General features: G+C 42.3%; 3 long non-coding RNA genes across 6 annotated transcripts in view; 1 reads left to right on the forward strand and 2 right to left on the reverse strand.

Moving 5' to 3' along the window:
* The window catches only part of LOC142924319 (uncharacterized), a 10,141-nt gene extending 993 nt beyond the window's left edge, over positions 1–9,148 (reverse strand). Inside the window, exons 1-3 of the long non-coding RNA XR_012941512.1 lie at positions 8,251–9,148; positions 2,787–2,849; positions 1–2,662 (exon numbers count right to left, since the gene is read on the reverse strand). The exon at positions 1–2,662 is cut by the window's left edge and continues 993 nt beyond it. This is a non-coding gene — a long non-coding RNA (uncharacterized LOC142924319). The remainder of the gene's footprint in view (positions 2,663–2,786; positions 2,850–8,250) is intronic.
* A 9,379-nt stretch (positions 9,149–18,527) lies between these two features.
* On the reverse strand, positions 18,528–31,117 carry LOC116941666 (uncharacterized). Its single transcript, XR_004402710.2, has 4 exons — positions 30,061–31,117; positions 29,061–29,176; positions 19,442–19,524; positions 18,528–18,926 (listed from the first exon to the last, which is right to left on the reverse strand). It is a non-coding gene; the product is annotated as an uncharacterized LOC116941666 (long non-coding RNA).
* Positions 31,118–39,627: 8,510 nt separating this feature from the next.
* Positions 39,628–58,811, forward strand: LOC116941665 (uncharacterized). 4 transcript variants are annotated; one of them, XR_012941514.1, is made up of 5 exons: positions 39,628–40,439; positions 51,086–51,159; positions 53,214–53,353; positions 58,239–58,417; positions 58,576–58,811. It is a non-coding gene; the product is annotated as an uncharacterized LOC116941665 (long non-coding RNA). The 4 variants fall into 4 exon arrangements; XR_012941513.1 differs by lacking the exon at positions 39,628–40,439 and adding an exon at positions 41,746–42,106; XR_012941515.1 differs by lacking the exon at positions 39,628–40,439 and adding an exon at positions 41,746–42,106 and having other exon boundaries at positions 58,273–58,417.
* The last annotated feature ends 2,137 nt before the right edge of the window (positions 58,812–60,948 follow it).

The raw sequence follows: 60,948 nt of genomic DNA on the forward strand, positions 1-60,948 counted from the left end.
TGTGTATGTGTGCATTTCCTTAAAAAATTGCGGAAAAATATTAATTGTGATATTTTAATTGCAATGTCTACGTTTTATTTTTTCATAATAACAATTTACAAATTGACAACACGGTTTAACGTTCGCTTTTTTCACACCTTTGTCAATCAAATGCCGGATGAAGACTCCCCCATGCCTTTTAATAATGAGTATTGTTTGACCATACTTCACCACGGTTAGCCTTCATTCAGTGATTGATTGACACAAGGCTTGGAAGTGATTTTGTTGTTGTTTTAATGACACTCTCCGGAATTTGTTCAGCGTCACGATTGTCGCTGCCAGTCATCATCAACATCATCGCCACCATCTGCAGCAATTCCCATTACAGTTGTAATGTTGCCATTGAACAAGTAGGCTTTCGCGACCAATGTCATCTATAATAGAGGTGTTTTGGGTTAGATCGCGTAAATATAAATGTGTCGTTAAACACGCCACCACCCGACACAGTCAATTAGTTAGTTTCATCACCAGTGTGTTGGAAAGTAAACCCACAGCATTTACAATTCGAGTATTTGTGTTGTACTAGTAACGAATTGCCATGTTTTGTTCACGTGACAAACCTGACTAATTGGCTGTATCGGGTGGTGGCCGGTTTAACGACACATTTATATTTGTGTAATATAACCTAAGACACCTCTATCATGGACAATGTTGTCATTGTTGTCATTGCCCATGTATTGTTAAAAAAATGTTTATTTAAATTTTTACTTTTGAAAATCTTATCTACATGACTTTACCAAAAGAACCAAGAATACGAATTACTGCAGCCACGAAAGTTTTAAGTCTACATTTATATTGCCCAAAGGGTTTAACACTTTTTCTCATCATCACGTTTGCCTATTGAGAGCGAAAGGGATATTTGCTTATGTAGCCATCCCTCTTTGATTGTATAACGGAACAGTGAACAGATCCATCGTGAACAAAGACATTTTATATATATATATTCCGAAAACAAATATCTGCCTGCGAAAGTCATGCACCTTGGAGCAATGCAATCATCAACTAAGCACATATGAAAGCCAGGCGGGAGATGGTGTGTGAATAATCCTGACTCACTGTCATTGTCTTTGTCAAGACTTCCTATTCACCATCAATTGTTTAAAATCAACTAATTTATTCATTCTGGATCATGACTCACACCACGAAGGTCCTGCTTCTGGAAATTGAGCACATTTACATTTTCAGGGCTTTTTCGATTTAGGTGCCGTTGAGTATATCACCTCTCAAACTTTTGCTACGTGCCACTGTGGCCATTTTCATCTCCTTAAGGTGGCTGGACGAGCAGAAAGATGCCCTAAGTAGTGTGTGGCAAAAGCTGAAGAAGAGGCACACTCAACACAAGGCCTAACCTGAAAGACCACACTTGCAATTGCGAGTGGCTGCGGAAACCTACGTGCTACTTATTTTGGAGAAATGTGTTGGGTCACTCACACAAACGTTCGGAAATGTTATGTTTGTCTATCTATAAATAATACTTTCACTTTATATAGCGTCATTCATGCTAATTGCATTCCATAATGCTGTACATTAATTATATATATGGACCAAAACCGAGAAACAGCTACTACCAAGCAAATTAAAACCCTACTATCGAGAAAATATAAACAAAAATTCAAATAAAGAAATGGCACCAAAAAAAGCAAAACATCAAAAGTTGTCACAATAGAGATACGAGTTCATAGAGACTTTGAAGTTCAAAAGACATAAGCTCAGAATCCAATAACAAAATGGAGGCTTGTTTAATGGACTGGCTTTCCAGGTCTGGGTTGAAACCAGGGTGCTCTAAACGAGGCCACGAGTACGAAATGACACTCAAATTATGTGTACATATATTGCATAACAAGTCATAATGTGTTGTTGTTCTGTATCTCCTCCAACAAATGCATAACTATTATTTGTCATCACATTGCTTTGGTGACCCAATAGGGTGATGGATAAAACAGCTAAATAGCTCAGTGGACCTTACCTGGTATTTTTTTTAATATATATAGTTTTTAATACTGTGTGTGCAAAAGGTAAAGATGCATCACTGCCACTTCTTGCCTATGCTGCTACCGGCAGGAGGGCCTCTGCTAGAGGAAGCTCAAGAGAGCCCCCCTAAAGGGTAATTCTCAAATTCTAAGCTGGCCCAAATATCTTAGAATAAGTGGAAATACCCACGCTTTTCCACACCGTACATGACGTACCAAACGACCGAGATGTTTAAATCTAAGCAAACACGTACGCGCACACTTCCAATTAAATTTTCCCGCAAAGCTTGCCTTGCGATCTTCACGTTCACGCAATTTATACTGAACAATTGCTTGTGTGCTGGTGGTCGGAGTATTGTTCAATCGCAGCATCCTGAGAGATGGCGACAGCTTGGGGGGAGGGAGGGGGGAAGCCTTCATCCAGCAGTGGATTTATCTTAGCTAATGATGATGGATGCAATAGAAGTCACGCTGTGGCCAAAGCAGTGCTGGGCTTGAGAAGGGGCCCCAATGGATTGGCGAGACGAGTTGAGTTGAGGAGGCAGTGCCCCGCGTTTGTTGTTGAGGGCTCGCACAGAGCAAGGCTAGTAACGTGTCCCGGTGCACGGCGTTCGTGGCAGCCGTCCCAAGCACGTGACAGCCACCACCGAAAGCTTAATGGAAGGGACCAAGAAGAGGGATTCACAGATGTGTGAATGGGGACCACACCGTGACAGGCGTCTGGATCATGTTCACGCTGGCTGAGCTAACAAAGCAAACAAGACCCCGTCGGCTCACCTTATCGTGTTTACAGTTCGGGGTGGAGAAGTCGTGACAGAAATCCCCTGGAGAAAGTAGACCCTGTAACAAACATGTGGGTGAGCCGTGGCGCAGTGGTTAGCGCACCGTGCATGTTAACCCAGCGATCCGAGCTCTCTTGCTGGCCACAGCTATCATCAGTAGCCAGTGATATCTGAACCAGTCCTGGCCACCAACTCAAACAACCTCAATAACCAACAAGGTTTTGGGAAATGTATAAACCGCTGGGTGATTTCAAACATGCAAGATTGTATAATGAGTAAGGGGTGCAGCAGTGGTGCAATGGTTTACGAGCAGTGTACTATGAAGCAGGCCTACCTGGGCATATTGCTACCCATGGCTAACGTCAGTGGTGAATAATATTCAAACATCTCTTGAACAACCTCGCTCTCCTCTACTTCACCAACTTGCAATGACCGGAGTGGTCAGGTACGGTCACACAAACCCATTGACTGACATGATATGTAGGCCCTCATCTAGCAGTGGATTTATTTATCATGTATATCCGATGGCTGAGAGGTGTGCTTATTGATTTATAATGGAATATTAATCAAGGGTCATAACCCACAATTATGAAGCAAATCTGGGCTCAAAATCTCTTATTTGTGATTAAAAACGACCATCAGATGGAAACACCAATTTAGCACGTGTTGCACGTTAAATATTTTATATTAATAATGGTACAATTTTCGGCTGGTCAATTTTAATTTACTGGATGCAGGAAGTGTTTTTTCCATCGGTTCTCCATATCGAGTTGTAAGTAATAAAGTATTAAAGCTTTCGTGACTGCATAAAATTACTCATTGTTTTTTTCGGTAAAGTCACGTATGTAGAAATACAATAAAATTATATTAAAACAAAAAACAATCACGACGTTTCGATCACAACGCAAGCGATCTTCATCAGGTGTCAAGAACAAATCACGGAGGTAAATACAACAAAAAAATGAGAGACGAGAATTCAACAAACCTGAAAAAACATTATGTGAAGCACATCCAGTCAGGCCAACAACACAGTTAGACACTTCCTGGCGGACCACGAATTTCAGAAGAGTGTTAAATTTCGTGTTCAACCTTTGGATTGCACATACCAGCAAAGATATCTTGCACATACCAGCATATCCAAAGGTTGAACACGAAATTTAACACTCTTCTGAAATTCGTGGTCCGCCAGGAAGTGTCTAAATGTGTTGTTGGCCTGACTGGATGTGCTTCACATAGTGTTTTTTCAGGTTTGTTGAATTCTCGTCTCTCATCTTTTTGTTGTATTTACCTCCGTGATTTGTTCTTGACACCTGATGAAGATCGCTTGTGTTGTGATCGAAACGTCGTGATTGTTTTTTGTTTTAATATAATTTTATTGTATTTCTACATACGTGACTTTACCGAAAAAAACAATGAGTGAGTTGTAAGTACTGGTATAAGCTAAGCTATTTTTATTTTACCAGGTAAGACTCACTGAGATATACAGATATTTTTCAGAAGCGACCAGGCCACAAATGATAACTCAACAAAGAGGCTTTTCGCGTGGAAATTTATAGCATCCAAACACTCTAAACGCATGTTGATTCTAAATGTGGAGGGACAAACCGGAGCACCCGGAAAAAAATCCACGCGACCACGGAGAGAACATGCAAACTCCAAATATACAGGCGTGAGGGTCCGGATCCAAACCGCGACCCCCTGTATACCAGGCGAGGTACTTAACGTCTCATTATAGTCAGCCATTGTCCAATCACTGCTTGTGAAGACTTCCCCACACCATCGCACGTGTTATATATTGAATGTAATTTGTTTCACGGTAAAATTGTAGCAAGCTGTAGAAGCGTAATTCAATTCAGGAAGGGAATGGCCTTTTGGGAGAAAAAAAATATTAAATTGTTATGTTATCCAAATATTGTATTATGATCCACCTATAGATTTACGGTTGGTGACAACAATTGCTCTTAAAACCAGTGGGCAGGTAGAGAAATATAAGTCATATGTTGCTGCATTAATATGAGGATTGATGTGAAATCGATACAACTGCTACTGTTGTAGTATTCTGTTTGTCTGTTGACTGGGAGACTGTAGTAAAAAAGCCTTTTACCCAAGATTGATGGTGAACACCATTCATCTAAAAGCTAATGTGGAAAGCCTGAAAATATAGATTGATATTTATGAAAGCGCAAGTAATATCAGCGCGCATAATTGCCTAGAACTGAGGCTCATGTGTCTGTTGTCTTGAGGTTTTACAAAACCTCCGCTCATGCAACCAAAGGGTACGATATATTTATCATTGTTTCATTATAGTTTTCTTAATTGTAATATATATTCCTTTCAGTGTTGTAATATTGTTAAGATCTTCATTTTTATTTCCCCTTTTTCTGCTTAAATTTGGCCCCAGTCAAATAGTGATTGTAATTGTTTTTACGATTTTTTTTTCTGTGGCTAATGAAGAGCAACTATATGAGATTTAGTTCTAAGTGATTTAGTCATTCAATGTATCCGTCTGAGAATAGGTGAATTTCAGTAATGCCGCCTTGACACAAACAAATATTATAATTTACGCAACATTTACTTTGAAATCGCTATTCGTGATATAATAAACCAATACATATTCATAATCCGCATAAATCACGTATCATATTTTGGTCGACACACTCTTTGCCAGTGTAATATCCTAGTTTAGGAGGTACGTGGTCAAAATGGAATCTCTGTTTAGTGTATAAGTTTGGTGATTGGAAGTACTTCAGTAGTTTGGTGAGGTCCATGGATTTCAAGAACGATCGGGAGGTTGCTGACATGGAATTAGACAGACTGTTGACAATGGATGTTGAAATTACCGATGATGGTTCATTGAGAAGATGACAGACCTAAAGTGGAGATGAAAAGGCACAGATATAAGTTTACCATTGTGTTTGATGGATGGTAGATAATGGAGGGTTTGGAGTTTGGAGGCGGTGGTTATGAGGCCAAGGGAGAGAGCTCAACTAAAACTTAAATCGTGAGAATTTAAAGTCCGGTTTCGAGATAGTAGTGATTCCACCATGTGTTAAAGGAACACCCGTAGAGGTGATAGTCAGAGGGGGGCCTTCAGAGACAGAGGAGCGGCGATGAGGGTGTTTGTCGAGCGACGGTGACACAGGATGTCAGTGGTGCCATCCTGCAAGTCAATGCGGACGAAACATTTATTTTGGGATGATTGAGCAGATATTTAGCTGTGCAAAATGAACACGGGGTGGCTTGTGTATCTGTGGATAATTATTACCTTATGGCAAAAGATGCAGGATACATCCAATTGTATTCAAATGCTGCTTATCTTCTGACCAAAAAGTGGCACAGTGATGGCCAAAATAGCTACATGATTCAGGCATAATGTTAGTGTCTGGCTATATGATATGTATGTATGTAGGTTGAACTTCTTATGCACTGTCGGTAGCCAACCATGATAATCGGAGATGATGTATCTTGCCGGCATTTATTATTTGCGTGAAAATGACCCAAACTGTTTCTCGTGTTCCCATTATATTGGCGCTCAGGAAATTACTTAGGGTAAGATAAATCTCAAAAGTAAGTTGCCTAATGCAAAAAATTACTTGGACCCTGCGCTCTGGCGCACCTTGACATTTCGTTTGGAGCTTCAAAACTCCACGGCTAGGATCGTGTGATCGCAGTCGATTGTTTAACAAGGAAATAGATCATTACCAGTCACTTTTCATTTGAAGGCATTTCTTGACTTTCAAGGGCAGCTCGGAAAATGGCAAAACATATTGCTTGTATGAGCACTCTATTATTTACGTTTGAGATAATGGAGTGAGAAAAGCACCTTTTTCCCCTCCATCCTCTTTACGTTTGAGGCAATTTCCATATAATTGCCTCCAAATGCCAGACGCGTAGTTTATTTATTTAAAAAAATTCAATTTGTAGTTTGGGTTTGAAAAAAAATACCTTTGATGAAACGTGGTCAAATGGTGCGTTAGGGCTATATGAGTTTTAAATAATTAATTGGATTCAAAATTCGATGGGAAATGTATGCATCGCATTTAGATTGACTCCGCTTGAATGGCAAATGTGGTGGTAGTTAGACCACCTGCAAAAGGGACATTTGGGGATATTGGAATGTGTTGTTTAAATGAGTGGATGATTGAATAAGTTGGTACACACATAAAAAAAACTACTACAGTTTAATGGGTTATAGCAAACTAAAAGTGGAACTTAAATGAAGTTTAATGGAAAGCTGTCAACCCTGCGTCAATGTAAAACACACATGCTACACTTTCTGTCCTTATTCTCCAAGCACATCTATTTTTGACTGCAGAAGTCGTGTTTTTATCCCACTAAAGCTGATTATGTTATATCGAGTGTTTGGTAATACTGCACTCGTATAGTATTTAAATGTTGCATTAAAAACCCAATTCGTGTATATAATCTGCGAGTGAGTAAAGGAACATAAGTTGCTCTTGCTGTTTGCGTGTCAGTTTAATATTTTAAACAGACTTGCTATCACTGAATTACATAAATGCACTTTCAAAGGCTAAAATACATGTTTTTAGACAAAATAATACATTGGAAAAAACAACAGTTGTACGGAATTCTAAATATCAGTAAAAAATATGCACGTGAATGATGAACCTGCACTTCGATTGATATTTTTTGCAGTAAAAATTGCTGCATTTTAATGTAATTTTACACTGCATGCTGCTTAGAATTAGTTTCAATATAGGTGAAGAAACAACGTGAACGAAATTCATATTGCCACAAACAGACAGTAAAAATTGCTGCATTTTAATGTAATTTTACACTGCATGCTGCTTAGAATTAGTTTCAATATAGGTGAAGAAACAACGTGAACGAAATTCATATTGCCACAAACAGACAAAGGATTAGAATGCACCTCTTTAGGGATGTACGGGGCAATGTTTCCAAAGGCATTTCACGGGTGCATTCTTTAATGATGAAAGTAGCTTTGATCCTTTGCTAAAAGCCCTCAAAAGGCAACCACGAAGCAAGCAAATGACACTATTAGAATCGAAATGAAGAAAATTGGAGAATAACATTGACAGCACGTGTTGCTATTACCTGCCCCAATAAAATGTTCATGGAAACATTACAAATTAGATTATTATATTTACGTATGTCTTGTTACTTTTGAAATATAAATGTAAAATACAAGTTTGACTGTCTTTCCTCTTTCAAAAACTAGGTTATGTTGTCAATACATCACTAATGGCCTTAGAAGCCATGGCCTACCTTCTGCCCAATGGAATAGGCAACAATTTGAATGACATACTTTGCCTGAATTGGTCAATATTTTTAATATATATAAAAAAAGGTTTTATTCTACTCTGAGATTTCAAGATATTTCTGAACGCCAGGCAAATTGTAATTTCACAGAGGTTGATAATACGTTCAAATGCTTTGTAAGTCGTGGGCAAAAAAAATAAATCAGAATGAGGTCTTACCAGCACAGTGAATGGGGCTCCAGGGCAAGTTAAGTGGAAGCAAAGGAGCGATGGTTGATTCCCTTTCCGTGCATGAAGTGGAATGTCCGATGTTGGCAGTGGTGCTCTCAATCGCGCAATGACAACTGCCATACGCCACTAAGTGGTAGCGATGTCGCCACTTTTTCCGTGGCAAGTTAGGGGCACTTTCAGAGAGAGCCGTCATCATCTCGTGCTGCGCTGTTCCTCACAGGGTTGGCAGTGTGTCGCGCCGTTCTCCTCCATCATCCACTTTTCCACGCGCTCTGCGCATCACCTTCTTGCTGTACCCCCAGGGTATCTGACCAGAGGTACATCCTTTCATAGTCTATGCTTTTCTGCACAAAATCCACGTTTATGGAGGTGTCCACGAAATAATAATTTCTAGGATTGTATATTGTCATAGAGTGCACTTTTAATAGCCATTATTACCAACCCTAGCTATATCATCAAGTTCCCGAGAGACGGACAGACATGTGACGATGGTGGCAGGACCCGAACAAGAAGGAGACCAACCCTAGCTCATTTGTGCTGTTTTTTTATTTTCCATGATGCCTGTAGTGTCTGCTTGTTCCATGCCAGGTGCACTTTGCTCAATACTTTGAGCAACAACGACTACAACCGCCATTTGTCACTAAGTGGCGGTGATGTCACCACGGCGCTTGTACCAGGCTATGTGCACTTTAATGCCACGTGGAGTGTCGAACGCCCGCTGGCAGGAGGCTATGGGACAGACCCAGGTGCGATGGGTTGACTGAGCAACACCCTTGGAAAGGGGCATAATGCTTGTTGTGCACATGACTTGGGGGCCGTCCATAAATGACGTCACGCACCTAGGAGGGGGGGGGGCGTCAGACATTTGTGACGATGTGTGACGAGGTGGGGGGGTTGAGAAATGTGACGTCACATCAAAATACGCAACTTTAAATAAATATAGACAACACGTTCTACTTAATTAAATAGACTTTTTAATAAATGTTTTCTCCTACAACATCAGAGTGCAGCGCCACATTAAATACGCACTACAATGACAATAGTTTAAATCGATTTGAAGCATGTTTTATTTTCAAAATGGAAATATGTTTTTTCTTTGGGGGGCGGCGGGGAGAGCTTTGTGACGTCATATTTGAGGGGGGGTGGGTCTTTCTTTTTGTGACGCCGTGTGACGAGGGGGGGGGAGGTGCGTCAAAAATCGTCCAAAATCGCGTGACGTCATTTATGGATGGCCCCTTGTGCATTTCAACAAGTGCAGAGCACAGTTCCACAAATGCTAAACCTGGCATATGATTCCCCACCCTTCCCCCCCCCTTAGCATTCTTGATACGTGCGCCTGAGTCGTTGGCCGCCCCTTCCGCCTTGAAGAGGCGGACACGAGTGACAGGCCCATGTGGGCATCGCTGCTGCGCTGTGCATGATGACGCCTCGAACGCATTAAGGGTGCGATTAACTCCAAAAGTACACATAATGGTAATTTAATCACCGACTCCGTGCACCCGCATAAGTAAGCGGGATATTTATTTATTGTTCACCTCATATATATGCACATATATATAAATTATGCACATTGCCTTCAGTATAAAAAGGGAATAGTAAGTAGCTCCTTTGCATTGGCACGCGAAAGGGCTCATTGTCTTTGAACCAAAACTGAACGAATAGAACCAGTTTAACGAAAACGCATGGCGTTAAAGTATACGGAGATCTATTTTCCACGTAAACGTCGGAACGCAACGTGATAATTTGCAATAGTCTGGAATGCGCGTGGTAATTTTACGGACGGCGATGCTCACTTGGAATTTATTGTCCAGGTGACTCGCAAGAGGTCAAAGCAAGGGGTCAAGTTGATTTGTCCACTGTGTAACTTTTAAATGCCCTTTTTAATCTGTTTATAGCAGCAAAGCACCAAGACATTTATATCTAACCATATCTATATAAATGCAGGATCAACACTTAAGTGCAACGAATGGCACTGTGTTGCCTCTGGGTATAATTTAAGGCAGTCCTAAACAAAATGATGGTATCACGCCGCCTGTCTCTCTCAGGTTTATTTGGCGATTGTGCGCTTTTTTATATTTCTTATTTATTTTATATCTCAATCGGTAGATCTCTGTTCGCGGCACGCTGCGCTTTTTTTCTGGTGACAGTGTTTTTGTGCCGTGAGAAGGGACACCTCCGACAGTATACTCTTTGGGTCTTTCGGTAAAGTCACGTAGGTATAACTACCTAGAGTATGGATCCCTGCAGTCGCGAAAGCTTCAAATCAAGATTGAACCTCCGACAGTGTTTCAGCTTGGTACAGTCCCAGCGAGTGTCGTGGTCAAACGCTGAAGAGGCATCATCTCAGATATAATGGGTTTAAGGTAAATGCGACCAGTGTACGGCACTGCTATAGCAAAGCTATTGTTTTGTTTTTATCACCGGAAGAGTTAATAAGCGCAGTTATTCTGTTTCCTTCTGCAGTTTGACACTTTCAACCTAATCTGTAGAAAATTGGGAATACTGTCCACAATTTGTTATTGTACTTGTCATACAATTTAGGCACGCGTTAAAGTGTTTCCTTATGCCCCCCAGTATATGTATGTTGTACCACACCTTAGGGATGTACAAAAGTGTGAAAAGTATAACGATCGCCTCGCAGTGAAATTGACAAGAGGCTATTTTACCACACATGAATCGAGATGAGTATATCACGTGAGTCATTCTCACACAAGAGATCCTGGAAGACCTGTCTTTGAATTATGCCACATCATTGAAAGACACCACGTGACCCTTTTCACTGAAAGCGCCGTTCCAGCATAAATAATTCAGATTTTGATTATTTGCTGTCAACATGTGACCATATATTTGAATACATATAAAGAGAGAAATGCATGCTCTTTCTCGGTGATAATTTTTTTGTTTTATATATATAACGGTATGCTAAACCTGAAATGCTTCAGCTCACCGGGAAAGGTAATCACATGCACTATTGCAACTATCAAATGAATGCATATGTACTGCACCCTCCAGTAGATAGCAATAATTTTTCCAGATGGGAAAGCGATCTGTGGTGCTGAATGCCGGTATTTGCTTCGTCGGTTTGAAAAATTGCTTAAATTAGCATTCTGCTTTTGCCCCTCGGCTTGATGCTTAGTATTTATCACCCAAAATGTTACGGCCTAATGAAGGTAGATATCAAAGTCACTTCGCATTAAGGGCCATCATTCAAACGGTGGTTTTGATTTATACTTTCGCTGGGCTGCATTCCGCGTTTGAAAAAGTATTCGGCACCTGCTGATGGAGTTTTGTTGTTGTCGAGTCGGTGATCATGGTGGTGGTTGTGTGGATTTATTATATATTTAGTTGTTTTAACAATGTTGCTGTTTTTGCACTTTGATTATATAATTAAATTAAACTTGAATTACATACGAATATAATGCATATATTGCAGTAATATATTTCTAATATCAGTTGAGGATAAATTATATAGTAGCCAATTCAGTATTTTTTTATATTGTCAATCTACCATGAGAAATTGATACGGAATTCTATCAGTACCAGACAGCCATGGAAATCGGAGCGTTCTGCCTACTTTAATGTGCGGTTCAATAACATGGTAATCAATGAAAAATATGGAACAAAAACTTAAAAGTGGACAAAGAAGCATGGAGAGAGACAGAAAGAGGAACACACGGATTTGAGAACATGTGCAGATGAATGACATCATCCAAGCTCATTTTGTTGTCCATTTTTCTGTGCTGATGCACCATATATATCCCTTGAAAGCTAGCTGGCTAACTGGCTAAACGGGGACTTTCTATGCAACAAATATACATTGTTTGATTGATATTAAGAAATTAAGCTAAGCTTTTTTAACCAGGTAGAAATCTGCAAAAGAGCTATATATACCAGGTAGCGATCTGGCCACAAATTATAGCTCAAAGATGTGGCTCATCATGTGGGAATCACGTGGAAATGTATAGCAGCCGAATACTCTAAACGCATGTTTCTAAATGTGGAGGGGAAAATCGGAGAACCCGGAGAAAAAATCCACACAACCACGGGAAGAGAGACACGCAAACTCCAAATATACAGGCGTCAGGGTTGGGATTGAACCCATCCCCTCCTGTATACTAGGCGAGGTAGTTAACATCTCGCCAACAAGTAAGTGGGCTTGGGCAGGACACGTCGCTAGGAGAGATGATGGATTGTGGTCATGGATGATAACGTGGAGGTGTGGTACGTGTCCGAGGACGTCCACTGGGGAGATGGAGCGATGGGATCGGTTCACGTGCAGGTTCTGGATGGGTTGTTGCATGCCAGGATTGTCAGAGGTGGCAATGGTTTTAGGAAGCCTTTATCCAGCAGAGGATTCCATCATGGCTGATGGTGTTGAAGGCCAGTGTGTTTTTACGTATTTAGTTCGCTAAAATCCCACAGCCACTAGAGGCTCATTCCGCTGTAATGACAAAATACGTTCATCACGTGGTTAGTTACATAGTTATTAGGTAAGAAAGGTGGGGTAGGTGAGGTACGTAGGTTGGCAGGTTGTGTAGGTTGGTAGTTAGGTAGGGAGGCTAGGTAGATAGGATAGGCAGGTTTGGTCGGTAGGTAAAGTAGGTAGGGTAGGAAGTTAAGTTATAAAGTGAGGAAGTGTAGGTTGGTAGATTGGTGAGAAAAGTCAGATAGGTAGGTAATGTTGGTAAGGTTATGTAGGTAGACTTCAGCAATCAATGTTGGAAGTCACAGTGTTGGAGCAAAGCTTAAAATATCAAGCTACAAATACACGTACGTGTATGTGCGTTGAACTTCTTTCGTACCGTACGTAGCCAACCGTGCTAATCAGAGGTGCGGGGGAAGGAAACTAAACAACTTATTCAAAATAAATACAGCTCAAGGTTACAAATGGATTATAATATAAAATAAGAAACGAAATATCGAATATACTTTAAAAAGTAATATTCACATGTATAAAAAGTTGCGTGATATATTTGGACAAAAATCTAATTTATTGTTAAAGCTTTTCCACAACATCTATATTATTTAATGTGACGTGGAGTACATAGTAATGCGGCAGTTCCTCCAGGGCCAGAGTAGTGCTGAATTTATTATCATGTTACATCCGCAGTAGGCACCCTCCGCTCGGTGATCAGACAGACATTTAATTGACCATTAAAAAGTTAATGTAGTTTCCTTCACAGCTTTTAAACGACACTTCCCTTCCCAAGGCTCCACCTATTTGTCTTGATTTAAAATCTTGCCGCAACACGTCCACTTGACTTTCTCTTGCCAACAGAGGCTGACACACCAATCTCATTTGTTTATTGATTTTAATATGAATAATAATCATCATCATCATTTACAGCCCTTTGTCAATCCACTGCTGAATGAGGGCCTCCCCACACCATGTCAATCATAAGGGTTGTTTGACCATACTTCACCACCCTGGTGAGTGCATGTTGATGATGGGTTCAGACACTACTCGCTACTGCAATTAGTCGTGGTTGGAAATTTAACTGCGGCCCCTGGGTTCATAGCGCAGTGCACATACCACTCTGCTACCTCTCCACCCTTTACTTGTATACTAAATGTGAAACATATAACCATACAATCTTGATTTGAAGCTTTCCTGACTGCAGGAATCTACACTGTTTGGTTCTTTTGGTAAAGTCACGTAGGTAGAAAAAAACAACTTCAACCGAGAAGATGGGTACAAACTAAGCAATCATTGGAAGGACGTTATTAACCAGGTGAAGTCTTAACTGACTGTGATGTTTCCATCCTACCTGTCTATGTCAGCTGTTATTTCCGACTCTCTGTGTGTGTCTCTCTCTCTCTCTGTGCCTCTCTCTTAGATCTCTCACATTTCCTTTAGATTGAACTCTCATGCTCACATGTCCTTTGAATTGCACTCTCATGCTCACATGTCCTTTGAATTGCACTCTCATGCTCACATGTCCTTTGGATTGCACTCTCATGCTCACATGTCCTTTGGATTGCACTCTCATGCCCTTTGGATTGCACTGTCATGCTCACATGTCTTTTGGATTGCACTCTCATGGTGCTAATCTCTCATTAACACTGCTGTTGTGCGCATATGCGGAGATGATACTCTTATGCGGCGACGGAAGCTCATTCATGCTAATCTCCCTCCCTAATCCCTCTCTCCCTAATCTCCCCCATTAACACAACTGACGAGCTTGCGTCCGTGGATGGAATTCCTTTCCAGCTCAGACCCCGCTTGCTTGCCCATCGCCACGTAAACAACCTCCTTCTTGTAACAGCTCTCTCGCCGGTTCAGCAGTTCCACTGCTGGATTATTTTTTTCCACCTGAGGACGACCGCTCGTGTTGCGATCGAAACGTCGTGATATATTATTTTTGTATTTTGTTTTATTTTTCTACCTACGTGACTTTACCGAAAGAACCAAAGAGTATACTCATTGAAAAAAAGCATAATGTTGACAATCCATTTATGTATTTATTTTCTTCCCTGTAGTTGAATCGGTTTGAAAGACCTTAAAACACTCTCCTACGTTTATTTAGGTCCTGAGTTGCAACGATGCATTGTCACTTTCGCCAACCTAAGTTGACCTTCGAATGTCGTATTGGTCAGCGGTGGATTTCCCATCTCTGCTCCACTTCATTTCTCATTCCGCTTGTGAGTCGAGCAAGCGGCGTCTCAGCAAGAGGGGAGCAGCTGCAGTCTCTTGTTTCATCGGTGTAAACAAGGCGTCATTCCCCGTGCTCGATCGACGTGACCTCATTCGGCAGGATTCACGTCACATTTGAGCCGTAACATATCGTGCTCCCAGTCTCTGGAAAAAAAAATATCTATATGTATAAAATCTCTGACAGTAAAATGGTAAAAATGTAGCCCAGCAATTACTTGTTCGTGCCACTGCCGGCAGAAGAGCCTCCACTAGAGGGCCCTCTATTGAGCCCCTTTAGATGGTAGTCTAATCTAGCCTTACACGCTGCCCAGATGTATTTGAATATATGGGAGTATACCCTCACTTTACCGCTCCACACTCAACTTTCCAATTGACTAATTGTGCTTTGCGCTTTTATCCTGCATGTGTGGACAGGGGTTGGGTGATTGAAGACTAAACTTAAACTCATAAACATTTGTTTTTATTCTACCAGGTAAGGCCCTACTGAGCTATACTGCTTTTCCAGAAGCGACCTGGCCACAAACGATAGCTCAACGAAGTGGCTCATCACGCGGGGCATTTATAACAGCCGAATACTCTAACCGCGTGTTTCTCAATGTGGAGGGAAAACCCGGAGGACCTGGATAAAAATACACGCGACCACAGGGAAAACATGCAAACTCGAGGTCTACAGGCTTCGTCAGGGTTGGGATCGAACCCACGACCTCCTGTATACCACGCAATGTAGTTAACATCTCGCTACCGTGGCGCCTTTAAGACACATGCCCCATTGTTTCAATCACCACACTGAAAGAGTTGGAATTGAACCAGCGCTACAATCATACGAATGCAAATATCCCACACGTGATTACAAGTATTACGCAGCAAATATAGAATGAAAACCCCGTTGACTTCATAGCAATGCTTTGTCGCAATGGCGGCCTCTTTTGAAGGCGGCATTGAGACGCTAGAGACGACGACGACGACGCTTCTGAACAAGTTCAAACGCAATTTGGATGGGCATGCAGACCTCCAGGGTGCGAGGTGGTGGGGGGGGCCAGTGAAGCTGCCCGATTACGGCAGCGTGGGGAGGGGAAGGAGAGGACGACTCCCAAAGCGCTTGAAGCAACTCACGTGTGAAAACACGGTGCCGGATCAAATGCGGCTGACAACAAACATTCCGCGGCTCACGCTGGGTGCAATGCGAGCACGTGCCAGGGAAGCAATTGATAACTCTGAGCATTCCCTCCGCAACCACACCGGTGCTCAAAGTGTCTTATTGTCGGTCCGTGAGTAAAGTGTGCGCGTGTGTGTGTGTGTTTATTTTCTCGTGGCCTTCTACAGTGCAGATAAGCAGCAACGCGTTCGGCGTTGTGACCGCGACGTGATATTGCTGCTGTGATACGCTACAGCCAGTGGCTGGAGCTTGGCTACGAAGGCGATGGTCCTCATGAAAGTGACATCAGGCGTCAATTTTATTTGCTTCAATTATTCACAGTGTGTGCTTCTCACCAGAAAAAGAGCACGCCTTCGAAATGGGGAACCCTCCAAAATATTGCATTAGGCTCGCAAAATTCACATCAGATAAATGAACCTGATGGCGTGACCCTGGGGTCCCGAATAAACGGAAGTCAAAATCGTAATGAATTTATTTATTTATTTTTTGGCGACTCCGTCCCACCGCGCACATAAACGCCGTGACCCACGTGTCGCGGATCATTCTGTTGTCGTGTCGTCCAAGCGCAGCATCGAGGACGAATGCGCTGAAGAAACAACACTTTGAAACTTTGATTATTAGCGCGTCGTGTCGAGCTCGTCGAGAGCAATAGATCGCCGTGTCATTCGCCTTCAACAGACATAAAATGACGTCGCAACGCAGTTTATGCGAGAGCCAGGGACTTATGGGACCCCCGGGGTCCCGCCATAAGGCTCATTAATGTATGTGATGGTAGATATGGCGTATGGCACCTCTATACACATTGCCGATTGAAGAGTTCACGGTGATATACGAGGAACCCGCACGACTGCTGGCTCATGCCATTGCTAGCGGAAGGTGCTCCACTCAGAATGAGAATCTTCATTCATCCTGGAGAAATCCGATGAGCTATGAAGCTCTTTTTCACACATGTCCATTAGTCACACTAAAAGGAGCGCTGTAAAACGCTGCTCTGTAAGGCACTTTAGCCAGATGTGGCCTGCCGATCGAAGCAATGTGGTTTTCTCAATTTCTACTGCTAGGTGGACAGAAGCTTTCTTATCTAAGAACCTTGCACCATTTTTTCTAACTGCCGCGCCAGGAACCGGCAACCTCTGGATTACAAGTCCAGCAACCGCACATCACACACAAGGTGCTTGCCACAAATGAACCACAATTCCTTGCTGATCTCGTCAAGAAGCACAAACCATTATCACGCGAACTCCGCTCATCCTCGCATTGGCTCGTTCGATGGCTAACCATCGAACAAAGATGGTTACTGCACCGCTCACTTTCAGATATGAAGACGCCACCGGAGCTATGCAGTTTTAATTCGAGATTGAAAACGAATTTCTTTCGAACTGCTTTTTGTGTTTAGTTTGTTGTCCTTCACCCGCACCTCCAATTAGCTCGGTTGAATACGTATGATGCGAAAGGTGTTCAACACGCATAAATAATTATGGTGTGAAAACTAAGATTAAAACATTGCTCTCCCACGTGTGCTTAATAATTAATACACACCGTCTGCAAACATCTATTTTAGGTAATAATTTATGTTTAACTTGCCATTGACTATTGTGTACCAACAAGTGTGCAATTTACCGCTGCACTTATTCTATACGCCAGTGGAATTAATGTTTAAACATCCCAATTATTGGTAACATCAAGTAGCATGGCAGTAATTAGTATGTAATAACTGTGTAATGAATTGGTAATTATCCAGGAACAACATTACAAATACAGTATACACTCACTGGATAATTACATAGCCATTACATGGCAGTTACCCAGCAACATTCATACCCATGTAGTCTGATGGCCGGTCAAGTCCACTGCAGGACTTTCTGTGCCAACCAGGATGGCCAATGATCGGCAGGCAAGGTATTTCCTCGTTATTTGCGAGGGATACGTTCCGGAGATGCTTGTGCATAGCAAATTTCGCGGATAATGATATTGCCCTCCGAAAACATATTATTTTTAATGAATCGCCTCAATAAATATGTAAATAAGCTATTAAATACACAAATATGATCATAATAACAAACATATTTTGCGGTTATAATTAGCGTTTAGTAAATATCTTTCATCTCTTTATCTCATGACTTTTTCTGTCATCACTTTAACTCCCATCACTTTATCTCTCATTACTTTATCTCACCACTTAATCTCTCATCACTTTATCTCTCTCTCTCTCTCATGCAGTCGTGTAGAGTTCCAGATGCGATTTGCGGAAAGCCAAAACCGCGGATACCAAGTTTGCGATTAACGAGGGAATATCGTAATTTGAGAGTGCATAATCTTGATTTGAAGCAAAAAAAATATTGCTGTGGTTTCCCACCTGATGATGATTGCTTGTGTTGCAATCGAAACGTCGTTGATTTGTTTGTATTTTATTTCATTTTATTTCTCACTACGTGACTTTGCCGAAAGAACCAAAAAGTTGAGAGTGCATGTTTGAAGATAGAACACCAACCTTGCTATTAACAGGCTGCAAATTAATGATAATATGTTGTGATTGATGGAATATGCTTTAAGCCGGGTCGTCGCAAAGCACGTTACACCCAGCAAGCAACTTACATCAGGACATCTCATCTCAAAGAGAAGCGTTAGCCGGGGTCTCAGTGTGGATCCTACTTTAAGTTATCGGTTACTTTTTGCGTTTGCTTTGTTAAAATAAAAAAACATTCTTCCTTAATTATTTTTATTCAGGAAAGAATGTAGTCATGTTTTTGTGTGTGTTGTTTTATGTTTTCTGTAAGATGTAAAGTACATGTACCAATACTCGCTATTTGTACCGCAACCGATGTAACCACTGGCTGTCTTTCCCAGCAGGTCCTGTCAATGTGCAAATAAAATAGTAAGCACATAATTCTGTTTTATATTTTAAATAAACAACAAAAAAATGATGTTTAGTAATTAACTGATCCACGCTAAGCAGCTGGGAAGACAAACCTAATTTTAATGGGGCACACTCACATATCTCATTTGCTGGGCAGTTGTCCCAATAGTTAATTTTTTTGGGATATTTTGTCAATTGCATACTCATTGTGGTATCGGAAATCATGTCATGCCATCAAGATACTTCTATTTAGAACTCTGCAGGTATTTGTACATCATACTTTGCTAAATAATGGTTTCAGGTGATGCCATTGCAGAACTACTTCTGAATTCCATTCGATTTACTTTTTACAACAGGCACGTCTTTTAACGGCTTGCATTGATTATTTGGCATATGCTAATGAAATAGTTTTTACATCTCAGAGCTGGAATAAGACACATTAAGTGAATAACTAAATTTACTATAATGGTTTCTGCAGGCTTTGCTGGCTGAGTCATGAACATTTACTTACCGTACATGAGGGCCCAGTTTAGTTATGGGTGGCTGCGCAGATATGAACCCAGGATCTCAGTAATGCCAGCGCAGTGCTCTGACCTGTAAGACACCCATTCACTTCTTTCACATCCAGGTTTTATCCGTGGCAATGAAATTAAACCACGTAGCCTTGTGATGGTTTAACAAGGTGTGCATTTAAAATTTTCTTTCGATATACGTCGTGATGCGTAGAAAAAAAGGCGTGAGTAATTTAATAAATGTTCACATTTAAATTAAATAACTCAGTCATGGATCGATGCCTCAATCATTCTTTTAATCAAAAAGGGAGTCAAATCTGATTTGAGGAATTACAGACCCATTAGCCTTCCATCACACACGTGTACAAATTATTAACAAAGGTCACAAGGAACCAAATAAACCAAATAAGGGACGACTTAGAGGCCAATTAAAAGCAGATTTATTTTTTTAAAATATATACTTCTACTATGGACACCACAATACTATTGTTGCACGTTAGAAGTGACGATATGAGGTGCTCCAGGTCAATGGCAACACATTGAATTTGTTATGGGACCTCCCTTGCCAGTATCAAAATATAAGAATAGGTTTTACCCTTTCTGGCAATAAAACAGCTGTGTTAAGATGTTACAACACCAAACTGAAACCTTTTGCAGGGAATTATGTTTGCATTAACCACAAATACTTGTGGTGGACATGCAAACAAAAAAACCTGCTCTGGGAGTATATGCATTGTCTTTGAAACTGATTGGTCCACACCAGAGACCAATCAGAGACCAATCAGTTTCAAAGACAATGCACATACTGTCAGAGCATGTTTTTTTGTTTGAATGTTCATCACAAGTATTTGTGGTTAATGCAGACACGATTCCTTGCAAAAGGTGTCAGTTTGGTGTTTTAACATCTTAACACAGCTGTTTTATTGCCAGAAAGGGTAAACCCTATTCTTATACATTGAATTTGTAATCGTTGTAAAATGCAACAATGGGTGTTTTGCAGCGTGAAGGCCTGCAGCAGGCCTCCGTGGGGCTGCTGAGAGTACCAGGCTACTCAAGAATCCCCACAGTCACCTACTGGGTCAGAATTTATATTTCCCGCCCATGCACATTACAATTACTGCTTTTAACTGATAGCATTATACTGATTATAGGGACCTAATTTAGGGAGCTCATAATGCAAATGACGCAATTGCTACTAATAAAATACAGATTATTGACGGGGTCTCGATTTAAATTGTTGCCTCACCTTATCGAAACCGTTACAGATGAAAGTCTAAATAACAATATATATTTAAAATATATAATAAAAATATAAAAATTAAAAAGCTAAATTGAGGTTATGAAGTTTGTAGAAAAGTAAATGTTAGATTGGGTGTTACATAAGGTGACAAGCTGTCGCCAAGTTTATTAATACTAACAGGATAAGATTATTTCTAAAACTGGTAAGATAGTTTATGTTACATAAATGGAGAGAGTATTAACCACATGCAGATGTGCTATTGATAGTCATTTATAACAACCAATGTGAATTAATTAGACGTGTACAAATTTTATCAAGAAGGTTGCAGTGTAACGCTCAAAAATAAACTTGAGCAAAATGATATTCACTTAGAACCCGTTTGCTAAAATTAACTACATTGACGCAGCCGAAAAACGCACGAGAATGTGTATGCCGAGGTCAGAAATTAAAGGCAAATGAAATCAAAATGATACAAAGGTGCACGAGAACGTGTTGCAGCGCTTTTCGGGATGGGAATTCGGTCAAGAAAAGCCACGTGATTGTGCTTCTACACGAAAGTTTTGCGTGACGCGGAGCGATCATGTTCAGAAGTACCCCTGAGACAAAGTTCAGAAAAACACACAGGTCAGGGGATAAATGTCAATTACAGAGATCGTCTCATTGCCTGTCGAGCAAAGGTAAGTGCGACTGGGCATGACACTCCACGAGGAGGGACGATAGCCAATGGAAGAGATTGGTGATCGGAGTAGTAACTAAAGGAGAATACAAATATCCCCCGTATGGCCTTAATAGACTGTTGGGGCAAGTGCTGTTAGCGAGTAGCAACTGCGCAGGCCAGAACGGCACACCAGGGGGTGAGTGGCCAGGACCACGCCTGGCCGCCTTTGTCTCCCCAGTGGCGATGTTTACACAATCGCACCAGGTACTCATTTGAGACTGAGTCGACCTATAGGGAGGCTCATGACCGGTTCAGATAGTCGTCACTGGTGTTGGGCCATGAGCGGGAATCGTTTGTTGCGGTTGCACCCGATTCAAGAGCCGAATGGCTCACAGGGCTATACCAAATAAATGAACTATGAACTATGAACTCGGGTCGCCGGGTTCGTAGCTCAGCGTAGCACTCACCGTTGCACTCTCGCTCCACATGAAGGAGAATACACACCCCAGAGAATAACCACTGTGGAGATGGAGCAAAGGAATCCACGCTAGTGCATGAGCAACATTAACCAAGGCATTTGCAGAGCTGTGAGTGATGTCATAGGAGTGGGGAAACCTTAATCCACTGTTGGATAGATCATAAAATGGTGGTGGTGATTATGTTGAACAAAAGTAATTACAGTGGAGCAGATTAATGTTTTCGGGAAGAATCTCGAACACTTGTTTAAATAATGTAACGCTTCATTTCTAAGGATTATGTTAATCCATTTCGTTCAATTGTTTGAGAGCACTTATCTGCCGTGACTTAGGAAATGTAGATCCATCACGTATGCACGCTTGCATTACAGTAACTGCACCGTAGTTGTCATGCAATTCTAATCGGCATACGCAGTCATAGAAACATTGCATTGTGCCGCTCAACTGTTTTGGGAACTGTGCCTTATGAATAAATATGCATGAAGTGCTCCAAATTCGAATGGCTAACACGAAGCTTTAACTTGTTTTGCAAAGTGTACTCCGGCTGTTGCGAGGCATATACATGATTGCACCAAAAAACCCCACCCACGAATAAGCCACAATGTGTAAAAGACCCTCCGGTGTCCTCATATTCTGATGATATTTTATGCAAAATAAAAACTTCTAGTTGGCAGAAACGACACGCGCGCGAGGCATCGTCCTTGCAATGAATGAAGAGTGAGACGAACTCGGCAAACACCGAAATACAATGGTGCCCATGACAATGAAACAAACGCTTAGCTGTGTGTTATTATACAATGATGTCAGGGAGCTCTTGCAAAGGCGTTCAATGACTTTAATAGCAGTGTCTGCCCAGGTATGTGCGATGTCTTTCCATTGCAATCACAACGCTTTCAGCATCTCCACATTTGCCAACCCCCATGCACTGAGACCCAACGCCCTAACCATAACTCAAACCTCTCTTTTCTCTGCCTATGTAAAAATTGCCATCCCTTCCAAATCAACATTGCGTGTTTATTTAGAAACTTGTTCTTCTTATGTTTAATTTATTTTAACTGATCTCCTTGCTGTTTTTTTCTGGTGTACCACACTGCTCGGGCAGTCTCTAAACAGTCTCAATAATCGCCCGAATACCACTTTCCACTACAACAGAGCTCTGCCGAGCCAACCCGGATCAGCACAGGAGGTGGGTGCCAGGTTGATTTTCCACTGCAGATCACTGAACCGTGCCACTGACGTCACACGCAGCAGGACTCTGGGTACTGTTGCTTTGCGTACTTTACCATTCTGTTTTATGTTTGTATTGGTTGGAAAATGTGTGTTTATATCTACGTTAACGTCCATGAGCAAACAAAATCACGTTAAGAAAATGGGCATACACCAGTTTGTTTCTGTCCCTCTGCATAACAAAATATAGTATGTTTCAAGTCCATTGGCTGATTGGCTTTCATGATTTGCTTTTATTTTGTAATTGGAGAGATTGAGAAGAGACAGTAGTGCGCTCATTTTATTATCCTTCTTGGTAATAACGCCACCGCGAAATAGAAACGGGGTCTGCAGTAGAGATAAAGGTAATACTACTCATTTAGATATATTAGGTGCCTTAAAAAATATTTCACATCGCCATGCATATAAAGTAGGAAATGGGTGAGAGGTAACCAGGGAGAGAAAGACGCAAGAGACAGATAGATGACCACACAGAGGTCTAGTTAAACTAAACTAAAACTCTAAACATTTTTTTTTATTTTACCAGGTAAGGCCCATTGAGCTATGTTAGCTCTTTTAAAAAAGCGACCTGGCCACAAATGATTGCTCAGCAGAAGCGGCTTATTGCGGAAATTTTATAGCAGTCGAATACTGTAAACGAATGTTTTTAAATGTGTAGGGAAACACTGGAGGACCCAAAGAAAAATCCACACGACCACGGGGAGAACATGCGAACGAGCTCCTGTATACCAGGCGGGGGTAGTTAACATCTCTTAGCCACCGTGGCGCACAAACAGCCGGGACTTAGACGTCTCTCTTGACTGTGAGTCCTGACCTCCAAGGGCTGGGAATTCCAGAGCCGAGGCGCCATGTAGTCAACAGTTGAACATGATATGCTTTCTCAAAACAAGTGGTTCAGTACACCCAGTGGTGGTGCTGGACAATCCAGGGCACCCAAGGAGAAGTATTCCCCGCAACTTTCAATTCATGAACTCATTGAGAGGCGAAATAATATATATTTAAACAAAAGACAGAGATGGAGTGAGATGAGAGAAATGTGAATGGGATGAGAGGAGATAGATGCAAGACAACCCGTAATTGTAATGAAACGAGAGTGACATCGATATGTCGTATGAGATATGGGAAGGGAGCTGCAGACAGATATGAACGAGAGGTCTAATTACCTTGTTATTTTAATTTGCTCTTTCTATTCAATAATATCTGAAAATTGAGCTGATATCTGTTGAATCTGTATTTTTTTCATTAATCTGGGCCCCTTTAGCTTCTTAGGATCCTAAGCTCTGGCGTCGTTTGCTGTGCCTCGTGCCACCGCTGATTGCACTGATAGAAAGCCTTGGTCATTTTGGCACGAACGTACAGTGAATGAGAACCCAGCTCCTGATGGATATATACAGTTTAGCACTTTTATTTGCGTGGAATCCTTATAATAAAAGCAGCAGCTGAGTCCATTAAATGGGAAAATGGACAATCCTTGACAGATTGCCTCTCCTGAGAGTCAATTTCTCGACTGCATACCACACTGCATTCCCCGTTCGCTGGGGCTGCCATGTAATGATGTTAATTTAGGTTTTTTTTCTTTTAAATTATTTCGTCTGCCAAAATGTCTATTTATATGCATAGACTGTGTGACGTGTACCCAATGATGTTTCATTTCTGTCTCAAAACTCTTGTGTGATTGTGTAGGACAGGAAATGGGCTGAACATTATCAGAGAATGTCAAACAACAATTAATGTCACGGCACTAAAGCATTTGACAATGGTCTGTGTTTCACTAATTAAACAATTCGTTTGTTGTCAACATTGGGTCTCAGATTACACCCCCCCCCCCCCATTACATGATAAATGACATAAATTTATGTTAACAGTGTTGTGGAAAAATATTTGCAGCAAACATTAGTTTTTGCTAAAACAGCTGCTGAACAGCTGACATCTCAGATTACTCTGACTTGTATGCACGCACTGCAATTCCCTCTTTTGGCATGTGGGACCATCGTTAATGGAATAGCTGATGTGATTTGTTTGTATCCCAGGGGAAAAAAAAAATCACCCTGTTACTTACTGGCTATTGTGGTGCAATTTTGTCACTTAATTCACTCAAGGATGGCTTGAACAGTACCCGCTGTACAGCTTTGGGAATATGAGGCCATTTTTGTTCAGGATCGGTAACTTGAAAAGCCCCGGCTTCAGGAGAGCAGGCCACTTCACAAGGCTGGATATCCTAGCGGTTAACGCGCTCGACACTGAGCCAATTGCATGGAGCTGAGGCTTCAATTCCCACAGCCGCACGGCAATTTCTGCAGGGAATTACCAATGTGTGTCATCTTCTGAAAAGTGGACATTTCGAGGCCCGGTGACATCATTTGCAGGAGTTTGTAGGCCACTGTGTGGTCCATATTCGAAAACTTAATCACAGCATCCCCCCCTTCCCCACGGCTTGTGGTGGTTTGAATGCAATGACACGGCCGGCTGCCACGCGTGACCCCCTGCTTGGCCCTCGCTTGCCCCGGCCAGCCGGGAGTGCTTTATAACTGTCACGTAAAAGGTGCTATTTATGAATAAGCTTTGATTTGATTTATTGTGGTCATAATCCTTCACTCGTATCAACATGCTTCCAATTACAGCGGGAGGTACCAACTCAGCGACTGTGAATAGGCTTCACAGTCGCTGAGCAATTGCCGGCAACGTGGCATTACAAACTCTCATTAGCATAATTTCACAAGCCTGAAAATTCGTCACCGTTGTCTGCCATGCAAATAGCAACCATGATAGTGCTGGCAGTTGTGTGCAAGCTATGATGTAAAGCCTTGACTGTACTCCGCGCATCTCATACTCAAGCGAAGCTGCTTTGCCAGCGCCGTGATCTCGAGAGTAAAAAAAAGTATATATATATCACGGTCAAAGTAAAGCACGAAACACAATTGGGGAATGAGCGTCAGGTTTGATCAACGGCTGCACCCGATGGGCACAGTCAGTGCCACTGCCACTGGATTCATTTACATGAGCTCGTTGAACGGTAAATATTGACCTCGGACAATTTGTTCCTAAACCTTTGCAATGCAGACCTGTGAACCAATATTTACTCGTTGAAATGCTCATTTGAAGTAAGCTTCAGCCACTGCTGCCACGGTATGGCCTGTCGGGCAAGTTTTGGCTTTTTTTCGATTTTACCGAGGTCACGATTGTCCATCCAGCGCACAACGATGTATCCCTTTGCGAACCTAAATGTGTCAATTTGTTAATTCCAGCACAGCCGGGTAGATGGCACGACTAACATTGCATAACGTCAATAAATTCAATTCGCTGGAATATTGCGAACGTTTTAAAATATGCCTCAATCACACACGTTGTGGTGAATGTAAGCTGTTTCCAATGCCTGTATGGGTGACATAAACACGTTGCACACATACGAATCTAATACCATTGATTCTTACACCCGTGATTCAATGCATATATTATGAGCTTAATAATCAATATTAATCTATTAATCGATGCAACTATATACTCCTACTAGACAGTGCTGGGTGATGTCTTGGTCGATATTTGAAATCTGCCCATAATGGATGAAAATAACAACTAATCTCCATGGATATCTTGTTTTTTCACTTACTTGCATTGGAAACCTTGTGAAAATAAGCAAGTGGCAGATTTACCAAATAAATGCAATAAAATGTTCAAAAAAGTAATTTTTACATTCATGTTGTCTAAATTCCTGGTAATTATATTTGGCTACAACGACAACTTAAATGCCAACTTCATACCAGCCCGGTCATGCAGCCAATGGCATGCGGTAGCCTAAATTATATTTCGCTCTGACAACGCCGCTGTGAAACCCAACACATTAGTCAGTGCGCATCTCTCAGAGACATCAAGCAGGCTATCGCGAGAGCGATCAGCAATATCTGAAACCAATATATTTAATAGATTGTAGCTATCGATAGAAGAAAACATTTAATAACGTAATTTTTTGTATTAAAGTATTTCCATTATTAATCAAGAAAATACAGGGTGCCGCATGTACATTGTAAAGTACGGATGTGTTCCCGATGAACATGAAAACCAACATCTAGATGCAACATTTGTGATAAACTACATTTTAGTTCGTTTTAAATTTCTCAATGTCACTTTCATGATGTCACATCTGTTTCATTCATGCCCAAAATTGGATTCGTGTGGCATCAAGTGAGGTCACTTTTGTCAGCACGAAGACACGTTACATCATTACAATACGTAAATTATCTGAATAAGCCGAATATTAATTGGAACTGTCCTTTTAATAATGCCCCAAAAAAAAACGGACAACGTGTTTAAATCGGACACCACTGAAAAGCGATTTCACTGCAATTGGCATGCAGAAGATGAATGTAAAATGTGCCGCTTGGGCTCATAGAGGCATTAGATGTTATAACACCCTGGCTGTCACTAGTCGTGCACTGCAATGTTGCTCAGTGTTTTATCACCAAAGTCCAACATTTTGTCAATGATATATTTGGCTATGCAAAGGTTATGCAGCAATGCAATTTGTCAGTGATTTGCGGTGGTGGTCAAAATGTTCGGCAATGTTTATGAATCTTCTTAAGACAAGCGTGCATAGTAATTCAACCGGGTGCAATGTGAGTAAATATTCTCCAATACAATATAGCTTAAACATATCAGCTCCAAGCCAGCAGTTTTCGTTATACTGGCTGGACAAATGCTCATGCACTCATGCCTACATCAGAATATGAAATGCATTTTAAATACAAATCTGTTGCAACCTTCGAGAAGTCAGTAATACACATTGTGATTTATTCGTCACGCTGACATTTTTTAACAAAAATTGCAATTTTAAATTAAATGATTTAATGTGTGGCAATGGGTTCTCCTGCATGTTTACAAGATATATGTTTCGTCACATTTCATCTCCAGCTTGCTAATGCACGTCTTGGCTATCACGCTTCATCTGTTAATGGTTGTTTGAGCTTATAGGCATGATCCACGTTGGCGATATAACAGGTGTTACCAATACTCCACTTAAAAAAATGAGAGCAATTATATTACTTGCTGTACCGTACACATGTAAAAATTAACACCCCCAGCATTCTTTCTTATTTGTGCCATCTTGTTTGTGTTGTATCCAGTTTGTTCGGTTCAATTTCCAAAATTGTTTGTTCATTTTCGTCTGAATGTTACATTAGCATAACATCCGCATTTAATTTACATAACTACTACTGTATATACATCATGCTCATGCACACAAATTGAATCACGTTTCGCTTAGTGTGAGAATCGTTTGTTTTTAATTCAACGGAAGTGTCGTCACATGCCGATTGAGTGGTATTATTGATACGCGGTCTTTCAGCACAGATGTAGTGCATGTTTTTTTTATTTCACCTCCAGCCCCCAACGTTATCCCAATCGTGCTCTCAGTTTGCCACGTGAAGAGATGGAGTATCCGTTCAGATCTTTCGCAGAGCGGTGCGACCCTTTGTTTTGGAATGGCCCACGGAAGGGGATACAGCATGGCCACGTCTCTGAGGCTTCATCAACTGACCTCTGACGCGCCAAGTCTAGGGGCAGCACTTGCCCACCCACTCCGCCGCAGGCGGTAGCGTTTCGTCAAGCAACACGCGAACCAACATTTCCTTCTCACGGCTAGAATGTCGCCATATTAATTGCGGTTTCCAAAGCGTTCAATGTGATTGGGGGCTTGTTTTGTGTGTAGTCATTGGTGCCCGGGCTGAAACCATCAACTCGTTACACCTAAGGACCCCGGTTTAATCAGGGGCAGACCGCCTGCATTCAAACACGGTAACTCCACAGTGTCAGCTCTTTACTCTCACCTCTAAGCCATTTGGCCACCTCGCAGCATTTATGTCACTTAAATAAATGAGATTTGTTTGATTTTACAACATTTTGCGTGTCTATGCTACTTTAATTGTTTATGTTACTGCCAAAGGAAAAAAAAAATAGTTTCTTACTGCATTATATGCGGTGCACAAACCACAACTTTCACCATTATGAAGTATTTATTGACCTACCGAGTTTTATTCATGAAGTGACCCAGAAGGCAAATATTTCACAGCTCACCAAAGGGGTTCCATTTCCCAACCCCACACGAATCCTCCATCCACGAGTTATGCACTGCGGACAAAACCTGTCACATTCGCATAGTACACACCGCATTGAAACGCTTCAGGGATAAAGACAATGGGCTGCATTGTTGTAGCAAAATTACTCTAGTCAATTGGCAATGAAGGTGCAAAGAGCACTGTGCCTTTTTTTTTCCTCTTTTGTTTCTGCCAGTGCTGGAGGATTTTTGGCTCGGTCTGACCGTGAGAAAAAGCAGCCAAGGCACTACATTGATGTTTACCTCATCTCTCGAGGTGCTTAAAGCCATCCTTGACATCAAAGGCAATTGCCGTCTGCTTTTATCCACTACATATTTTAATCTGAAAATGAGCTGCACGGTTTGACCATTTTAGACGTATAATTAAGCAGAATTACAATTCATTCTCCGTATCAGCTGCAGGCATAAGCCATGCACGTTATTGCTTAGAATATTCGACAGCATTGAATTAATTGGACATGCGCTGCAGTCCTGCTGTCGTGGTCACGTAATAGTTAATTGAGTCATACTTATTGAGGGTACCACTGTGTAACACTGTGACGAATATACAATTTTAAGCCTCTTTTCCCCGTGTCGGTAACTGATTGGGCTCACTGAAAGTTGCTAAAAGTCATGCAGAACACAGTCGCGCATCTTGTTATTTCTGCCCTATGTTAGCCGACACAGTGTGTTGTCGCTAGGTGTTATCGACACTGATATACGGGCAACGTTAATAACCAGAGGATGCGAATAGTCTCATTCACTCAATAGCGGGATCGTTGAAAGATTTTAAAGGTGTGTATTGCGTGCACATTTCAATTTCAGTTTAATTTTAAGCATCGTTTCAAATGACGGAGAATTACTCTGAAATTCCAGCTGGGATGCTGTCCTTGTAACATTGAAAGCAAGATGTTCGCCTCCTACGACGTTACCTTTATTGCTGAAGGGAAGAAGATTCTGGAATGCCCCATTATCAGACGCCGTCATCAGCTAAGTGTTCCATCGGAGAAGTCTTTTCAACCTCTTCGCGCTGCAATTATTCACCATTAAGGTGGTTAAAGCGCAACGCCTTTTTTTTGTGTGCGCAATCACGCTTTCAAAATCACTTTCCCTCTCGCTGCTCACTCCCACTGCGCAGGGCGTGATTCCCGACGTCCCATGCGCAGACTCATCAGCGACAACGTACACGTTCCGCGCGGCTGTCACTCCTGGAACCTTCAGCGCGGCATATTTTTTTTCTCACCGTGTCTTTGCCTTAGCACCCCCTCCCCCCGCTGCTTCCAAAATTGAGTCGTTATTTCTGCTATTTTGTGGCGTTATTTTTTGTTGTTTAAAAGGAGCCGCCGTGAGAAAGGGAGTCTGCATTAATTGAATTGATTTTCTCCACTTTCTATCACATTAATGTGTACTTGCTTCCTTTGCAAAACATTAAAAGCGCTATATGTATTTGCTTCAAAAAACATATATATATCGCACTTGGACTTTTATTTACGGTTTCAAAATCAGCTACTCCACAATGCACTCGGTTGTCACTTGTTGGGTATTTGTACATTCGAAGCTGTTGAACCATCATCAGACTGGGTCAATCCACTGCTGGTTGAAGGCCTCCCGAATCCACCAGCATATCTCACAATCACGTGATATACTAATCCACCTAGTACCTGTACACAAGATAATTTAATCGCTTCATCTCCACCGGTGGGCGTCCTTTAGGATGTGTTCCGTTAGTTTGGCTGCTACGTCATAATTCTGCTTGACCATCAGCCCACGTACATTTACTTTTCTTCACAGATTTAACCACGTTTTTTAGCTGTGTATTTTCTATAAACCACGTGCTCCTCTTTCTGTCTCTCAATGTAAGTCCGAGCATGTCATTGTTCCTTACGTGTGTTGTAGTAAAATGTTTGTTTAGTGTTAATAGCCACTTTGCTAAACCATGTGAGACATACTCTTTGGTTCTATTCGGTAAAGTCACGTAGGTAAAAAAAAAAAAAAATCACGACGTTTCGGTCACAACACAAGTGGCCTTCATCAGGTGAAGGGACCAGACTGTCCAGAGGACAGCGCTGGAGTGAAGAAAGCCAAGCGCAGGTCGCCTCCTTTAAGCTGTGAGGGGGTAAACAGAAAACGCCTTGACAAAGGAATTAATATAAAATGTACTACTGTTGATGTACTACTGTGAAAGTTTGGGATGCCACTACTTGAATAAATATACTGTACCATTGAAAATTAGTTTAATGATTGGTTCGATTTAGAACATCTTTCCAATGAGTGCTTAATTTATGAGACATATGAGACTGTTGAATAAAAAGTTAAAAGTGCAGCTCTGCGATTTATGGCTCAGGCCACTGCTGTCAGAAGGGCCTCCACTCGGGAGATATAACTCTATTAGAGAGTCCCTCTAGAGGATTTTTCGGCCTCTTCATTTACGCTTGCCAGACATCTTGGAAGACGTGGGGGTACCCACACTAATTCCTCCCAAATGTGACCAGCTGATCAATTATCTGTGGTAGTACCCATTGTTTACCCTTTGTCTTCCCATTGTTTCCACTGGCGCACCCAGAAGTTCTAACTGGCAGCCCGTGGATCGCACGTCTTGGGTGCTAAGAATTACAGTACTGCGGCATTCCTTCTGTTGTTGAATATGTGAACTCAAAAAGGCCAGTGTGATCGCGCAGCGAGCGGAGGTCACGATCTTTCGTCCTTGCCACGCGCTTGTTAAAACAATTTCCCACTGATCGGATGAAACCCACGGACATCGTCGCTCTGTGCATTTACACTGAGTGAAAGTGAGTAATTTGGCAGCTTCACCCGACATCAAAAACTTTCCACGCACAGCCTACCCATGATGCGAATCGTAGGCGATGGCGGATTTCACTCGATGCGATGTCTGAGTGTTGGGTTGCAAGCGTGCTTCAGAGAGATGGGTGGGCATGCATTGCTTTTTTGTGCTTTTTGGTTTGGTGCCATTTTTCAATTAGTTATTTTTTGCTTGCGAGTAGGGTTTTCATTTCCGTGGTAGTTGCTTTAAATTGTATTTGATCCGTTATATATAATTAATGTGTAGCGTTGTGGGATGGAATTAGCATAAAAGATGCGATATCAAATGTAATTATTTGGCAACTCAGAAAACAACTACTTACTTTAAGCCCTTGTTATAAATAGGCTGCCAGTGAACGCTGTTATTATGCAGCTTGAAGCCACTGTGTTTGTTCCATGAAACAAAATAAGCTTTGGAAATTACGTATATTTGGTGTGTGTAGGCAATGTTTACACAGGTATTGAGCACTGTGCATCGACCCATCTTGCTTATTTTATTTTCTCATTCATAATAATACATGTGCCCTTCATTTAGCATGTTCTTTGTTTGTTGGCCAATGCAATTAAATTGAATTCATGTTTATTGGGCAGGAATGAATCGGAGTGCCCAGAAAGAGCCCTCCGCACCAAGGGGTGACACTCAGCAACTCCGTCTGTTGGCCAATTGACAACCGCGTGCCTACAGCGCCTGACGAACCCTGGAACCCGGTGACCCATCCAAGTCGTCACGACGTGCAAACCTTCTTAGCTCACCGCTATCAGTGATTTTTGCAGCGGGGAAACCCGGTGCTGCGAAACCTCATTGTGAGCCCCATGAAAAGCATATACGTAAATGTATGCAGGTGAGCGGGGGGGGGGGGGGGTAAACAATTATTAACATACTTTGGTCGCCTGATGAAGCTAGTTGTAATTACTGGCGAAACGTCGTACTCAGTTTGTACATGTTGTGGCTTGGCTCTCCAGCACGCCGGTGTGCTGTACTAGTGACGAATTGGCCACGTTCTGTTTACGTGACAAACCTTACTAGTTGGCTGTGTCGGGTGGTGGCGGGTTTTAACGACACATTTATATATTTACGCGATCTGACCCAAAAACCTCTATTATGGAGCACTTCACAGTTTAGCACTTTTGTACAATGTATAAAGCTATGAAGTGAATGTCCTTCGTCCCACCATATATATGGTGTATAATTATTGAGTGTCTTAAACAAAAAAAAACCGTCGGATTATTTTGCTTCGTGGTGGTCACGCATGCAAGTGTGTGTCGGTGTTTGCGGTCGTGCTGCACAGCTTCGTCGTTGCGTGTCCATGTGTTTAGCACTCGTTGCCGAGCACGATGTGCGATGAACCTACCACGTACTTCCCGACGAAGCTCACCGTTGTGCGGGACAACAGGCGTCAGACATTATGCCGAACAGGATACGGTGAAACCCGACAGCACGCTGGAGAGCTCCTCCATCCTACGAGAGGTCTTGCATTCGGCGATATATAACGTGGGGTTGGTGTGCTTGTGGGGTTTTTTGTTGTTGTTGTTGTTGTGTGATACGGAAAGCAAACCGTCGTGGGGGTGAGATGAGACGGTTTTCGAAGGAGAGAGCAGAGAGCAGCGTGCATGCACACAGGGCCTACGGATTCATTGCCTGCATCCTCACGGAAGAATGCTCCATTATGTGTTTGCATACTGTATAGATGTTGTATTTCTGTCCTACCTCATTATTTACTGTGCACCATTTTACAAAGCTCCACTCCTCCAAACTTGAAGCACTGTATGCGATATTCACAACCAAAGAAATGTGCTCACACGTCAAAAATATACCTTTGACTCTTGCAGCTGATTGCTAGGCTGATTATGAGAGTGTTTTTTTTTTCTCTCTCTCGCAAAGATGATTCGTGCAGATGAAAGGAGCTGTATAATGCTTGGGTGTATTTTTTTTTTGCTTTGAAAGTTTTCAAATGCCAGACTGTACACTCATTTAAGGTTGTGGTGACCCAGGAGACCTGCGACCAAGTGGATTTTGCAATTTGGTGACTGATGGAATGTCAACTTCTTTTAACACAAGAGTCATGTTTTTGTATCCGGATGAATTGGCGGTGTACTGCTACGTACGTGCACACATACATGAGTCGCTCGCATATGAAGCGGATATTTCTTATTTATTTTTCCAACTATAAAAGCTATTCTCAGGATGTTGTTCTTTCTCCACGTGATTTTTTTTTTACATCAGTTCCATTTTTTCTTCATGACTAATTGCTGTAAAATAATTGTACCACGAAGCTATGAGCAGCTCACCTTTGCAAAGTAATTTTGCGACTAAGTTTTCAGTGTCCATTTTTGTGCTGTTGGTTTGCTTTGCCCATTACAAATCTGCTACAATGGGGGGGGGGCACCATGTCTTTTGAGTAAGCTTGATAGTGCTGATGAGGCCCAGATGGATAAGGCCAGTCTAGAATGTGTTTCAAAAACTAGGCTGCTATACAGTCTCTCCGGGTTACTCCACGAAATTGCACAGTGAGTTTGAATACAATAATAATCTTCCAGCTCTATTTAAATACAGTGGTGGATAAAGGCCTCCCCATGTCAGACTGGTCAATGGGCGTTGGTGAACAGCAGAAGCAAGGTACCGGTTCAAATTCCCCTCACCACTGATGTTAGCCATGGCTGGTAATTGATCTCAGGTCACGTGGTTTATAACATGGCATGCAAACTACTGTGCCGTAATCTACTCACTGAAATGCAAAAATGTAAAATGTATCAAGTACAAATGTATCAAGTACATTTTACATCAACCGTAATCTCAAAAAACCTGGCGACATAATATTCTTTGCATTAATATATCGCATCTCATCTCAAACATTTGAAGGGCACCCCCAGTGGCAGCTATCCCTGTGTCGCAGGTAATTCAACACTGGTCTGCAAGCGGGCATTAGTCTGCCAGCAAGGGGTGATGATTGGTACGTGTAATCTCAGTTGAGTAATAATTTGCGGCTCATTTTTCAAATTTTAGCAAATTTGGAGCATAACGCCAACACAGAATCTTTAACGTCCACTGTGGACATGCATGCACATTTTAATTCGTCATTACTAGAGGGAAGACCTGTCCTAAGACCGGTCATTTACCACTCATTTCACACGTGTCACTCATAAATAATCTTTTCACCGATCACCACTGCACTTAATACCACTCACAAGAGCTCTCGCTACACAGGTAACGATGAATGGACACCAGTCGGACAGTCATGTAGTATATAGAGTGTGTGCACCTATGAATACCCCCACCTCTGTCCACCCAGTATCATAAATGGGTATTGCACCGTTAGTCGATCGGCAGGTTGTGTGTGGTCGGGTAGAATGTGGGGACAAATACAGAATCAGAATAATCAGAATATTGATTTATATTGGAGGAATCCGAGGAGCTATAAAGCTTTTTTTTCACAGATGTCCAGTCGGGGCCAATCAGAACGTCACAACACCAAACAGAACAAAAACACGACAGAAGTGCAAAGTATAGGAAAGGTTAGCAAATCACTAAACATTTAAATAAATAAAACAAAACAATTTTACTTTACCAGGTAAAGCCCACTGACCTATTAGCTTATTTTTTAGAAGTGACCTGAGAGCTCTACGAAGTGGCTTATCATATTGAAATTTATAGCAGCCAAATAATCAAAATAATCTGGCAGAAGTCTTTCTGCCAGCAGTGGCATAAGCAAAGCATTTGCAAGGCTGCAACTCTACCTTTTGACCTATACCTGTTTTACTTGTCTCTGCTTCCAATGCAAACATTTAAACAAACCACGTTTTAAATCTCACACATGAATGTAACTAAACGATGGCCTTAAACTGAACTATGGGCTTACACATTCTTATGAACTGCAATCCCTTTAGAGACCACAACGAATTTACAATGTTAACCCTGACCTACGTTTTAACCTTAATTACAAAGTAATTAATGATCATTTTGATTTGTTTGTCAGCCATCATGGTTCAGATGAACGTAATCCTGAGTGTAGAGGCCCTGTCTGCACTGCCACGTTGCGTGACGAAAGCAGCCTTTAACAAATTTAGAGACTTTAGCATATCTACGGGACTTTTTTCTCCAGTATCAAAAATGATGAAAAATATATTTTAAAAAGAATTGGCTTTAGCCAGAAAGGCTAAAGCCTATTTTTTGTTGCAGCCTTTAATAGTTAGGTTATTAAACCTTAGCAGCAATGGACTATGTTATATCCATTCCACATCTTAGCATACGGATTTTTGTAATGCTAAACCTAAATACATTTACACTAACTGGGACTATGCCCTTGAATATAAATATGCCTTATATTCCTGGGCACGACCACCGTTTTTTCACAGCCATCCACATTTTACAACCACCCCAAAGTTTACAGACATGCCACTCAAACTATAGCCAACCATTCCTAACACGAGGAAAGTTCTGTCGTAACCTTTACCACAGTCAGGCTACTGACAATATTTATCTCAACACTAACTAAGCTGTGGGAATATAGCATTTCAAGCTGTGGCAAACCTCAAACAACAAGTATGCCCCCAATAAAACATACACTTTTACGAGATTAACACTGACAATTGTGTACAACTTTGTGATGTGTGGAAGCTCTTGTCACCATTTCATTGCAGTTCCTGCCCAGGTATATCTAGCCCCATTGTAGCAAGACTCCAATGTATGTCTGTCAAAGCGTACTATACCATCACTCTACAGCTGCTATATCTACACATACTGAGACCCAAAAAATACCTTGCCATGTCTCCGCGTACCAAGACCCAACATCTCTTGCTGTGTGTCCATTGGAAAGACGGCTTGGTGACCCAGGATCAGTCCATTTAGCAACTCGTTGCAGAATAATTTCCGAACCATGTCTCCACAATCTTTGAATCACGGGGCCCTGGGTACATTTCCCCAGCCCGTTCATCTCTCTTACCCCCTGCCCATCACTATCCTCCATGGTTGGAGGAAAGGAATCAATAAATGCATGTGGTTTTAAAGGTAACAACAAAAGCATATGCTTGGGTTAGGTTCGGCTAACCTAACACGGATTCTTATTTTGTAATTTTCTGCCATTCGTTATAAATAAACGCGCAATCTCTAAAGTTGAGATAAACGAGGAATGCCATAATGGTGCATCTCATGTTCACATTTACTCCGTGACACCATAACTAGCTGCTAGGGTGACGCATGTGGACGTGCCCAGCTCGCTTATCAAAGTGAGCTGATGAGCCCACTTACTGAGTCCGCTTGCTGCTGGGTCAGCCTTGAAGGGATATTTTCTCTGGCACAGAGATTTTCAGGTAATCAAAGATGTACTTGGGTATCTGCTGAAAGAAACTCAACTGGCGGGTGCTTAACTATGCTCCATACATCCTCTGTGCCTATCTGTTCCAAATTCATCATTCATCTTTTTATGAAGTCATCTCCTTCACTTGTTTAATAAATTAAAAAGTAACAATTATCTTTCTGCTCAAACAGGCGTTGTGTATTCAACACTGGGAATCACTTTGGTTGTTGCGATATGTTTTTATAGACCTAGTCACCCTAGGCCTATAACAACTGTGTCTACTCTGATAAAATTCAACACAATAACACCAGATCTTGGTGAAAACGAAACATCTATTCCTGCCACCCTAACACAGATGTCAATTACCAGACTTTCTTGATAAACCCTGGGCAGGTGGTAACCCTACTCAGAGATGAAAACCCTAGGCTCAGCATTAAGTACGTATGTGTCTCAGTAGTGCTCGGGCAGACTAGGCACAGAGAAGGTGCAGATAGGGCCTGGTACAGCTTGATACACAGGGCAGTAAACACAGACATGGCCCAGGACAGTAGATGATGCCCTGCACAAGCAGAACAGATAAGACATCAGGCAAAGCCCCAGGGCAAGCTTCAGACAGCTGAGTAGTGAGGCAGCCAGTGTAGCTGTGGCCAGTGCAAGTTTAGGACTGGGGCCTAGGTCAGTGGAGGCCCAGGGAAGCCAAGACCAGGGTTACCACTTGCCCGAGGATCATCCTCTTTTTGAGGTCGCTGTCCGAAGAGTAAATTCGTAAGTCTTTCCAGGACATTAAACATCCCGATTTGTGTGAGTTAAATTGTGATGCTCCTCTCAAGACAATACATTTGTGTATATATATATAACTCTCCCCTCTTCCAGTATTGTGAGATATTATTCTCAAGATATGTAGCAGTTTTGTTTTATATCTCAGAGTTGGCTACCCTAATCAGCTCAGGGGCAGCGCCGCTGAAACATATAATGTCCGCGATAAACTGCGGCACAGGGCAATGGCAATGATGTGAGAGATTAAGAATAAAGAAGGGGAGAAAGATGATACGAGGCAGTGAGAGCATTAGGCCAGTGGAGACAAAAATGTGAGAACAAAAGAAGCCAAAAGGGAAATAAAAAGGCATACATCTAATATAAAGTAATAGAACGGTAGTGAAAAGGTTCGGGAACAGTTTTGGTCTAAGCAGTGGTTCATTTACGCATGCTGACTGCCTCAGCCTGATGAAAAGACAGGATCCACATGGGAACTGGTACTGCCAGAGGGGTGATCACGCTGCCTTCATCCAGCTTTTGTGATGTCCCCAAGATTCGTATCTTGAGTAACTACAGTGGTGAGAAAAATCAGCTCGCAGGCTGAACAGAATTTTGATTAAACGAATTTGCATTCATTTGTGCCCGTTGAAGTGTGTTTTCATGAGTGTGTGTGTCGCAGCGGTAGTGTAGCGGTTAGCGCACTGCGCTACGAATCTAGCGAGCCGAGATCGATTCCCGCCCACGGCCAACACCAGTGACGATTATCTGAACCCGTCCTGGGCCTCCCCTAGGTCGACTCAGCCTCAAATGAGTACCCGGTGTGGTGTATAAAATATCACCACTGGGGAGACAAAGGCGGCAGGGCGCTCGTGTGCCCTGCCGGCCTTTATAGGTGCTCACTAACAGCTCTTGCCGCAACAGTCTGTTCAGGCTATATGGGGGATCTTTGTCATATCGCAGTAGGTGTCTTTACACAAGTAATTAATCTATTACAGTAGAATTTTCGGTCTGGCTTTTTGTGAATGTGTGTGGAACATTAATAATCTAAAAATGTAACATGCACAATATTCACTCACTCTGAGCGAGAATGAATGACTCCCGTATGAGGAACCCCTTACCAGTGAGAAAGGCAGCGAGGCAGTGAGCCGCTGTTGAGTTCCGCCTAGGTCTGCACTCGCCCATCCAGCACTGTCTAGGCTTCCAACATATAATGAAATCAGGTGCAATCCCGGTGATGTGGTCAAAGGCTAGTTGCTTTAATTGCTTGCCTTGCACAATTGCAAAATATTTGCAGCTCGTGATTACAAATACGCGATTCAATCTGTGTAATGGAGCTTGATGGGGAAACGTGCAATGCCATCTGAATGTCTGACATATATGAATGTGACTGCATTTCAAGATGCTGTAGAACAGGGTGGACATTCAACATTAAGGCAGCTTCGAAGAGCGGAGGAATGATAAAGGTAAGTCAGATGCGATGCCATCCCATTTTCATGAGGCATTATGTCGAAATGAATTCGACCACATCTTGTATTAACTTTGGAACATGATAGACATTGTGAAGTGCATGTCAGAATACAAGTGTTTGTCTGTGGGCTAAGTATTTGGGTTAACAGGGTAGGTAGAATTGTGGTGCGTGACTATGTTGGTATAGTGCGCCTACTGCCAACAACAGTTATATATGTAAGAGGCTGGTGTTTTGGCCAATTTGCACTTATTTATAGCAACGAGAGAGATTGCTATTGTAGTTGCATATGAGGCATTTTGCAATGTAATACCTCGGAAATTTGGACAAACGAAGCTCTTTGTGACTTTACAAATTTCTTTTATGCACAGCCTAAGGCCGCCCAGTAGGGGTGCGGGTGAGGGAGGGGGGGGCCGTGAAGAAGGAGCAATTTGCCCAGGACTCCACACAAAAGAGGGCCCTATAACAGGCTTGTGTTTTTTTTTTGTCAAATGAATAAAGGGGCCACATGTGGCATCCTGCCCCAGGCCTCCAGGCTCAGGACTTCCCGAAAACTCCAGGCGGCTCTGGCACAGGCACAGACGCACACACAGGGCAATGCGAGTTGGAGTCCATCTCTGCAAGAGCCACACGTGGAGCTAATGTTCCTCTAACAATGGCAATGCACTGGCCCCCCCCTGCTCTCCGCCCGCTCCAATTTTTTTTATTTTACATCTGCTGATAAATGGAAATGGGAAATTCTCGTGGACGCTGCCAAGATTCACTTCAGATTGAACAGCAAGCCACCGTGATTGAGGGTGGCTGGGGCCACACGAGGGGTGCCTTGGAAATAAAGTCCCGTGCAAAATGAGTGGGGAATATGATGCGGGGGATGATGAGATGGGCAACATACCCTTATCTCTAACTGGTGGAGATGAGTAACTGCCAGTGTTAAAGGTTTCACTTGGATCAAGCTGTGGCTGACAAGAATAAACAAGTATGGAATTTTATTTAAAGCTTTCGTGACTGCAGGGATTCATCTTCTCGGTTCTTATTATTTTATTTCCATTTTACGTGACTTTACCGAAAGAACCAAGAAGAAGTATGGAATTGTTTTTTTTTATAGATGTGTTTACATATTTGTCTAGAGGTATATGTTAAATCATGAACATGATACGTGACTTTACCGAAAGAACTAAGAATATGAATATGATACGGAGAGTTACAATCTCACATTCTCACTCAATCTATCTAGGTCTGTTCTGTTACTTCACTGCTCCACAAAGTCTGGCTGTGCACCTTGCCTGGCACAGGCGCTGTGGTGACATCACTTAAATTAGTCACTGACCTGTGTGTAACTGCCTATGTTGTATTTCTCTTTCCAAATGTTACTTCAATTGAGCGTTCGACATTACGTCATCCGACAAAGCATCTATTTGGAACTCGTGCGGATGAGAGCCACCCTACCTGTTTGAGAATGGTCAATGGCTAGAGATATCACACACATTGATAATTCCCTTCAAGAGGCCTCTTTTATCCACACGAGAGGCACTGCACGATTCAACATGCCCTTGTGACACAAAATAGGTCATTGCACGGCAGTCATTATATTATTATTATTATCTTAATTCGTGTCTCATCAGTACAGTACAATTGCAACAACAGACGGTCACTGTCATATAATCATTTGTCTTTGTGGTCTTGCTCACTTTCATTGAGGGAGTATATCATTGTGTCCTCATACTTTTAATCAAACTAATTTTAAAAAAGGGAGGGGAGACGGGGGGGCTGGTGGTTGTGGGGGAGAGGTATGCAGTGTAACGGTAAGCGGTAGTGTAACGGTTAGCGGTAGTGTAACGGTTAGCGGTAGTGTAACGGTTAGCGGTAGTGTAACGGTTAATTTGTCATAGGCCTCTGTGTCTCGAGAGACAATTCTTTTGTGCCTTACGAGGTCAGCTGTAGGTGTTTTGCAGTGCCTAGCATGACTTAGTAGGCCAATCCTTGAGTGACGATCCTTGCCACGGCAATTGCAAGTGAATGCGGTGGCAGCTCCAGAGGTGTTTGTTGCTTTTTCTTTACGTCGCTCCCTCTTGGTCTGCCAAGCGGTGTGTCTTTTCTCCTCGCCTCTCCTGAGGCCTGTTTTCACAGTTAGCGGCAGTGTAACGGTCAGCGGCAGTGTAACTGTCAGCGGCAGTGTAACGCTTAGCGGCAGTGTAACGGTCAGTGGTAGTGTAACGGTTAGCGGCAGTGTAACGGTCAGCGGCAGTGTAACGGTTAGCGGCAGTGTAACGGATAGCGGCAGTGTAACGGTTAGCGGCAGTGTAACGGATAGCGGCAGTGTAACGGATAGCGGCAGTGTAACGGTTAGCGGCAGTGTAACGGTCAGCGGCAGTGTAACGCTTAGCGGCAGTGTAACGCTTAGCGGCAGTGTAACGGTTAGCGGCAGTGTAACGCTTAGCGGCAGTGTGACGCTTAGCGGCAGTGTGACGCTTAGCGGGCTGCGCTGCGAACCCAGCCACCCGAGTTCGATTCCCGCTCACGACCGATACCAGTGACGATTATCTGAGCCTGTCCTGGGCCTCCCCTAGGTCGACTCAGCCTCAACTGAGTACCTGGTGCGGTGTGTAAACATCGCCACTGGGGAGACAAAGGCGGCCCGGCGTGGTAGGTGCTCCTCGCTAACAGTACTTGCCCCAACAGTGTGTTAAAGCTATATGGGAGATCTTTGACTTTGTTGTTTTCATGAATTATCAGCTGCACGGTGGTGTCGGTTGGGGTTGCATCTCGTATATCATGGGGGGCAGGGGGGAAGTGGCTTAATTACGTGCGTGGGTTTATTGAGGGTTTAAGGGGTTGTCTGCACAAGACTCCCTGTGGCAGTCACTTATATACATATATTTGTTTTTAGTGTCAGAGGTGGAAATTTGCCAAATGAAGCAGAAACGTGAACTTTGCAGGATTTTTTGATTGTGTGTGTGTGTGTGCGTCATAATTGGTGACTGGGCCGAGACCATCAACTCACTCCACTTGAACATCTTGTTGAATGACAGGTGGCTCGCCAGGTTCGAGCCCTTGATTTCAGTGGAACCCGTTGAGTGCTCTAACCCCTAAGCAAACAAATGCTGTCTCCTGAACACCTCTGAGTAGCCGGGTGGCTAATTACTATAATCTTATTCTTACTTTTGTTGAGATACTATTGGCGGTGGTGCACACACACAAACTCGACAGCGTCATCAATAACACTGCAGATATCTCCTCTGTGCTGCGAGGAAGGATCATTGCCCTAAAACGTCACCTGTTACATGTGCATTCTTGTTTCGGGCAGTCTCATTGATGAACGTGTGACGTTTTTGTTATTTATACAAGTGAATGAGATGAATAAAATGTACAATTAACTTACAATCAAGAAACATGTTACTTTATGAAGACAAGGCCGATGTAATCGGAAAAGTGACCACATCAATTATCTTCCTTTTAATATTTCGCATCACCCGAGTACATACCATTATTAATTCATGCCTTGATGCAAGAAACCAATTTTTGGTGATCAATTAATTAACGATATTCCTGCCACACCAAAATCAGAAGGCAGACGCCACCAAAGCCCTCCTTCAAGGATATGTGCCACGGCGGGTAATGATCCTTGAACGTGACATTTCTGCGAACGCTCCCTTCGTTGTCAGAAAATGTCACGCACTCTTGATACTTAGGACCCGAGCAGGTTGTTATAATGTGTAACCTTTTAGCATCTATCCATAGCAGCATTTGTCTTGCTGCGATAAACAGTGGCTGTTTTGGGGGGGGGGGGATGCTGGGACATGAGTGATGTCGGGAGGGTAAATGGGCCTTTAGAAGCTTTCACCCGTTGCAATAATCAGATTTGTTTAATAACAATTATTACAAAAAAATGCTGTAAATATCACCTCACAAGTGCCATATCTATTGCCCATTGTGATCAATGACTCGATAGGTGAAAACTGCTCCATAAATTTGTTTGTCGAAACAAATACTGTTGGCTGAAAATAAGGCCAGAACGGCCAATTTGGCGGACTGGTAGTGTTTATTTTACTGCATACCTGTTTATAATTATTATTTTACTAATGGTATTGGAGAAGCCAAATGAGACATTAATTATTGGTGATGCCTCGTGGGCAATGAGGAATATTGTGAGCATGTGTCACGATGCTGATCAGTTTGGGATTGTGATAATGGTGAGGAGTGCAGAACAATAGGGCTATCCCTACTGCCCTCTCCTGCCAACAACTCCTACCACACCTGTATTTTGTAGATGGTGGTCACCCATCAAAGCACTCTTCAGGCTCAGACTTGCTTAGTTTTTGAGATCTGATGATATTAGGTGCATTCTGGGCGACTTGGTCACAGACTGTACTGTACGTATACTGAACAAATTCTGCCTCTACCATCTCCGAGCAACCAGGCAATATTTGTCTACCCGGCTACACTAAGAAAGCTGAATCCGATACATGTGGCTCATAGGCTAATTAATTAAAATATTTAGAATCAGCAAGGTCAGTCTACAGCTGGATGAAGACCCCCCCCACCCCCCAATCCACTGCCATCTCTAACGATCCTGAGAAATCATCACGATCTTTGAGGAGATAGCCCATAGTTGTCCACTTGTGCCAATATACTCAAGTAGTGGACACCTTTCTGGCAACAATTCCTTGTCGTCAAGGTCAAGCCATTCTCTGTTCGGACTTCCTCTCTCTCCTCGGTTCCTTCCATTTCTCCGAACAACACACTTCCACTCTCCTGAGACATTGTAGGATCAAAACGTGGCTCGATTTTTTTCATGATGTAACAAACCCTTTCATTTTGAGAAGGAAGGAGGCAACTGTAGAAAGCGGTGATAGTGGGGGGGGGGGGAGTGTAAATGCATTGGAAGAGATGCAGCCAAAACTTTGGGATTAATAACCATTGAATGTACAGACACACCGCTGGTGAGCACCAGCTCTGGATGTTATATAATTTATATATTTTGGGTCTCTTTGTTCTCAAAACCCACGTTATCCTTAATGGTCAATAATGTTCTGGATCCACCCATGTGGAAAGTTTTATCTGTTAAATATGAAAGTGTTGTTGAAATACTCAGCATGAGATAATATATTGAAGTCGGTTGCTTTAGAGCTTTTAGAATTTCAACAAAGCTATGATTGCTGCTTTAGAGCTTTTAGAATTTCAACAAAGCTATGATTGAATATTTGTTAATACACTAATTTAATTGTCTGATTTTTTTTCATTGTTATTATCAAGGTCGTATTGCAGTCCTGGTATAGTGAATATTTAAACATGTTTATGGTGGTGAGTAATAATAAAAAAGCCTTCATTTCTCCAAATTTGTTCCATCTTGGCATTATGCAGTGTGCATAACATTCATACCACCTTCCACGGGCTTTGGGCTCTGGAATGTGTCGCTGGGAATTCATGATCTGAATGACAATGCTGTGTTGCAATTTGACAAAACAGCCTTACTTATTCATGTACTTACACAACAACAATTGCACATTGCAATTTTTCAGCAAATTGGTTGGACACACAATGTATCTAAATTCCCCGCAAATCACTTTTTCTGCTAACCCTTACATTTATTATTTTGTGTTTTTGTATAAATATGTATATTTTACTCTTATAGAGTATTTTCCCCCTCTGTATATATTATAAATCTCTCAGCTTTGCATTGCATCATTTTGAATTTCTTGTATAGCCTCTCTCTCTCTCATTAATCTCCCTCCATGTAATCTCGCAAACCTGATTCCCCCCAAGCCACCTCCCTCACTACATTGTATTCATATATTGTTTTAAAATAGAATACACATTAGACACTTTATGAATCAAACTTTTCTACTATTCATTTGTCAGAAGAGAAAACCATTCCCCCCCCCCCCATATATGTAAAAAACAACATGTTATTCTCTTTTAATAAAGATCAAAATATGATTTCCAAATTGCAAACTTTTGCCCAAAGGGAATGTTTTCAATTGGTGTGTTGAAGGTGTTAGGATGCACCATTCATCATAAGGCACTGGGAGTGCCGGGGTATTGATATCAGCGCTGGGTTTTCCAGTAAAAAAAAAACACAACTTAGAATCACGACAGCACTCTTGATTCCAAAACAAATCGAGAGATTGAAATAAATTGCGTGTCACAAAATCTTTAATGCACTTATAGATAATATTGCATTCGTGGATTTTTTTATTTTGTCTAGCAGCATGAGCAAGAGAAAAACGTTGTATTTCAACATGATGCTGTATGAAAGCTTTATCACCACAGTATTCCATATACTCCACAACATTGGTCAAACGGTCCGTGTAGTCATAGTAACGATCGGTTAAAGCCATATACCCAACCATACACAGAGTGCGGACTTCCCCGATTTCAAATTAACGCTGTATGTTACACGCAGTTTAGAGTAGGTGAGATTTAAATAACCTATGAAAGTAATCAAAACTTTAATTTGTACTTCGTAATAATGATGGCAGACAGCACACTATAAAGTATATAATATATCCCTTTCCATTATTATGAAGAATATAAATCGACTTTTTTTTTACTTCCCCTATCAGCCTGGATTGGTTTTATTGTTTGGCAATAAATACGTTAGTAAATAAAGCATTGTCATATTTAAGAATGCAATTTGGCTGCCTGTTATTGGCTGCTGAATAAATTAACAGGGGCATGCGGAAACAAACAGATACCAGGATCCGACACCACTCCGTGTTCGCTTCGTTTTCAAACACCTCTTTTGTTTGCCGTGCAATACTCCTTAATGACCCTGTAACTCATCTGCAATGTCGATGTTTTAATTTTGTTACCGCTACGCTCAACGCAAGCCCGGATCTCCCTTGTAAAATAGCCGGGCGACCGGCCGAACGGGACCAACAATTCGCGGAACAAATCGCATTTCAGCGCGACACTCGGTGACGACTGCGCTCATCACGATGCGGACCAACGTGGCTCGCCGTTCCACCTCACTGGGTGACGTTCCTCTCCGCCTGGGGGCCCTTCTCCCGTTGATGTCTGCGCGACCCAACCCACGCCCGGCCATTTCCTCTCTCCCGCCTGGGGGCTTCTCGCACAGGATGAACGCGTCGCGCGCGAAGCCAAAGCGCCCTTAACAGGACGCGTTATTCGACAGCGAGCTCGAAGCTCATATCGGATCAGCCTGAGCCGCATCCGCAACCGACAAGGCCAGACAAATGGAACATTCAAAATTGTGCAGCGGCGCTGCGACTGCGGTCATCCAGAACAGACCGTGCAGCGCGTGGCGACGCAATGCCCCCCCGCCCACCGATCGACAAGTACGATGAAGACATCGCAGCGAAAACGACTCTGTTGTTCCTCGGCCACCTGAATGTCACATTGTAGTTGCGGCTCTGCGTCGACATTCAGGCGTTCGAAAGAAAAAGGGGATTCAAAAGCTAACATTAAAATTGACCATAGACTAGACAGACTGTATTATCTCAGCGAGCACTGCACGCTCCACTATGATTTATCTCTTATAATCATCATGATCATCATCAGCCACAGTCAAACCACTGCTGGATGAAGTCCTACCCAACCCGGCATCATCTCTCACTAACCCGCGGTGTAACAATCCACCGAGCATCTGTGCGACGAGATGATTTCACGGTTCCATCTCCTCAATGGATACCCTTTAATCTCTTTTAGAATTAAACATGTTAATTTCACGGCTAATTTCCAAAGGTATGCATTGTATAGCCATGCATATTTCGGGCAACCCACTTGCAGACTATTATCCCGATCCCACAGTGTGTCGAGGGACAGCGTTTGTTGTGGTTGTTGCAAGCAAAGTCAACCGCGAACAGATACACCTCTGAGATTGATAATCATTTCCTGCTGGTTGAGATTTTTTTTTTGTAAAAAAAAAAAGCGTAGACAAAAAAGAGAAACGCCCTCCATCGCTTCTGATTTAAGCGGAGCCTCGCGGCGTCCGAAGACACCCCGATATTGAGAGCGCAGCGCAAACCGCGCGTAGTGGCGAGAATTCCTGCTTCGGGAAAATGCGACGTAAAGTTCGCGTGAGAGTGTCTCCGAATGCCGCGTCACGCTTTGTCCATCCCAGGACGGCTTTGTGCAACGAACAGAGGAAGGGTGGTTCGAGGTGTTAGCTGCGATTGTTAGCAGTCACCCATAACGCAATAATACATTGCACACCTCGCATTTTTGATGGCTCTAGAATGACCCATTTACTGGGTGTGCAGATTTAAATTTTTACTTGCGGTCTTGGCAAAATTAAGATTATCCACTTCATGAATTCACATTATCGTCATTATAACTGCATTAGGACTGTCCTGGCTGAGCGGCGTTGCTCTGTAGCTGCACGAGCAGCCATCTGGAACTCTCTTCCAGCATCCAAGCACCATCATCCACCTTCAAGCAAGAGTTTAAGGCTCTCACCTGTTCAGGCTCTCACCCGTGCAAGGTATCATCTTTGCATGTTCAGGCTCTCACCCTTTCAAGCTCACACCTGGTTCAGGCTTTCACCTGTTCAGGCTCTCAGCTATTTAGGCTCTCACCTGTTCAGGCTCTCAACTGTCCAGTTTCTCACCTGTTCAGGCTCTCAGCTGTCCAGGGTCTCACCTGTTCAGGCTCTCAGCTGTTCAGGCTCTCACCTGTTCAGGCTCTCACCTGTTCAGGTTCTCACCTGTTCAGGCTCTCAGCTGTCCAGGCTCTCACCTGTTCAGGGTCTCACCTGTTCAGGGTCTCAGTTGTCCAGGCTCTCAACTGTTCAGTCTCTCAACTGTTCAGGCTCTCAACTATCCAGGCTCTCAGTTGTCCAGGCTCTCAACTGTTCAGTCTCTCACCTGTTCAAGCTTTCACCTGTTCAGGCTCTCACCTGTCCAGGCTCTCACCTGTTCAGGGTCTCAGTTGTCCAGGCTCTCACCTGTCCAGGCTCTCAACTGTTCAGGCTCTCAACTGTCCAGGCTCTCAGTTGTCCAGGCTCTCAACTGTCCAGTCTTTCACCTGTCCAGGTTCTCACCTGTCCAGGCTCTCACCTGTCCAGGCTCTCACCTGTTCAGGCTCTCACCTGTTCAGGCTCTCAGTTGTCCAGGCTCTCACCTGTTCAGGCTATCACCTGTTCAGGCTCTCACCTGTTCAGGTTCTCACCTGTTCAGTCTCTCACCTGTTCAGTTCTCACCTGTTCAGGTTCTCACCTGCTCGAGCTGTCTTACCAGGAACTTTGAGCTCTGGCTCTTCAACTCCGAGTTCTCAATCGAACATTGCGTCTGGTATGAGAAATATGTGCGCATTTTAATTGTTGTTCATTATTTTTATTGAAACAATAGTCATGTTTATAGGTCTGTAAACATTGCACAGCTTATGAGTCGCTAATTTTAAATGCATTTTAATATACATGAACATTCTATTTACTATATTTTTTTAAAATTACATTTTGCGAATGCAAACTGCAGACAACTAATTTTAGTGCCTTTTATTATTTTAGCCCCGAATAAATTGCTTTCCCTATCTCTATCTCATACAACAAGGCGTGAAATGTGCTGCAAAGTGTCACATTAATATGCGACTTAGTTAAGCGGTGCAATGTATATAACACCTGTAAGTCACCACATTTTTAAAGTGACAAATTGGATTTTGGAATAAGCAGTCGAACCTGCCAACATTAATTATTCTGTTCTAGCCGTCCGTGAAAGGCAAAGTGAAAATGAAGTTTCATTGCTTTTGCATTGAATAAATAAAGTAATTAAACACATTCTACACAAATGCTGTTAAACAATATACTGTAAACACAGTGGTGGATAGGACATTTATCTCAACTAAAGAATAATGCTCAGTGGACCGAAAAGTTGATGCCTGTAATCAATGGATAAACTTTTCCCCATCAGAATAGTTAAATGTCGATGACTGTTCTGACATCCCCAATGGGTAACTTCACTCCAGCCCTGTCAGCTGTTTGCTCAGTGATTTTTCCAAAAAGAGCTCGGTTGTAAATTTTACTCTTGTGCTGATGAAGCAACCTTGTGGCAAACAAGAGCTTGCTAATTGTGTTAACTTTAATTTGGTATGAAAAAGGCAAAGGTGCAGTCCTGCAATTGCTCCCTCACTCCGATGCTGACAGAAGAACCTCCACTAGCTCTAGAAACAGCCCCTCCCAGACAATTTTCGGATAGGATAAATTGTGTTGATGTAGCGGTGCACACCAGTGATGGGCAGACAGCATGGCTGTTAAGTAGTGTATCCACCGCATGCCTGTAAATTCCCTTGCAATGTGCATTACTCATTGGCTAGAGCATGGATAGTACCGCCAACTGTGATCAGTTAAAAGGAGGCTGGGAGGTGAGGACGTTGAAAGGCTCTCTTCCAAGCTGGCCAGAAAGTCCTAGAAGAGGTGGGAGTTCCCACACTTTATCCCACCACACGAGATCGACTGTGGTGAAACCATTTATAGTGTTGGGTGGACAGAGGCAGTTGAGGTGGGCGGGGGGGGGGTCATGCATGCTCCCCATTGTTTCAGCTGCCGTACCGGGAGATCGAACCAACGATTCCTGGATTGCATGTCCGGTGTCCTAACCATTACGTCCCAGCAGCAATCCCAATTTGATGTGTTCGCCTACAAAAGTAAAACAGTTTATATCATGACAGTAGCTCAAAAGGGTGCTTTGGAATATATTTGTGATTTTTTTGTATTTTTACATAGAAGTGAACACTGCTAAATGGGACATGTATAAACATCTGCAAAGGTTAAGTGCTATTTTGTTTTGAGACATTTCAACACATTGCATAATAAGTAACTTAGTCAAGTATCTACCTCATGGTAGATTATGATTTTCTCTTGTGCTGTCTTTCAAAGAACGGTCAACTGCAGCAATTACCTTGTGGGGATCATGGTTCCCCAGTCAAGTTATACGATGACGTTCATACTTAAAGGCTTCCAACTGACTGCAGTTGATCCTAAGCAGGCATCATTCTTTTTCATTGGATGCAACTTCAGTTTTGTTTTGAGCGGAACTTTCAAATCTCACGAGTATTTATATTTGTTACACTTCCATTCAAGAGGGTTAGCTTGAGAGTCTCTTCAGTGGCTTTGGTTTAATGATGCCACAGTAGCACATTGTGAAAGCTGATGTCTGCTTGATACATACTTTATAGCTCCCTTAACGACTGCAATTTGGTGTTAAGTGGCCTGTGCATCAGTGCTGCTGAGTGTGATGAAATACACAAGTAACATCGCAGCAAGGAAGCTGAATTCTCCATTTAATTGTGTAATGTTTGTACAGTTGACCGCATGTTGTGACGGTGGAATTCGCATAGTTTATCCTATCATTGTACGACACCTCGAGGGGTTTTATTTTTACCAATGTTTGCTGTTGCTCTATTCTCCACCGCTGAAGTTTGTACACTTTTGCAAAAGCAGTGAAGCTTACGAAATGTGTGGCCTATTTACTCTCAGCGTGCTAAGGTGCGTTATGTTGTGAAGTCTGTAGAACTAAAATAGAATCTGAAAGCCGGTTAAGTTCTTGGGCATGTGCACTTTAATGACTTTCTAAGTAATTTTGCAAAGCAGATGCAGGGTTTTGGTATTTCCTTTGCAGTACATTTGTTGTTGTTTTGTATTTGCATCTTGCTTTTCTTGTCTTTTAGGAATTGTTTAGTGCACATATTGTTCGTCACCGATACAGAGAAGTCATACTTCAATGCCCTTTGTCTACGGCCAGGTAAGAAGCCATCGAGACCAGGAGCGCATGTTTTTATTCTATCAGTCAAACAATATCCTTCATTTAAAATCAGATGGGAGCCCGCCGAGACTAAAAGTCTGTTTTTCAAGGGAGACATGGGTCACAAAAGCAATGCAATACCACATGCGATAAAAGGTCGAGACAATATGGTATAGGGTCGGAATATTAAGCGATAAAGAAGACCCTTATATTACGGTGAGACTCCTCTTAGCCAAGCTTCTCTTATCTGCGACTCCTACCATCTGTGGCAAGGATCTATCCTTAAAAACCCCTATTATCTGGGGCGATTGTGTTAGACAAGAAATGTAGCATGACAAATTCCTCCTATTGTCCGCATGTATTCGTAGATTAGAACTCCCACGATTTCTTGCCCGTGGATTTATGATCATGTTGAATTAATGACAAATCATCATGAACTCTAAACTGAAGCGAAACTGTTTTTTTTTTATTTTACCAGGTAAGGCCTATTGAGATGTATAGCTTTTTTTCAAAAGCGACCTAGCTATCACAAATGATAGTTCAACGAAGTGGCCCATCATGTGGAAATGTATTGCAGCCCCGGAGCGAGAACACGCAAACTCCAAATATAGAGCAGCAGGCATCGTCAGGGCTGGGATCGAACCCACGACCTCCTGTATACCAGGCGAGGTAGTTAACATCTCGCCACCGCGACGCCCCCTCAATTGATGTACGTCCAATGTGCTAGCCATTTCACCACAGAAGCCCCTTTTCGAATTAGGGGAAAGGGGGGGGGGGTAGGACATTTGTGAACTTTTTTTACACGGTACTTAAGAGTTGTTTTTTTATCTCAAGATTTTAAAAGGGTGCTCAATCCATATATAAAATCAGATTTTTGATAGAACAACGTGTTTCCTATCAAACAATTTGAGCCCTCATACATTTTGAGAGCAACATATGATACGTTTTTTTTGGTTGTACCTCAAGGCTATTAATGTTTGTGTCTGGAAGTTTTGAAGGATACAAAATCCAAATATTAAATGAGCTTTTTTTGTAAAATATTTGATTCCTATCAAATTATTCAAAATCTCTGCATTTTAAGAAAATGCTTACAAGCATACTTTGTGCTTATACATAAACATTTTCAATTCCCAAATGTGCCTAATATTTGCGTCCAGTATTTAAAAATCTATTCACGGGTATTACATTTTACATACATAAACCATCCTGTCACCATTCCGTTTGTTGCTGCATATCTTTTCACCAAGTAAATTAATGAGAAATTTACCTAGGCTACGAAAAGCTGAAAATAATGTTTGTAGCAAAGAAGATTTACATATTGTTTCAGCATATGTCGTTGCTTTTCTTTTTTCCAAAGAAGAAAAATGTAATCGCAATTAGCCTGAAATCTACCACCTCCCTGTTGTCTGTATATGAATCCATAAACGACAATTGTCAAGGGCTTATTGGTATACAAATTCCTATCATGGTCTTTTTTCCCAACATTCTAGGGTTCTAGGCTAATACAGTGTACACGCCACAGCACAAGTGATGCATTTCGTGGACCTGCCCCACTCTACAGCTCTCCCCGCGTGTTGTCGCGGTTGTACCGCGTGCACGTTGGCACGATGTCTCAAGTCTCGCGGCGCGGGAGCTTCATCAGGAACCCAGCTCAATGCACAATGAGTTCCGTGCGGTGTTCCTTCGCGTGCAACAGTTAGCAGCATGCGGATTTCAGCTCAGTTCCTGACACCGTGCTGAACAACACGTGCCACAAACCCGAAGACACGTCGTGCAGCTATATGGGCACAGTGGCAAAACCTACACAAGTAGCCTTTGCCGAAACATTGTCGTTTCCATCAGTGTGCATAGAAACTAAAAGTAAACTAAACTCTCTACGATTTTATTTTAGCAGGTAAGGCCCACTGAGCTATATGGCTCTTTTTTTCAGAACCGACCTGGCCACAAATAATAGCTCAACAAAGTGGCTTATCACGTGGAAAAGTAAAAAAAAAGACGCTCTAAAAAGGCAGGTTGCTGAATGCCCACTGTTCACGCCTAGCTGTCCCTAACAGGGTGAAGACACCTCTGCACGGTGCGCTGTATATAACGACAACAAAAGCCATGTCCTGAATTGCCGGTGTCTCCGTGGCATTGACAAATGGTGATGAGCGCAAGATAGCAGCAGGAAGGCCAAGTACACTTTTACACAATGGTAGGCTATTTTTTATATTTTTTTGCAGAATGCAACGCGTCCATTGCACGACTCATTCACGCATCACGGCAGTGGCGTGCGTGCGTTCGGAATGCATTTTTTTTGTTGCATCTAAAGGCACGTTCATACGAGCTCTTAAAATGTCGCGACGAAATAACAACACGGAGCTGACACGTCTTCGCCGCGGTTTAAATCATACGTACTGGCGAATTTTGGATCCAAGTGAACAACGATGACATTATACTCTTTGGTTTTATTCCGGTAAAGTCACGAAGGTAAAATAAAATTAAAATAAAACGATTAAATCACGACGTTTCGGAGGCAACACAAGCTTCCGTCTTCAGGTGGAACAGTCACAGCAGAATATGTGTCAAGTGCACAATTCCGAGACGACTTGGATCATATATAGGTCAGGGGGGGGGGAGGAGCCAGAGAGGAACGTGGGCGGGTGGGAGGGCTGAATTGAGCCGCCTTTTGTTAAACTGCAGGGGGCTCGGGGAGAGGTGGTGCACTGCACAAAAGCGGGTAAACTGCAGGGGGCTCGGGGGGAGAGGTGGTGCACTGCACAAAAGCGGGTAAACAAACAACCCTTTTGCCTTTTGTTATGTTGCCGGGGGGTTCGGGGGGAGGCGATGCAAAGCATCAAGTACAGACCAACCTTTTGGAAACTAAAATGACCAATTTCGATTTAAAGCTTTCGTGACTGCAAGGATTCATCTTCTTTGGTTCTTTCGGTAAAGTCACGTGGAATGAGAATAAAATAATAAATTGATAAAATAAAATAACACAATAATATTCTCACGACGTTTCGGCCACAACACAAGCGGCCTTCGTCAGGTGAAGGGGACGAGACTGTCTGGAAATGGCAGTACAATTAAAAGACAGCTAACGTTTGACTTGATTTATAACATCTTTCCGGTGGTTGCTCAATTGAAGTTGTGTCTATGTTTGTTCCTTTCTGGCTCCCCCCCCCCCTGACCTATATATGATCCAAGTCGTATCGGAATTGTGCACTTGACGCAGATATTCTGCTGTGACTGTTCCACCTGAAGACGGAAGCTTGTGTTGCCTCCGAAACGTCGTGATTTAATTGTTCTCTTTTATTTTACTTACGTGACTTTACCGAATAAAACCAAAGAGTATGAATCCTTGCAGTCACGAAAGCTTCAAATCTCGAACGATCACGTTGTTGTTGTTGTGGCAGTGGGCGAGGGAGCAATGGCACAGTGGAACGGCTTAGTGCACCGCGCTATCTACCCGGCAAGCCTGCGTTTGATTCCCAGGCAACTGCCGACCTTCGTGTTGATCAATATCTGATGCGTTCCGATGACCTCCACTTCACCAACCCGCGCTGACTAGCATGGGGGAAGTACGGTCAAATAACCCTCGCTGCTGGACACACATTGGCAAATGCTTTCAATTTTTTTTTTCCCATTTCATTCACACAATTGCTTTGCTGCAAAACGGAACACCGTCTCTTACTGGCTGTGTTTGTAAAAGACTAATACACGTCACCTTTTTTTTTAAACAAAGACCATTGCTGTTTTTATTGCATTTCTACTTTTGAAATCAGCATAAAAACAATCAGCAGTCATTCAGATAATTGACTAAGTGAGTGTGACAAGTCGACTCGTCACTAAGTGAGCGGCAAGGGTGGTTACTTGTCTCCATTTTAAATGTGCATTGATAACGGCTGACCATTTGTATGGCGGAGGTTTGTGAAGGAATGTGGTCCATTTGCAGGGCACTTTCAGAAGCAATCCGTATTTCTGCCAGGGAGCCTGATTGATTGAATGCTCGGGGAGCTGCCTTGTCACAACAAGTTACAGTCCGTGGAGATGAATGCAAGTGCAATAGTCAGCACAGCGGGGGCATTGAATGAAACGGGAATCCAGGACATCCACGAGAGTCGCTAACAATAATACAGCATCGGCAAAATGTTGGGCGACCCGTCCATTTAAACAATTCACGGCAGTAACCATTGCAGTCTTTGTTCATTTCTGAATGAATTCTGACAAAAGCGTCAACGCCTAATGGCATCAGTAAGTGTGCAGTGGGCGTTTTTTGATGTGAGCTGGCGTGAGTTGTCGACTATGATTTTTATGCTTTTGGCCAATGTTTAGTATGAAATTCTCCGTTGAAATATTGGGCTAAAGAACCAAACTGCATGGGTCACCTTTAACATTATATATTTCAAGAGGTTATTTTTGGCATACCTTAAGCCGCAAAGATGCCTGCAGGTTTCGTAAATAATGAGGCTATGAGTGGGAAGTAGTGGCGCAGTGGTTAGCACATTGTACTTTGAACACTGTGATCCGAATTAAATTCCTGTCTAGGGGTTAACATCACTCAATCAGTTCTGTCCCCCAACCTGCACTGACCAGCGTGGTACATCGAAGTCAACCCCATGTACAAAAGTGGTGGGGAGGCCTTCACCCAGCAGTGGATTGACAAAGGGCTGGAATTATTACGAGTTAAAGTAATATGATGCTACAGTTAAGCGTCTCATCAGTAGGACCTTACAAACCAAAACTCTTACGTACAAATTTGGGATGCGCTCCACAAGAACATCAGTAGACCAATTTTAACATTTTCTTTGTAGATGTAAAATTAAAAACAAGCTACAGTGCGACTGTGACCAAGCAACCTAAACTATTGATGATATTCTGATTTAAAGCTTTCGTGACTGCAGAGATTCATATTCTTGGTTCTTTCGGTAAAGTCACGTAGAAGGGAAACAATAAAATAATAAAAATATAAAACAATACAATTCTCACGACGTTTCGACTGCAACACATCATCAGGTGTGAAAACCACAGCAAGAAAATTTGAAAAAAGTGGCGTTTTTTTAACGTTAGCACCACGGAGAGCGATTTGGCAGTTATTCAGATGGACGAGTCCATCTATGTTCGGAAAAGAGGAGGGGGGAGACGAAAATAATGGATGCGGTCTGAAAGCCACCGTAAACGTGAACAATCAATTAAGACCCGAAATGGTTTATCAAATCCTTCCAATGATTGCTAAGCCAGAATCCATCTTCTCGGTTGAAATTGTCTCTGTGCTTGTATATGTGGATAGCCTCATGAACGAATCTCTCATGGTAGCCAGATGGCTTGCAAAGAACCTCTGTCTTGGAGAAGTCAATGTCATGTGAGCCTACTGAATATATAACAGTGATCTGCCACGGCCGAGGTGTTGGTCCTACCGTGTTTTAGGTCTGCTTTGTGTTCACGAATGCGGTCCGAGACATGTCGTTTGGTTTCTCCAATGTAACTACTACCACAGAGGCAACTTAGTTTGTAGACGCCAGGGCACTGTATGTCCGGAATCACATCTTTTACAGACGGAACCAGATCACGGATTTTATGTAATGTGTTGAATCGGACCTGGATCTTGTGTTTATTTTATTGTTTCCCTTCTGCGTGACTTTACCGAAAGAACCAAGAATATTGATGATATAGCAAACCACTATAATCAGCGCTCCTTCAACAAAGGAGGAATAGCAAAATGAAACCTTGACATTTGCATTTAGCTCTTTAACATATTCACATACACAATAATTTAAAATGGAACTCGTGATGTGCTCCTGATTTTCAGATGAATAAAAAAAATCAGGCCCACCTAATTTGGGGATGACACAGGATTAATTGGTTTCAAATTGACCCGAACACCAGAAGTGATGTCACTAAATATGGCGTCATGTCCACACTTTTTTACCGCCAAAAAAATTGCGTCCTGGTGACATAAATATTGTTAGCACGTGGACACGTCAACACATGACAAAGCATACATGGTCCAAAAATCCTAAGAAGATCTGAAATTGTACTTAAAAAATAAGTTAAACGTTTACATCTATAACTCATCTAGTTGTGCATGCCCGTTTACTTAAAAAAAATTACACCATCTTGAGAAATAAAAAAATAGTACCTCACGCAGGAACAGCCTAATAATGGCCTATGGGTTGTAATGTTAAAAAAAAAACATTTAAACGAGCCAATTTAGCCAATACGAGGTGGTCCCAGTGGTCGCTAGGAACAATATATATCATGGGAATTTATGGTCATGGCTTATTCAGCTAGGGGTTATTTTTTATATCCAGGTCATGTTTAGGGTTTATGATGTTTAAGTGTGAGACCTTTAGTGCATGCAGCATATAAACAGCCTTAGGTGAAAGGAAATTATTCTAATCAAAAATGTTATTGCCACATTATTCACATTTCTACATTGGAGTCATTTGAATTACCAGAACAATGGCACCCAACTTATGACTTGAACTAGAAGGTTCAAATTAAATTCAGACATACGTTTTTAAAGAACACTGTATTTCTGCACCGTTTTAAATGCCACAATTGGTTTAGAATTGTGTTGTGTAAAATGTTAAGTTGTTAATTTATGGCTCTAAGGCTCATGGATATACAAATGTGATAATACATCAGACTTTCCATGTCTAGGTGGAATGCACAGAACTGATTGCACAATGAGTATTTTGACAGTCATTCAGGGCTCCTATTGTTTTGAATGTGACCATAATAGCATCCATTCTTATGGTAATGTACAGCTGGAACATTACAATTGTGTGACTTCATTTTAAAAAAGCCCAGTTATGGTGTTGTATTATTGGTGTAAACACGATGGTACGTGATCTCTGCATTTTATGGCTGGTATATTTATAGTTCTGGAGAAACTATAAATAACATTGACCTCTAATTACATACACACACACAAAATAGACCCTGAAAGTGATGAAACCGATCTAATTCTTGTCATAAATTCTACACTTAAACCTGCTCGGCAGACGTGAAAATGCAGTGTGCAATGTGCAGTGAAAAACATATGGAAATGGGTTAATATGACTTATTGCTGTGTGCTATGCGTGAGTTCACAGTCTCACTCCCTCCGCCGTGGGTTTGTTTATGGAGGGAGAGCCGATTTTACAGGATTTACAGTGCATTGGAGGCATTTATCTCACAAGGGGGAAGGGCAGATGATGCCTCAGTGGTGTGGAAGCATGGTGGGAGGGGGAATGCATCAATGCAAAGGGCAAGGATGAAATGGACTCGGAAGGTAGGGTCAACAGCTTCTCTGATTGCTCAATTATATTTTGCATCTCACACACCTTTACCTTTTCCCACGTTATATTCCACTGTTTTAATGCCCTGGGCGTGTGCGTGAGCATTTGCCAATTGGTGATTGTGACGCTGACCACTGACGCCCTCTCTCAGGCTCATCACTTGGAACGTCACAGTACCGACACAAAGCCTCAGCCATCACATAATGCCGGGAGAATTCATAGTAGAACAAGGGGCCTCACAAAATGGTTTGGGGTGGGGGAGGGAGAAACTGTAACTAAAGATAAATGTATCGAAATGATTATGCCAGAAATGGAAAAAGGCTTTTTGATCATCTTAATATTGTACCGGCAAAAGAGTCCCATATATATAAAACAGCTTGACCCACACTATTAATGATTTTGTGTTTTCAACGTCCTTGTACTTTTCACGTCTTGGCACCTTTTGCTCTGCAGCCACGGTGAGACAAAGCAATAAAGGAGGCATCTCTGGTGTAGGCCATTACGTTCCAAGGACAATGCATACATTGTCAAAGCATTTTTGTTTGTGTGGTTAATTCAGACTTGATGCCTATTCGGTGTGTTAACACTTGAACACCTCTATTATACCAGAAAGGGTAAGACCTTTTTTTAAGTTATAGTTTTAACATTACTGACATCGTCTGTGTAAAGCATAAACATATATCCTCTCATATAGGAAATGTTATTATCTGATCATGGTGGGTGAGTACAAGCCCAAAAGCCAAGAACACCAAGAGGCCAGACAAAAACAGCGCCCTTGAAGGCAGAATTTATTAACTACTTTATTTCTTGAGTTGAGCAAGGTTGCAATGATTTGGGAAGGTAGACGATGGGAGGGAATGTATGCACTTTCAAATCTAAATTGAAAACTCGCTTCTATAGAAATGCTCTTTGTGCTGAGTATGTTGCTCTTTCCCCGCACCTCCGATTGCCATACAATTTCAAATTTTAGCAGTGCGAGGCAGGATTCAGAAAAAGAAGTATCTTGACCCGCAACACATTGACAGAGCACGGTATGAATGAGACAAAAGTGAGTTCAGGTCCTTAACAGAGGTGGAGGGGGGGGATGTGTGAGGTTCATGGAAACAGTAACCATGGTAGTCGTGACCAAAGTACGACCGTGAGCGAGTGACAGGCGGGATGAGTCAGTGAGAGATCTCTATATACAGTGTGGGCGCAGCACGGCACTAGCACATTCATTAATATGGATTCTTAAGCACTGGCTGCAAGCGTGGGAACACATGTGCATGAATAAACGTATTTACATTCGTATATGTAGTATGCGATGGATCAAGTGACTCACTGCGGTCAGTAGAGGCCACCGCACTCACCACATTATATATATTAAAAAAATGCTCGTTAAATTGGATTGTGATCATGAATCACTCACCGTGAGGTGACTAAAGTATTACACCCCTGGAATACAACAGCAACAGTCGCCATTCGCCACTAAGTGGTGGTGACATCCCCACAACGCTTATGCCAGGCTAGGTGCACTTTGACCGCGTGAAGTGTCAAGGGCTTAATGGCAGAAGATCACAGCACAGACCCATGTGTTTTGGGTTGACTAACGGGGATGACCGACAGATGCACCACTTGTGCTACCTACAGTGCCAACTTGCTGCGTTTTTAGATGCCTGGAAATCCACTATTATTTGCGAGCATCACTCCTCTGCAACTGCCTCCAACGGCCCAGTCGCATCCTTCACAACCATCCTCCCCTCCATAGAGGCAAATTTGAACGCCGCTGCTACCAGTCATCGGCAAGTCCACTCAGCTGGTTACAAAATTACCTCTTTTCTCGTACCCAAACTGTATTCACAGATGGTTGGAGGTCAAACAGTGTTAAGATAACAAAAGGGGTTCCACAGGGTTCCATCCTCGGCCCCCTTTTATTCTCTCTTTATGTCAATGACTTGGGCACTCACCTGGATCATTCCAGGGTAAATCTTTTTGCAGATGACACGATACTGATTACTGCTGGCCGCTCTCCGGATGACGTGATTGCTAAGCTACAGGGTGATTTCAACAAACTACAACATCAGCTAGTTGCTCTTAAACTAGTCCTGAATACCTCCAACACCAATGTGCTATGCTTCTCACCAGGACTAAAGCAGGAAGTTATTTTTCCCCAATAACATTCCTTAAATAATGATCAAATAGAGCAAGTCAAGATCTATAAGTATCTTGGGGTCATCCTAGATTCAAAACTGAATTCTGAAGATCACATTGATTATATTGGTAAAAAGACAAAAAAAATGGTTTTCTGTATCGACACTGCCTCTACTTGACTACTGTGACATCGTGTATAAATCAGCCCCAAGTACTGTACTGAAGAAGCTTGATTCCATCTATCACTCGGCCTCAAGATTTACATTGAACTGCCCATATAGGACTCACCACTGTGATCTCTACATTGGGTCAAACTTAACATCTCTTAATGTTCGACGGCTTGTGCACCAGATCTTATTTATTCACGATGTACTTACAAAAAACCCGCAGACTA

The sequence above is a fragment of the Petromyzon marinus genome, chromosome 12 (assembly GCF_048934315.1).
Source record: "Petromyzon marinus isolate PM22_M1 ecotype Great Lakes invasive population chromosome 12, UKy_Petmar_22M1.pri1.0, whole genome shotgun sequence".
Lineage (NCBI taxonomy): Eukaryota > Metazoa > Chordata > Hyperoartia > Petromyzontiformes > Petromyzontidae > Petromyzon > Petromyzon marinus.